Source organism: Cricetulus griseus, assembly GCF_003668045.3.
Source record: "Cricetulus griseus strain 17A/GY chromosome 1 unlocalized genomic scaffold, alternate assembly CriGri-PICRH-1.0 chr1_0, whole genome shotgun sequence".
NCBI lineage: Eukaryota > Metazoa > Chordata > Mammalia > Rodentia > Cricetidae > Cricetulus > Cricetulus griseus.
Window position 1 is genome coordinate 12727572 of NW_023276806.1, and position 72089 is coordinate 12799660.

The 72089-nt window shown below is 44.9% G+C and overlaps 1 protein-coding gene and 1 non-coding gene across 4 annotated transcripts; one reads left to right on the forward strand and one right to left on the reverse strand.

Moving 5' to 3' along the window:
• Positions 1-498: 498 nt before the first annotated feature.
• Ssx2ip (SSX family member 2 interacting protein) lies at positions 499-40377 on the reverse strand. 3 transcript variants are annotated; one of them, XM_027395920.2, is made up of 14 exons: positions 40134-40376; positions 24836-24964; positions 24153-24322; positions 22768-22980; positions 19392-19502; positions 17522-17657; positions 15973-16048; positions 15716-15896; positions 11764-11914; positions 9773-9909; positions 9298-9468; positions 6205-6319; positions 4764-4929; positions 499-3670 (listed from the first exon to the last, which is right to left on the reverse strand). In XM_027395920.2, exons 2-14 carry the CDS (start codon positions 24876-24878, stop codon positions 3493-3495), a joined length of 1848 nt encoding a protein of 615 aa, XP_027251721.1. In that variant the 5' UTR covers positions 24879-24964; positions 40134-40376; the 3' UTR covers positions 499-3492. The 3 variants fall into 3 exon arrangements, with proteins under 3 accessions (XP_027251721.1, XP_027251719.1, XP_027251722.1); XM_027395918.2 differs by having other exon boundaries at positions 9298-9471; positions 40134-40375; XM_027395921.2 differs by lacking the exon at positions 9298-9468 and having other exon boundaries at positions 40134-40377.
• A 16649-nt stretch (positions 40378-57026) lies between these two features.
• Positions 57027-57131, forward strand: LOC113830910. The gene has a single exon (XR_003481339.1). It is a non-coding gene; the product is annotated as a U6 spliceosomal RNA (small nuclear RNA).
• The last annotated feature ends 14958 nt before the right edge of the window (positions 57132-72089 follow it).

The window sequence follows — 72089 nt, forward strand, 5'->3', positions numbered from 1 at the left end:
TAGATCAAATCATTTAATCAGTAGTCCATTCCATTCTAATTTACATTCAGCTCCCAGAAGAAAAAAAAAAATCACCAAATACTCATTTTAGAAAAAAAAAGACTGAAATCACCCATTTCATGACCTCACCACATGCTCACATCTTTGCTTTGTTTCTGTTGGATGTTAATCCATTTCTCCCCTGTGGGGATAAGGTCTTAGCTGCTTTGCATAACAACACTTGTGAAAAACAAACCCCGCAAACCAATAAATGTATTCCACAGTGCACCCCACAGGAGGGGCCAAGCACTGCTGCTGCTATGAAATGGGCAAGCTACGTGAAAGGCCCAGACGTGTGAGTAAGGTTGAGGTTTTGCAGCTGGCATTCAACTCAGGGGTTCTCAGTGACAGTGACAGGGTGAGATGCCCCTTGTCTGATCCTTGAGCCAACATGACAAACCCCAAAATAACAGTAGGTCCTCTGCCCATGTTTACTGAGTGGAAGAATAAACACAAACACAGGGCAAAGTGTGTTTACTAAAGTCCCACAATTCAACCCAACAACATGCTCTACACTGGTATATGTAATTCTAAGAATGTTTACAACAGGGCCATCACAGAAGGGCTTTGTTAACTCACAGTGCTCCAAGCTTCCACACTTTTAGAGGCCACCCCTGGGGTCCCAAGGCCTTTGAGATGGACCTCCCACAGGGGAGGTTAAAACTGGATTTCAGGCACTCTCCCCAACATGCACCATAGAATATGTTCCCCACAAAAATCAGGTGATTACAGAGTTTTGGAGCATCCTACTTAGCTAGGATAGGAACCACACAATTATTCCCAAACAACATCCTGCACTCCATTTACATAATGAGTGAGCAAACAAGTTGCCTCACATGCTGTAAACCTAAGTCATTTAATATTTGCTTCTGTAAGAAAATACTCCTTTATTAAACCTTAGCCATCGTTTTCTCCTGTTACTGATTTTTCTATTAAGTTTCTAATCGTTGTCAATAAGTTACTTAAGAGTAGGAAACTATCGCTGGGCATTGGTGGTGCACACTTTTAATCCTAGCACTAGGGAGGCAGAGGCAGGTAGATCTCTGTGAGTTCGAGGCCAGCCTGGTCTCCAGAGTGAGTGCCAGGATAGGCTCCAAAGCTACACAGAGAAACCCTGTCTCGGAAAAAGAGTAGGAAACTATCAAGTTTTCAGTGCCATTTTTAAGTTTTGAAAATTCAAAGTGGGTTTGTCAAGTCTGTAAATACCAACTCGAGTTACAAAGTTTTAGATTTCCATATTGTTAAACAAGAAAGCACACAAGATTACCAGGAGGCTTTAGAGCCGAGAGACACCGGCACTACCGACTGAGTCATGAGACCAGCATGGCTGTGTTTCTTGCATATTGCAAATGCCTGCACAAGAGGAGGCAGAATCCCAGGAGCTTTTCTGTCAACTTATGTTTTCCAACACAGCACCACCCAAGCCTCTGGGACGTTGGAGTGATTAGGGATCATTTTAGAATTGGAATGGGCAGCAATACAAGCAAGCCAGGAAGACGCACAGCTTTTGGTGGGTTCATGCACACCCCTAAAAGCAAAGGGATCTCACTTTTTCTATGGTTTCCTTCGTACCTTAAAGTCTCGGGGGGATTTTTTTCCAGTCTGAGAATTCAGCCCGGGCTGAAATGCAAACACCGCAAAAAAGCAGGTGTTCCTTTCCAGAGAACTCTCCTCACGGAATACAGCACAGTTGATGAAGGGGTTGTAGTCAGGAAGGTTTGTAGCCTGCAAAGGCTGTCATGGAGACAGACCCCTGTGGGGAACAGATAATCAGGAGCTACTTCAACACTTTGATTGCCTTTCTGCAGCAGCAAGGCAATTATCCCAGCTGGTTGGCTCCTCTGGACTATAGCAGTAACTCCAGACATCACACTTTAAAGAGTAAAGAAGTGATTGTGCATCCGACTGAAGGTAGCAACTCACACTCACAAGCCAAAGCCAGTTCCTGGAACTGCGAGCAGGGTTGCTACCAAGAGGACGCTTACTTCACAGCAATGCCTCATCAGGTCGTGCTTTCTCACAAGCGCCAGACAAATGGCTGCTGCTGCATGACCCCACAGTCACACAGTGAATGGACAACACAAGTTTTCTTTTGGTAGCATGATGAATTTAATGCAACAGCCACAACAGTGGCAAGGAAAGAGGAAGGCAGACCAGACTAACCTGCATCGTTGGGCAAGGACTTGTGCAGGCTTCTATGTGCAGAGACAAGCAGGGGAGGCACTTAAAAGCTTTTGGATGAAAATCCATCCAGGAGAAGCCTGGGCCTAGTCTACATGTATTATCATTGTCATTACTATCAATAGTAACATACTTCTCATGAAGAGACATGCAGCAGAGACACCAGAGACAAAAGAGCCTAAGATTGTTCTGAAAACGAAATGACACAAGGGCGTCCAGAATGTCATATCTCAATTACAAAAGTCAATGTTTTTACATTGTCTTATTTCTTTAGTAGTAGTATCTAGTTGAAAATTTTTTAATTATAAAATTATTGGCAATGATATAAAGTCCTGGCTGGTACAGATATTCCTGTACTGACAACCCATTTGGTAAGGAAAATATCACCATCCAGCTATCTTAAATTATCTTTTATCATCCAAATATCTTAAACCAATGCCCTCATATTGTTATTCAAAGATACTTTCTGTCTTTCCCCCATTACTCCATAATCAATATTCCTCTTAGAAATTATAACATTCACATATATAAAATAAAATATAATGCTTTAAAAATCTCGAAAATGTAATGTTAGTAGTTCTAGTTATCTCAACTCAGCTTTCACAGAGTGGCTTTGAATTTCTATTGCCCAGATGGCTTAAAATAAAATCTTAAATGCCATGTGGCAGTTGCCCTAACGCATCTGTAAACACAATGCCTCTGAAAACATTTTATTGGCATGAAACACTACACTCAAGCGTTGTGTGAAATTTTTAAACCTTAAAGCCTCTTAACATAATCATGTATATCTCTATGTACAGAACATACATAAATTTCACTTTATGTAAAACATATGAAAGAGGTAATCCCAAATCACACTAAACATAATAAATATAGAACTTGCTTTGTTAAAAATCTACAGTATACATTCAAGTGAAGGCTAAACTTCCGGTGCCAACCACATTGGGACAAAAACTGAATGTTTACAATAATCGGTCCCCTGAAAGTGCTATTTTCAATACCTGGAGAGGAAGCCCACTCTTGCCTCTGTCTCATCCAAACACCACACATCCTCTCGTCACAGACCCAGCCGCTCTGTCACTAACTACCACACTCCCAAAGCTTTTGCATCCTTTTCAATAGCTCACATTGCAGTTCTTTGGGGGAAGACGCGAAGTCCAGACAAACAACCCAGACCATCTTAAATTAGATGACTGACTTTATGATACACCCTGTTTAACTCGGACGCGACCTCAGATGCACGCTTTCATGAGAACCCTGCAGTCTGTGTGTCTAAGGTAAGGTGTCTCTTTCCAGGTGAGAACTCGTGTACGTTGAGGAGCAGCCACTGTAGCAGCCTTCCCGTGAACCAGGTCTTGACATCACACTCCATTTCTGATTTGTGCATTCTCTTCCAATCTCATTTGCTTTAGTTTCTTCAGGAGCTATATTCAGCACATTGGTTGAACTCCTGGAAAACAAGGTAAATCTTAATAACTAATTGTCTGCCCCTTGCTGTGGTTAAGAGCAGATGTCCCTGAACACCTTAAGTCTGACGCTCCGGGTCTGTGCTGACAACACAAGCGTCTTGGGAAACCACTTAGGAAGTGAGAGGGCACACTCACAACTGGCCCTATTTGAGAATTCCATCTACCCACATCAGGTACAGACTCTGAGCAGCAAGATGGTCACAGTGCAGATCAATGTCCACTTCCCACAGTTAACCCACCAGGGGATGACTTGCTGGCTCTGTGTTCACATTAGGACCCAGCGCCAAATGGACATGAGCTCTCATCTTAGCTCCAGCGGTGTCTTCTACCTGGCTCTCCTGGCTCACGGCACTGACACCACACTATTTTCGCAGAGAAGAGCGGAGTACTAGTCTTTTAAAGCTCATGGTTTTCTCCCCCTCCTCCTAATATTTGCTCTGTAGCTCTTACAAGATTACTAACCTAAAAATACAGATTAAATTGTTTCAGAAAATGGAATGGAATGGAATTTTATAAATGGAATGGAACCTTCGTTATCACCCTGAGGAAGTGGCTTTTCTTGGCTCTTTGCCTTTCAATACCAGTGTAATGGCACCCAAAGAAACTCAAACTATGTACTCTGGAAAACTATCAAAATGGCATCCTTCAATACAATTACAGTGCTAAGATTTTTAAGTGATTCCTGAAATGTGTTGGCTCTGTCTCTCAGGTTTTAAGGCAGGGTCTCATTATGTAGCCCTGACTGACTTAGAATTGACTATGGGCACTACACTTGCCTCAGACTGGAGAGATTTACTCGCCTCTGTTTCCTGAGTTCTGGCATGAAAGCTGTGCACCACCATGGCTGGCTCCCGAGTCTATACTTTAAATGTAAAGTAAGCCAGGTGCTCCCTTGTTCTCCACTAGACTTCATTACCTAGCACAGAGCGCCCCACCCCCAACTGGGAATCTCTGTACAGACAGAATCTCATTTCTCTCCAAAGCCTCTACTGTCAAAAAAAAACCATGTGTAACAACAAAGCAGTGCCATGCTAACCATTTTCAGTGTGTAAAAAGTCATTTAAAAACAAATACCTGTGTTCAGACACACAGGAACGTGTCTGGCAAATGTCTGAAGTAGAGGGTGAAGCAGGAAGAGACTTAGCCAGTTTTGATGTGCAAGCTGGTGCCCCATTAGTCACACTGTGTGGCTTCTTTTGCCGTGGCCGTGAGTGCACTGTAAGATTGTCTGGATCAGAACCTGGTTTTTAGATAAGGGAAAGAACAGGACACATGTTAAAACACCAGACACAAGGAAGACAGCCAACCAGGATTAATCATGGCAATTTGGAGTAGGATTTGAGAAAGAACAAATTAACTGGTGTCTCTGTTACATATTCTGCAAATAGAAGAATCTAGCTTAAAAAATGGTCAATACCTAAACTCATGAATTTACAAAAACATGGCATTATTACACTCTCACAAAATTAGTTTTTACATGCAAGGTCCTCCTATGAGTCCACTATGATTTCAGTAAATAAACAATTAAGTTGATTTGGGGGCCAGAGGGGACAGTTCCTTATTGAGTTGTAGGCTAGTATGGGTTGGGTTCTGGGTTTGATTGCCAGCACCTGAACACACAGGTGGGCAGAGATTAAAAACAGAAAATAATGTTTCACTTGGATGAAGTCCTAGCAGCACAGAGATCAGCCTGCACAGTGAGGCTGCAGCTCACCTCTGCACAGAGATCAGCCTGCACACAGTGAGGCTGCAGCTCACCTCTGCACAGAGGTCACCCTGAACACAGTGAGGCTGCAGCTCACCTCTGCTCAGAGATCAGCCTGCACACAGTGAGGCTGCAGCTCACCTCTGCACAGAGGTCACCCTGAACACAGTGAGGCTGCAGCTCACCTCTGCTCAGAGATCAGCCTGCACACAGTGAGGCTGCAGCTCACCTCTGCACAGAGGTCACCCTGAACACAATGAGGCTGCAGCTCACCTCTGCACAGAGGTTCCCTGAACACAGTGAGGCTGCAGCTCACCTCTGCTCAGAGATCAGTCTGCACACAGTGAGGCTGCAGCTCACCTCTGCTCAGAGATCAGCCTGCACACAGTGAGGCTGCAGCTCACCTCTGCTCAGGGATCAGCCTGCACACAGTGAGGCTGCAGCTCACCTCTGCTCAGAGATCAGTCTGCACACAGTGAGGCTGCAGCTCACTTCTGCTCAGGGATCAGCCTGCACACAGTGAGGCTGCAGCTCACCTCTGCACAGAGGTTCCCTGAACACAGTGAGGCTGCAGCTCACCTCTGCTCAGAGATCAGCCTGCACACAGTGAGGCTGCAGCTCACCTCTGCACAGAGGTTCCCTGCACACAGTGAGGCTGCAGCTCACCTCTGCTCAGAGAGATCAGCCTGCACACAGTGAGGCTGCAGCTCACCTCTGCTCAGAGATCAGCCTGCACACAGTGAGGCTGCACACAGCTCACCTCTGCACTGGGTGGGTGGGCACTCAGATTCAACAGCTTGTGACACTTACTTCCTGAGAAGGCACTGAAAAGTTTCACATTTTCTGAGTTCTGGTGGTCAAAGGTCGTCATGTTTAAAAACTGTTGCTTTAGCCAGCTGGCTCTTTCTTCTTCGAACGCCTTTCTCTAGGGTAACAAACAAACCAAGAACCATCAATGACTCACTGTCATTTCCCATAACTTCTCCAGCTGCTTCCTCTCTGGCCACCTGTACATTGCTTGTATGAAATAGTCACCTAGAAACTATATAAGACACTTGAGAAAGTTATATTGAAAAAAAAAATCTGGGGGCTGAAAAGATGGTGCAATGGTTAAGAGCACTTGTTGCTCTTACAGAGGACCTGGGTTCAATTCCCAACACTTACACGGTGGCTCACAACCATCAGTAACACCAGTTCCAGGGGATACAAGATCCTCTTCTGGCCTCTGAGGACACCAGGCACACACGGTGCACAGACATGTGCAGCAGAGACATACATTCAGGTAAAACACCCTCCTACACTATATCATTTTTAAATAATTTAAATAATAGCAAATCATAGATTTCACTTACTACACCAACAGAGTAGTAGCAGGATTTTGAACACAAAGAACATACAACCATGAGACTGCTATCAGAAAAATACCCTGCTTCATAAGTCAGTCGCCTGGAAACAGGCTTCTGACTACATCAGGCATGTCTTTCGTCCTCTAGCCATGCTACTGAGCCCCAAGAGGGCAGACACACAGATCATACCAAGTGACTGCTCTGCTGTCAGCTGATGACTCCTAAACCACATTTTCTCTCATCTGCCTGTCTGATCTGTCACTGTCACCTGTGTCTGCAAGTAGGCACACTCTCAGATAGCTGGAGGGACACACGGCAAGTTTGTGGCCTGAGGAAGACAACTACTGATGAAAGGGACTTTACAATTATGGACAAAATCAGTGTCAGCCCTTAAAATAACCAGGACTGAGTCTTTCATAAATGGGAGCGTAAAACCAAATATCACCAGGCAGCAGAGAAAACCAATGGCAGAAGAGGAAAAAGGGCCAAGATAATAAACTGACCGCTGATACTAATGTTTCAAGAGTTCTGAAAATACTGTCACATATATTACAAGACTCATAAATGCACAACAATAATAGTGTACAAAGAACAGGAAAATTACAAAATACTAAAACTGATCCAAAGAATAATGTAAGAGAATATCCAGAACTAAGATCCCAATGTCAGCCATGGACACACCTGGCAGCACGGAGAAGTCAAACATGGGAGACAAGCAGAAGAAACGGTCTCTAAAGAGTAGTCTACTGAAGACATTAGAACTAAAGAAATCCCATAAACTTCCACAGAAGGGCATAGGGGCAGGTGCCCCATGAAATTACCTACAAAGTAACACAGGCTATGTTGTCATCTAGCTTCTCCTCAGCAACAAAAACTAAATAATCCTTTCAGCTTCTGCTGATGCAATATAATATAGTTTTAGATATTTCAATATTCAGTTGTCACTATGCTGTGTTTCTTCTTAAAATGTGATATAAGATGGTGACACAGCCTTCCCAAGGAAAACAAGAGGACTAACATGAGCGGTAGAAACACAGCCATGGAGTCTGATGTGGCAGATTAGAGCACAAACACTAGAGAGCAATACGGCTTCTCCAGCAGGCAAAGTCTTACTGTATTTTCAGAGCAAAGACTGGCTCAGCCACAGGAGCCTTGCACGATGAGGCCCTGGATTCAACCCCCATCAGTTATGTGTTCAAATGCATTATTTGTTTATGAAATGAGTAATACCACATAATCATAGGATCAACATTTGTTTCTGGCTTTCAATTTTTAGGCCCCAACTTTCGATAAATCGCGCCATTTATAGGTATTTTATAACATAAGGCAGGATATACATAAGACAGCCCGTGGACAATAAAAACAATTTCATAAGGATGCAAAGAGAAGGAGCAAGCAAGTCAGGCGGGGAAAAGCTAACACCATGCTCGACATGACATGGTGGCACACGCCTTAATCACTCAAGCCAGTTCTGCACAGCAAGTTCTAGATCAGCACAGGCTGCATGGAGAGACTGCTCCAAAATCATCAAAATAAAACAAAAAAAAAAAAGTCCACTGGTCATTTTTTTTTTAAGAACTTTAACATACGGCATTTTAACCTTTTAAAAATGTTTTCCTTTTATGTGTCTGATGTATGTACACTACATGTGTACCTGGTGCCCATGGCCTCCTCCCCTGGCACTGGAGTTACAGATGGTGTGGGTGCTAGGAAGCCAGCCAGTCCTCTGTAAAAGCTGCGAGTACCACGCCTAGCTTCCAATAGACATTTTTTTTTTTAAAATCAGTGGTTGTTTCTAAGGGACGATACTGGAGATAAAGAGGACTCTGTGTCATTCCATAATATTTTGTATAGGTTGAGTTTTAAGTTTCAGTTTTTGAAAGGGCACTATGGAGGCAATGCATTGCTGACAGAATGCAAACTGTGGACATGTATGATGCAAAAATCCAAACCACTAACTTGTATACAATCCTCTACAAGGATTGGGATAAAGAATCTTTTACTGTGTTTTCTTTTCTGTTAACCAAGGATGCTGTTGGTACTATTTTCTGACAGCACATGATGCCCAAAAGGAACTGAGTATCTAACAGAGATCATCCATATGCTCAGCCTCTCCCTTCAATTTGCAGTTACTCGTCATGGAGCAGGCCCCCAGGCCTGAGCACAACTGACTCCATGATGGAAGTGCCACCCAGGCCATGGATCTCAGCATGTGGACAGCACCTCTAGCCAAAACCAAAACAAAGATCTAGTCCACCAAAGCTACAGTTCTTGGAAAGTCTCTAAATGTACTAGCCTTGCTTTCTGGCTTCTGTACTTCTGCCTCTGGCTAACTGTTCTTGTTAACTGAAGTATGTCAACCCAAGTTTTGGTTTTGTGCTTAAAAGCTCAGCCTGAGGATGGCTGAGATCCCAAACTAACAGTGTAGTCATTTCTGACCATTCTTCTCAGGGAGTAGGATGGCTAGTGTGATCCTTCAGATGAAGTGGATCCAAGGAGCATCCACCTGCACCCTCCCAGACACCTGTGCTCGGGGCTGCAGCACTGCAGAGCTCACCTCCAGCCCCAAGCGGATCGCAGCTTCTGTAAAGCTGCGTCTTTCTCTCTCAAAATTCTTTTTTTGCTCTTTAAAAAGGGACCACTCTTCTTTAAGGCGTTCCTTTTCTTCCAGCAAGTAACAGTCTCGAAGCAGTGAGGTTGTGTCATCATCACATGTCGTGGCCAGCTGCTGCTATTAAGGTTTAAAACACAGTAAGTCAGGAAACCCAGACAGCTTACTCACACTCCAGTGAACGCAGGGAAGATGGGTCAGAGCTTGGCCAAGGACATACACGATGAAGCAATGAGAACTTGCTTTCCCAAGAGCTGCTTCCCTTGGCAAAGTAGGGGCCAGGTGAACAAGGCTGCAGCTCATTAACTGCTAGTTCAGATGACTCACCTGAGATGGTAAAGGGTGTCAACTCTACAGACCTCAGGAGACACAGGAGCAAAAATCTAGCAGGTTCAATAACACCCCGAGGCCATCCCTTTACCTGTAAGAGCTGCTGCTGTGCTCGGATCATCTCTTTACACTGCTGGATCTCCAATTCCAGTTTCTCAGTCTCTTCTTCATGGTCCTGTCGTGAGATGACGTCCTCATCATTGAGGCCTTCTGAGTGGACCTTTGAAACTGACAGAATCCCAGTGTGCTGGGTTAGTTTGCTGTCACCCTGACTCCAGCAAGGGTCATCAAAGAAGAGGGCCCCAAACTGAGAACAACTGAGAAAATGCTTCCACAGACAAGCTTGTGAGACATTTTCTTCAGTAATGAGTTGTTTGTTTGTTTGTTTGTTTTTGGAGTAGGGTTTCTCTGTATAGCCCTGGCTGTCTCGGAACTCACGTTGTAGACCAGGCTGGCCTTGTGGGAGGCCCAGCTCAGTATGATGGGGCCACCACTGAGAAAGTGGTCTGGAGTTGTATGAGAAAGCAGGTTATCTCTTATAAGATAAGAGATACCATAATAGAGGGAGATATTTTAGGTTTAAAGAGAAATCAGGCACTCGGGAAATGTCTGGAGATCGACAATGATGACACCAGCTAACAATCTAAGCAACAGAGGAGAGGCTACCTTAAATGCCCTCCCCTGATTATGAGATTGATGACTGACTTATATGCCACCTGATAGCCCTCATCCAGCAGCTGATGGAAGTAGAAGCAGACACCCACAACTAATCACTGAAATGAACTGGAATCCAGTTCCAGAAAAGAACCAGTGATGAGCAAAGGATTAGCTGCTGAAACCCACAGAAACAGCTGACCTGAACAACGGGGAGCTCTTGGTCCCCAGACTGATAGCTGGGAAACCAGCATGGGACTGACACAGACCCCCTGAACGTGGGTGTCAGTGAGGAGACCTCGGAAATCTACGGGACCTCTTGTAGTAGATCAGTACTTATCCCTAGCTTAGGTGTGGATTTGGGAGCCCATTCCACATAGAGGGATACTCCCTTAGCCAAGACACACGGGGGTTGGGCCTAGGCCCTATCCCAAAGGATATGATAGACTCTGAAGATCCCCTATGGAAGGCCTCACTCTCCCTGGGGGCGCAGAAAGGTTTTGTGATAGGTAGCGTTTTAGTTGGGGGGGGGGCAGGGGAGGAGGGAAGGGAGAGGGAACTGGAATTGTCATGTAAAACAATCTTGTTTCTAATTCAAATAAAAAAATGGAACACACACACACACACACACACACACACACACACACACACACACACACACAGAGTAAAATTTACCCTTTCCTCTCAAGATGCTTCTGGTCATGGTGTTTACCAAAACAATAGAAACCACGATGAGAGCCAGAAACTAGGCACAGGTTTTAAAGCCACTATTGTCTTAAGCTGGTCTTGAACACACATTTAAAATAAATTACTGCAAGTGAATGTGCAACTGTGAGAACTATGCTGTTTGTCCTTTGTGACTCACAGCTTTGTACTGATAACTCCAATAAACTTTAAGTAACTGACTTTACTAAACAGAAATTTTAGTGCTCAAGAAATGACAGAGGTGAAAAGTGCACTCTGTTCCTTAGAGCTCCCAGGCTCCATTTCTAGCACCCATGTTGGGGTCTTGTAACTACCTGTTAACTTCAGCTCCGGGGAGTCAGCACCTCTGGCCTCCACAGAAACCTACACTCACATGACACGCCCCTTTGCACACACAAACACAATTAAAATGATAAATGTAAACCTGAAAAAGCACAAACTCAACTTTCCTGATTTAGAAGCACGCAGACTTTAACACATATAAGAGTGCTTGCCTTCATACTCGAGCTACAAGTTGTTCAGTTCACTACCGAGCTGCACGGGGACTTCAAGTGTGAGCAATGCTGCTCTCTAAGACTTGTTCTGGAGCCAGGTGCATCTCTGTCAGTGAGTGCAAAGCCAGGGGCAAACCAGGCAGAACCAGACACCCAGAGCAGCCAGCCCTGCACTGGACAGCAGCAGCTTACATGGCGCCCACTTCTCCTGCACTGCAGCAGGGGTTACCTTGGTTATCGAGTTTTTCCACGTGACTTTTCAAGATCCTCCACTGTCTCCTGATGCTGTTTGTAAGCTGCTCTCTCACAGTGTCACAGGAGAGGCCCCACGCGCTCTCTCTGCTCAGCTCTCCAAGGTCATCTTCAATATCAGAGATAACCTACAGCCCAAAGAGAACGACGGAAAGACCAGTAACTTACAATGCTTTTACACCCAGGCTGCTCTATCGGGCTCAAGCAATCTCTCACCCATTAGCCAGTATCTATATCTTGTAAAAAGGTACTGAAGACAGAAACTCCCAAATTCAGATCTCTTCCAATCTGACTGACAGAGCTGTCTGAGACAGCTGCTGTCTGTGCAATGCTGTGCTGGATGCTGCTGCACATTTACTTCTCAAACTGTGCAAAAAAGAAACTCAGGCTCAGAGGCAGGCTCAGTGTCACACAGAAGACAGGCAGGACTGAGACTGGTCGATTTGTCTCTAAGTTTAGACTGCTGCAACAAGTAAACCTTTTGAAATTATCAACAGAGTCAAACAGTTAATCCCAATTCTCCTATCATTTTATGGCTGACATGTTTTTCTTTTTGTTGGACCAAAACATGAAATTATAGGAAAATGTACCAATGTTGATTAAGTTACCACAGAAAACAATATGAAAACTTAAGTCAAACATGCATCTATATACAATAGTCTTTATTTGTTACTAATTTCCAGGAAGGTTGAAACACTTGACTATGAAAAATACCTCTCAGGAGAAAGGTGGCAAAAGGTTAAAAGAAAGAAGAGTTATTATACCCCCCTCCCCCCAATCAGACAAATGCAGCAGCAATGAAGAGCTGGCACTGGGGTAACAGAGGTCAGGTCTAAGCAGACGCTGTGACGTCAGCACTGGGGTAGCAGAGGTCAGGTCTAAGCAGATGCTGTGACGTCAGCACTGGGGTAGCAGAGGTCAGGTCTAAGCAGACGCTGTGACGTCAGCACTGGGGTAGCAGAGGTCAGGTCAGAGGTCAGGTCTAAGCAGACGCTGTGACGTCAGCACTGGGATAGCAGAGGTCAGGTCTAAGCAGACGCTGTGACGTCAGCACTGGGGTAACAGAGGTCAGGTCCAAGCAGACGCTGTGACGTCAGCACTGGGGTAGCAGAGGTCAGGTCTAAGCAGACGCTGTGACGTCAGCACTGGGGTAGCAGAGGTCAGGTCTAAGCAGACGCTGTGACGTCAGCACTGGGGTAGCAGAGGTCAGGTCTAAGCAGACACTGTGACATCAGCACTGGGGTAGCAGATCCAGCTAAGCGGAGCGGGTGATTAAGGCTTAGCAGATGGCTCAGTGACTGTTCTTGCCATCATTGGTCTCCAGGAGCTATGGGCCTGTAACCCATTTCAAAGTCTCTTAGACTACAGACTAAGCATCCCTCACCAGACACTTGGGGCCTGAGCACTTGGGATTTAAGATACTTTGGGATTTTACAGTATCTGTCTCTTCTGTCTGTCTGCTTATGTGTATGTGTTAGAAGTATGATATAAGCCTAAACATGAACTCTATTTCAAATGTACCTTGTATGCACAATCTGAAAGTAATTTACTTATGAAATATTTTTGTGTGGCTTGATTCCCGCTGCGCTGTCTTGGGAGATCCAATTTAGAATTTCCCAGCTGCAGCATCATGCTATACTTAAAGCTGCAGCTTGTGGAGCAGGAGGGATTTAATCAGGTGCTACACCCTGATTACAAACCTGGCGGTGGTGGCACACACCTTTAGTCCCAGCACTCGGGAGGCAGGTGGATCTCTGTGAGTTCGAGACCAGCCTGGTCTACAAGAGCTAGTTCCAGGACAGCCTCCAAAGCCACAGAGAAACCCTGTCTCAAAACAAACAAACAAACAAACAAAAAACAAAGAAAAACAAACCAAACCTGCTGTTAACACTGATCAGGTCAGGAGATGGTAAAGGCACCTGCCACCAACCTGGATGACCTGAGTTCAACACCTGGGACCCATCTGATGCAATGGTGGAAGACGACACTGACTTCCACAAGTTGTCCTCTGATCTCCATACCACACCCCCAATAAAGTATATTTTAAAATTTCAAAAACCTTAATAGCCAGGAGTGACTGCACATGCCTGAAATCCCAGTACCAGGAAGGTGAAAGCAGAGAGATTTTTAAGTTCTGGGCTAGCCTAGACTATGCAAGCAAAATCCAGTTTCAAAACAACAAATAATAAAAAAAATTACTACCTGTTTCCCAGATTGAATAAAAATCTACAATCAAAAGACTTATAAAAACAAACAAACAAAACCAAAACCAAACAAGCCAGGAGGTAATGGTACACGCCTTTAATCCCAGCACTCAGGAGGCAGAGGCAGGCGGATCTCTGTGAGTTCGAGGCCAGCCTGGTAGGGTCCAGGACAGCCAGGGTAACACAAAGAAATCCCATCTTGAAAAACCTAAACAAAACCAAACCCATATTTTGGCTATGATACAAGCCAAATACAAGTGAAATCCAAAAGATACCTAGCACCAAGAGTCTAATTATTCTTGCTATTCTGTCCTAAGATTTTCACTGAAAGAATGGTAATATTACCTAAATCTTGAGAAAAAGAAGTAGAAAAATAATCTTTTAACAATAGGAAAAATGCTTTGGACTTCCTTTAGCTTTGAATTGTGAGGAACCACTGGGGATGTCATCACCAGGGATGTCATCACCAGGGACATCACCCCACCTGAAGAAGCAGGAAGGCACTCCTGGTTTCCTTCCCATTTCTGATGACTAGTAAAGTACTGGCCAACCCCGAAGAGACCTCAAAAGTGATATAACCTATGTTGGTCAAAGCTCACAACTGGCTCAAAGTAACAGACTTTGAGAGCAAAGCCAAAGTTTACAGAGGTGTTAAGTCAGAAGCTGTAGAGGAACAGAGTGGTACCCTGTTCTAAAGGAGAACTCTGAGGAGGAAGACCGTATGTTAACATCCAATACCATACATTGCTGTAATATTAGTTGCTGACTCTAATCTTATTGTACTGGCTTAGAAATCAGACTTTCTCAAAGGTATATACACAGGAAGAGCATGACACCTACGATTTGTTCTGGAACTATCTACAGTTCCTGGCATCCACTTTGGGTCACAAAGGATTGTGTCCTGTGTATTAAGGATATTTAAATGGACTTCTCAGATGGCCAATTTAAGAGCCCACAAAATAAATAATCCTTGAACACAGGCTTACAAAATGTACTTTGGTGGCCTGGCTGGCAGTTGACAGACCTTCTATCAAACTGCCATCTTCCAATTTTCACCACTGTGAACTTGGATTCCTACATCAGGCACTTGAGTCAAGAAGGCACTCCTCCGTTTTCTCCATGAGAGCATCTACTCATTGTGGAAGAAGCCACTCCACAGCCACCCTCTTTGTGATGTCTTCTTTGACTGAGCAGCCAACAGCCACCACACTTTGCGCATGTGGTAACCATATCTCTACTTGTCTACCCCTTCCCAAAGTGCTTCTTGAGGGAACTGTCAAAACCTTAGCTTTGTCTTTTCAGGACTTAGAACAATAAAGCTTCAATAAAGGTGTGGACTGAATGTTTCTTTAGTTCCAAAGAGACAACAGGGGTGAAGACCATCACATACGGCACGGTGCCTGAGTGCAGACACAAATCCAATCTGATTCCTGCTGTGTACGCTGTGCTAGCATCTAAGATGGGTAAAATTAAAGTATAGTCAGATTATTGTAACATTTTAAGCCTTATAACACTGAATCATCTCCTCCAGGAGAAATATGAACAAGATGATGCTCATGAAGCACCAGATGGTCATCTCCAGATGCCTTCCAGGATGTGCCTGGAGATGTGCAGGGCAGTTTTCAGCTGTCGTGACTACAGACGGCAGAGCAGAGCCCTCAGGGAGAACCGGGGTTTGCATGGCGTGGGTTAGCCGCTGGGCTGAGGCTGGAGAGGAACACTTACAGCAGTGCCTGTGCCGTCCTCTGCTCTTTCCCTGGGTTTCTTCTTCTGGGGCGAGAGAAGAGAAATCATCTCCTTCTTCATCTGCTGCAGGACCTTCTTCAGCTCAGCGTTCTCCGTTAGGATCTGCTTCTGGCGGCACTCATAGTCATTCAGCAGAAGTTTGTACATTTCATCTTCATTCCTGGGGGAGAAACCACTCGTGTGAGAACACATGGCCACAGCAAACCCAGGCCACATTGCAGGCTACACGTCTGTACCTGGCTTCTGTCTTATCAGTCCTCCACGAGCCTCGTTTTCCATCAGCTCGACCCACATAATTTAAAACGTCCATGGCTACAAATGTAAGCACAAACATAATCAATCTCTACCACATGTTTAAAACCCTATCACACATGAGACACATGAGGGTCTGACTGAAGCTGACCTGGAACACAGGTCAGGGCCCTTCGAATAACCTGGGGTTTGTCAAGCTTCTCCAATGCTAACCTTACTTTTTCCCTGGCCAGAGGGAAGGAGAGACATACCCTCTAGTACTTAAGGATACAGGGATGTACTCACAGAGGGAACACTGTATCTGTATATGGTGTTACTTAAGGATACAGGGATGTACTCACAGAGGGAACACAGTATCTGTACATGACATTACTTAAGGATACAGGGATGTACTCACAGAGGGAACACTGTATCTGTACATGACATTACTTAAGGATACAGGGATGTACTCACAGAGGGAACACAGTATCTGTATATGGTATTACTTAAGGATACAGGGAATGTACTCACAGAGGGAACACAGTATCTGTACATGACATCACTTAAGGATACAGGGATGTACTCACAGAGGGAACACAGCATCCAGCACACACAGCTTTCCCAGAACTTAGCCACAGCTGCCTATCTACATGCTGTTAGGGGACTTCCCTGCAATGGCAGAGGAAGCATGCTGAACTTCCTCATTGTTCGGGCATTACAGAGAAGGCCCTGCCTGACTTGCTAACCCCATCAGTGTTGTCAACCTCACAGGAATGAAAATTTGACAGCACTAATGTCCATCTGCCCCAGATACAGACAGACTCACTTTCATAACAAAAAAGTTATTCTGATTTTGAACTAGTAAATGAAATCTATCTCTTCTGATTGGGCTGGGAAAAGAAACAGCTACCCACCCCAGGCTGCTGCTGCTGCCATTTACAAAGCCAACTCTAAAATCACCCTTCTTTGACATTCAGAAACCACTGTGATGCTTTCGGGTTCCAGTTCTTTATGGGAGTCAGTGTCCTCTGGCTTACTTTTCAACTCCAAACCCATCATGTTAGGCAAATACACGTGCACTGGTGTGAATGAGAATGGCCCCCGGGGCTCATACGTTTGAGTACTTGGTTCCCAGGCGATGAAACTGTTTGGCAAAGGTTAGGAGGTGTGGCCTTGCTGGAGAGGTATGTCACTAGAGCTGGGCTTTGGCTCTTTCTGCCTCATCGTTTGTCTCAGGATGTGATCTCTCAGCGACGCTCTAGCACCATGTTCCTTGCCATAATAGTCATTGACTACTATCTGAAATTGGAAGCCCAATAAACTCTCCTAGAAGTTGTCTCGGTCACTTTGTCTTATAGCAAAAGTAATAAGACAAACTAAATGACCCAGGCTTTTATTTTTTTTCTCTCCACAAACCGGTTGTCTCAGTTTCCAGTTTATAGGGAAATACCTAAATTCTAAAGGCAACCTTGCAATGTATGAAAGTACGTCACCCCTTCGCGCTTATGGGCACATCCCTGCAGGCACGAGGCTCACTCTTGGTAAGCGTCATACCTATTTTTTTATCCTTCTTGTTCATAACAAGCTGGTGCAGCCGCTCCTTTAGTTTATTGTATTCACGCTCTTTTCTCTTCATATCATGATTATACTGAGTAGCCCGACTGGCTATAATGTTTTGTAATTTTTGTACCTGAAAGACAAAACACTTTCTATCAAACAAGTGGTGATGCATCCACTAAAATCATAAATTCAAAAGGTAAAACCAGTCCTAACTGGTCCTAGCTCATATTCCCTCATAATGAGTTTCACTTCTTACCAGTGAACGACAACAATACACAGCGGCACGCAGCTGCCAGCAAGCTGTCTTCTCTCTGAGCAGCCACCGCTGGGAAGCTAGGTCAGGTGCTATTCTTCTGAGTTGGCCGGCCAGCACATGCTAGGCTAGCGCCTACTGCTGAGCCACACCCCCAGACTGCTTTTTACCTGGAGGCTGTCCAAGCTGGACTTGATTCTCAATTCCTGCCCACCTCCCTTGCGGCTGGGTTACAGACCTGTGCTACCAGGCTCAGCTAGGGCAGCTCCTGACAGGAAGTGTACTTTGTTCTTTAGAGCCATCTCAATCCTAGCCATAGAGTGGTGTTTTAGCTTACTCCAGACCAAAGACAAACTTCAAACTAAATGTAATCAACACATCATATCACAATTTTCTATGTAGTAACCTTGGTTAGATAGTCATTATTCACTTTTTTTGTTTTGTTTTGTTTTGTTTTTTTGAGACAGGGTTTCTCTGTATTGCTTTGGAGGTTGTCCTGGAACTCGATCTGAAGAACAGGCTGGCCTTGAACTCAGAGATCTGCCTGCCTCTGCCTCCCGAGGGCTGGGACTAAAGGCGTGTGACATCACCAATGCCCTGCTTCATTATTCACTATTAAATACTAATTAAATGGCATAAAAAGAAATCATAGGCTTTTAAGAAATAGATTATCGGGGTTGGAGAGATGGTTCAGTGGTTAAGAAACTTGCTGCTCTTGCAAAGGACCTGGCTTGTGTACCCATAAAGTGGCTCACAAACACCTGTAACTCCAGTTCCATGGGGACCCAATCTTCTGGCCTCCAAAGGCACCAGCCACATACACAGTACACAGACATGGAGGTAAAACAGACATACACACATTAAAAAAAAAAGAAAATAGAAATAAATTCCCTTCCAAGCCTCTGAGTTAAAGAACAAAACACTGAAAATAATATTTTTTTAGCTACTATATGGATAGGGGTCAGTGTCATGTCATCACAGTGCTGTCAGGATTCAGCTAAAAATAAGGTCTAGGTACCTACCAAGCACATATTAGAGTTGGAGTATTTTGAGTTAGAAGTGAAATTTTTAATATGAATCACCACAGCTTTGTGCATCCTAGGCACTAAGTGTTCCACACTGTGGCCATTTAATCAGGTTAATTCTTTGCTAGATAAAAAAGGGTAATGTTTAAGATCACACACGAGAGGAGAAAGGGGACAGTTCAGTGCAGGGCACTTGCCTAGCATGTGCATGGCCCTGGTTAGGCGAGAGCCACTGAGAGGCCTTCCCTGTAGAGGGAGGCCTTGCTGGAGAGGGGTTGATGCAAGGGGGGAGGTGTGGAGCGCTGCCTCTGTACAGTACCGAGGAGACAACGACGCGTGCTCTCAGTTCTCCTGTGCCTGAGAGAAATGAGAGAGGACCGAAGGGCAGCACAGGGGCCCTGCCTGCCGCCAGCCATGGGCTCATGTCCTCCTGGAGCAGGGCAGAGGACGGGCACAGCGTGGCCACCCACCATGCTAGTGTGACGCAGAATAGACAGTTCTTTTTAAAAGGTGAAGTGGCCATTATGTCACACCTCAAATTCTAAAAACCAATAGTTCACCTCATGCAAGGTAACAGAAAACCCACCTCATCTTTTTCATTCTTCAGAAGCTGATGCAAATTCCTGTTTTTGCACTGTAACTGCCTGTCTCTCTCCTGAAGCCCAATCATCTCTCGTCTTGAGGTTTCCAGTTGTTCCTGGAACATAAAATATGCCACTTGTCCTCAGGAGTGACAAGAACCACACATTAACCTGGGAACTACAGTCCAACTTCTGAGCCACACTCAAGCTTACTTAAAGCAATTACTACCAAGTTCAATATATAAAATCACATGCCTTATTTAAATTCATTTTTATTCTACTTATATACAAGAACTACAACATGGTCTTAAAAGGCTCTTCCTCTGTGCTGCTATCCCTGAAGCTCCCAGAATTCTCTGTAAGGCTTTCACACGCTAGGAGCACACTCATCTACAGCAGGCTTCATACTCTGGGGATGCTTGCCTTTAGGGAACAACAAATGCCACTGAGTGTGAAGAGACTAGGAATACTATCCTTCACACTGCACAAGTTCAAATCTGAACTCTGAGAAATTATTTAAAAAATCCTAAAATTCATAGAGAAACACAAAGACAAAGCAATCATGCGGAAAGAATACATAAATCACAAGCCGAAAGAATACAGCTGAAGGTGCCATAAAACCGATTCCAAATTATACAACACAGCCACAGTAATGAAAATACTGCATAGTACTGCCATGAAAACAGACATGAAAGTCAATCGAACACAACACAGGACCCCAAGAGAAACCCACAAAGCCACCTCATTTTTGACCATGGTATAAACAAATATACACTGGAGAAAGGACAGTCTCTTCAATAAGCTATGCTGGGAAATAGAACAGACCCTCATCCATCCTATGCAAACAAATTCCAAAAGGATGTCAGACCTTAGCGTGAGGCCACAAACTCTGAAGCTGCCAGAGCAAACAACAGAGAAAGTATTTCAGACAGAGGGTTAGCAAGGATTTGATGAAAAGGACTCCAATGACACAGAAACTGACCTCACGAACGGACAAGTGACATCACAGAATCACCAAAGGAAGCAGTCAGAACAGAGCAGGGAAACAAAGAGAGAAAATCTACGCTAACTACAGGTCTGGCAGAGACTAACATTTACAATCTATAAAAAGAACTTAAAATACTAAACATCAATAAATGGACAAACACAGTTTGGACTATGCAGTTCTCAAAAGAGGAAAGACAAATGGCCAGTAAGTAGATAAAAAGTGCCCAACATCATTAGCTCTACAGGAAATGCAACTTAAAACTACAGTGAGATTCCACATCACCCTAGGCAGAATGGCCACTGCCACCAAGGTTATAGATAAACAACTCCAGATGCTGGCAAGGATGCAAGCAGAGAGGACTGCGCACTGGTAAGCTGAGGCTGATGCTAAGGAGGTCACGATGGAGGTTCCTTGAGAAACAAAAGCAGAAAAACCACATAATCCAGTCCACTCCTGGGTCTCGTCTGAAGGACTCTCAGTCACCATATGCAGAGACACTTGAACACCCACTGCAGTGCTGTTCACCGTAGATATAAGGAAAATGGGACACGGTGAGCACGTGTGTGTGTGCGCGCACTGAAATAATTCCAACTGTGGCCTCACGTATTGGACTCCATTAGTCGGAAAACTCATGAGCAGGGACTGGATTTTCTTTTTCCAGTACCTGATGAATTAATCACATTAGATCTAGAAACCTTACAAATTTCTGTCCTCAGCTAAGTCAAATAACAGATCTGGCCCAGGTCAAATCCAAGTTAAAAGGCACCCTCATAGAACAATCTGTTTTAGGTAGTTCTAGTTCATTCCTAAAAGGCCTTCCTTAGTCACTCCAACTTAACCTGCACCTCTGCACAGCTGGACACTTGGACACTAACTACTCACATGGCACTTGGCCAATGACACTCAGCTAGAAGAACGCTGTCTTCCAGGTTTTAGGTCATGATCAGCCTGATTAGCATCCAGGTCCTGAGAAGAGGAGGGGGAACAATGTGGCAGGCACAGCTCACAGCTCTACAGAGCACTGATTCCTTCTCCATCCCAGCTAGCCAACGCACACATGGAGTCCTTACTTTCCCTGTCCTTCTGGCAAACAGGATGTACAGGAAGCTAAAAGCACTGCTAGAGAGAGACAGAGTTATTGCACCTGGTCTAAGGACAGACAAGACACATCTCAGTGATGGGCTAAAAGGAGCACCTGCCACGGAGCATCACTTCTCTAGGGCTTCCCCAAATGTGCTCGGCGTTCACAAGCAGAGCAGTGCAAACCTCATGCGCTTGACGGCATGCGCAACTACCCTGCAAATACTACACAGAGACTACAGTTCTCCTAGGAGCCCGAAGTCAAGGTTCTTTTGCTTTTCTTATCTGTTTTAGACGGGGGTGGGATAGGAAGAAGATATACAGAAGAGGGCCAAGGACCAAGCACAAGAGAGCCATTGCCAAGGGCTTTGTGCTCGCAAGCAAGGCCTTCGATCGAGTACTGAGGAAAATGGTTCCTATGCTTTATGCTTTTAATAATACACAACTACAGTGTAAGTCTGTACTGTACCAGGGTTCAAATACTTATTCCTCTTCTTTCAGGGGATTGTATTTCTTACACAAACACACAGAGAAGCTTTTTATGAAGGAGAAAAGAAAGCAACCAGCAACAGCACTGTACGCTAAGCTGGCAGGTCCATGGCCCAATAGAAAGTACGTTTCCCTCTGTACAGAGAGGGTTACAAGAGAACAAGAGCCGCCGGGCGTTGGTGGCGCACGCCTTTAATCCCAGCACTCGGGAGGCAGAGGTAGGCGGATCTCTGTGAGTTCCAGGCCAGCCTGGTCTACAAGAGCTAGTTCCAGGGCAGCCTCCAAAGCCACAGAGAAACCCTGTCTTGAAAAACCAAAAAACCAAAAAGAAAAAAAAGAAGAAAGAAAGAGAGAGAGAGAGAGAGAGAGAGAGAGAGAGAGAGAGAGAGAGAAGAAGAAGAAGAACCACCACCACAGGGACTCCAGACTCCTTGCTGTCGGCTGCTGTCTGCTTGCTCCACCCCTGCACTCTGCTCTGGGATACACACCTCGGGAATATTCTTGGAACCAACACATTAGGAAGCATCGGCTTTGTTAAGAAAGATTGGAGGAGGTGAGAGAACCTGATTCTTCCCAGACCTTTGTATTTCCTGACTTCCGACAGCTTCAGCAAGTCTCCAGACAAGACAATCAAGGCCTTCAGCATACACAGCAAAAAGCTCAGTAACTGACCCATGCAAGTGACTTGAATCACTGTTAGCCACGACTAAAAGAATGGCAGATTTTAAACACAGCTTTGAATCTCTTCTGAAGCCCACCCATGGCCACCTGTGGCACCATGCCCTGTGGCCAGGCGCTGAGGCAGGAAGATGAACAACAGGTACCTTAAGTTTGGCATAGCAGCTCTGCAGGTGGTCCATGTCACTGCCTAGCTTCAGATTCTGCGTCTCCACACTTTCCTGGGCCAGAAGGTTCTTCCGCTGCAGCACCAGTAGCTCATTCATACAATTTAAAACAGCAACTATATTTAATTCTCTCTTTGTCTCTTTACTTTTGGATTCTTCATATAAGGAAGGAAAACCAAAGGTAGTCAGTTCCTGTGACGAGAGAATGGTTTCTTAGTGGCCAGCCAGTTATCTCTGGGAAGATGTTGGTCAAAGGACAGGATGTTTCAGTTCAGCCAAAATGAGCTACTGAACTGCATGGTGATAAGCTAGCAACAATGTTGATTCTCGAACACTGCAGGCTACACCCAAGTCACACTGACACAAAACATCTCACTATGTGCACTTCCGAGCCATTCCACAATGGACACATAGTTAGAAACATGCAGTACACAATATACACAGTTGCTAACTTGTCCACTGAAACTTTCAATATGTAAGTTAATTGTTTCTTAGGACTAACAGACAATTTAGTGAAAAAGAAAAAAAGAGAAAACGGGAAAACCATTCCTAGATCATTAGTATTAAATTGTCAGAGAACGGACACTTAATCAACCTTACATTCTTTGCTGAACAATCACTATGACCTGGTGGACTGGCATCTTGCTTGGCCAGTGAACTTGTGGTGGTCACATCCTAAGGGCGAGGCTTCAGGTGCACAAATGACCTCTCATAAAGAAGAGGAGGGGCTGACTGGCTCTCTTGAGTTGTGGGGAGAGCATCAGAAGGGCAGAGACTGCATCTTCTGACGCAGAAGCCCTCGGCGATTATTTACTATTATTTGTGTAAGTGCCTCCCTAATAAATATCAGCTTACCACTTATCTTGGGTCTCGTGGACTCATTTAAACCCCACCTTCATTTGGTGCCCAACACAGGCTGATTCCCATGATCAGCCCGCGCTGCTGAGCCGCCATGACATCTGCCACCCAGAGTCAGTGCTACCAGTCTGCCTGCATTTACTTGGTCACAAGAGACAGCCCCTCCTCTTCCTTATAAGGGGTCACATCTGCACCTGAAGCCACGCCCTTAGGATGTGGCCACCACTGCAAGTCCACTGGCAAAGCAAGATGCCACTACAACCTGGCATGAGTTATCCCAATTTTTCATCAATGAAATGAGGGTTAGACTCCTGAGTACAGGAGCCTGGGACAGAGGGTGCCTGGCTGCTGCAAGCACAGCAGCTAACCTGTGTCAGCCTAGGAGATAGATCCCCACAGTCTCTGCAGGTCACTGTGTAATGACACTCAGGCTTGACAAACACTTCTTGTAGCTTTGATATTTTCGGGTATATAACATGTTCTTGCTTCTTACAAAAACACAATACCTGATCAAGATATGAAATACTTTGTTCAATGTTCTCTTCTGTGCAAAAGGCACTGAAAACACTGTGCACATTTTTTGATAAAGGTATTGAAGAGCATAGCACTTGCTGGGAGTATAAACTTGATGGAGACATCTTTGTTTCTGAGGTATATTGATGGAGATTTTTGCTTTCTGAAAGTAAAAAATAAATTCAGACAGTTAAAAATCTAATAATCTCCATTACCAAAGATTCTGAATTACATACAAAATATTTTAAAGTTAGGGCAAAGACACTTGTGTGAAATCTATATACACTTATTTTTTAAAAAACAAAAGACACAATTAAATTGACTTTGTGTCTTGGTAGATGGTTAAATGGATTCACACCATAACTTCACTATTGGATTTATAAAAGTAGGAAAAAAACACTTGTCTATGACACTCAGTTGATGTGATTAAAGGAATTAGAGACTGAAGGAGTCAATAAGTATATTACAAATGCATAAATTTCCCTCAAAAATGGTGATAAATAATCTGTTGTCCACTCATAGGCCAGCTTGGCTTTTTATAACTTTACTGAAAATGAGAACTGGGTATGTGCTAACCATGGACAGCTGTCATCATGTCTCCTGTGTCTGTGGTAATGAGTTTATACTGTTCTCAACAACCCCTCTTTGATGGTGTCTGCCGTTTAGACTCCGTTACCTGTACACAGACTTGGATCTGTAACAGTCATCCAATCTCCCATAGCAGTCTCCAGAGCCAGGGTACCTGAGGAGGTGGTTCAGGGCTGAAGCGTGTACAGTGGCTTCTGTCATGCTACGTGAGCATCTCCTTAGAAAGCAAGGGACAGAGGCATCCAATTTGAAAGATGAAGCCCAGTGAACGCAAAGCGTCATTTGCATTTCTTTTGAGTTTTATTCCACTTCTATGCTTATAAATGTCTTGAATGTATGTATGTGAACCATGAGCACATCCCCTGCAGCAGCAGCAAGTGCTCTTAACCACTGAGCCATCTCTGCAGTCCATTTACATGTCCGTTACAACAGAAAGGTTCTGTAGCACTTGCTCCTATCTACACAGAGAAAATACTAGGTACTAGTGTGCTGTTTAGCTTTAACTGCCAACGGACACAACCTAGCATCACCTGGGGAGGAAATCTCAAGGAGGAATTACCTAGATCAGGTTGGTATGTGAATGTGGGAAGCACCATCTTACAGGCTGGGACCCCAACTGTGTAAGAGTGAAGACAGCCTGCTGAACCAAAACACCGAAAGAGCAAGGAAGCAGAATCTGCATCTTTACTCCTTGCTGCTCTAGCAATGGATATGGTGTGACCAGCTGTCTCAGACCCTACCTCTGTGACCAGCTGTCTAAGGCTCCTACCTCTGTGATCAGCTGTCTCAGACCCTACCTCTGTGACCAGCTGTCTAAGGCTCCTACCTCTGTGACCAGCTGTCTAAGGCTCCTACCTCTGTGACCAGCTGTCTAAGGCTCCTACCTCTGTGACCAGCTGTCTCAGGCTCCTACCTCTGTGACCAGCTGTCTAAGGCCCTACCTCTGTGACCAGCTGTCTAAGGCCCTACCTCTGTGACCAGCTGTCTCAGGCCCTACCTCTGTGACCAGCTGTCTCAGGCCCTACCTCTGTGACCAGCTGTCTCAGGCCCTACCTCTGGGACCAGCTGTCTAAGGCCCTACCTCTGGGACCAGCTGTCTCAGGCTCTACCTCTGTGACCAGCTGTCTCAGGCTCCTACCTCTGTGACCAGCTGTCTCAGGCCCTACCTCTGTGACCAGCTGTCTCAGGCTCCTACCTCTGTGACCAGCTGTCTCAGGCTCCTACCTCTGTGACCAGCTGTCTAAGGCTCCTACCTCTGTGACCAGCTGTCTCAGGCTCCTACCTCTGTGACCAGCTGTCTAAGGCTCCTACCTCTGTGACCAGCTGTCTAAGGCTCCTACCTCTGTGACCAGCTGTCTCAGGCTCCTACCTCTGTGACCAGCTGTCTAAGGCTCCTACCTCTGTGACCAGCTGTCTCAGGCTCCTACCTCTGTGACCAGCTGTCTAAGGCTCCTACCTCTGTGACCAGCTGTCTCAGGCTCCTACCTCTGTGACCAGCTGTCTCAGGCCCTACCTCTGTGACCAGCTGTCTAAGGCTCCTACCTCTGTGACCAGCTGTCTAAGGCTCCTACCTCTGTGACCAGCTGTCTCAGGCCCTACCTCTGTGACCAGCTGTCTAAGGCTCCTACCTCTGTGACCAGCTGTCTCAGGCTCCTACCTCTGTGACCAGCTGTCTAAGGCCCTACCTCTGTGACCAGCTGTCTAAGGCCCTATCTCTGTGACCAGCTGTCTCAAGCCCTACCTCTGTGACCAGCTGTCTAAGGCCCTACCTCTGTGACCAGCTGTCTAAGGCCCTACCTCTGTGACCAGCTATCTCAGGCCCTACCCTCTGGGATCTGCCACATGATAGACCATAACCTGGAATTATAAACCAGATAAACCCTTCCTCTCTTAAGTTGATTTTGATCCAGATGTTTAATTACAACAACAAAAATGAAAACTAGAACACAGAAACACAGAGGCTGTGTGTGTGTGTGTGTCTGCATGTTACAAACTATACATATATGTATCAAGGTTAGAGGTTTCCTAAGATACATGATACCTGATTTGACTCTAAGGTACAGCAGTGTCATAGGGAATAATACTAAAAATAAGGATAATCATAAGGATAATAATACCGCAAACAACTTATTTATTTCGGTAAGAAGATGAGCCTTCTAGGCCACTGCCCCCATGCTTTGTAGGTGAGAAAATGAGTCTTCTAGGCCACTGCCCCATGCTTTGTAGGTGAGAAGATGAGCCTTCTAGGCCACTGCCCCCATGCTTTGTAGGTGAGAAGATGAGCCTTCTAGGCCACTGCCCCCATGCTTTGTAGGTGAGAAGATGAGCCTTCTAGGCCATTACCCCCATGCTTTGAAGGTAAGAAGATGAGCCTTCTAGGCCACTGCCCCCATCACCCCCATGCTTTGTTTTTCCTAATTATATCAGCACATCTTTTACATTCCAAGGCGCACAGTGGGAAAGAAACAGCATTGCACACCGCAGGAACAAAGCTGACAATGCTGTCCGAAAGCACTACCCTCAAGCTTATCCTAAGAAGAGAATGTGCACAGAGATTCATCCACAGAGTGGTCTTCATTGTGGAAAATCAAGGCAGGAGCACGTTCACGGAAAACGGGCTCACACAATAGGACACTGTACAGGTCTAAACAAAACTGGACAAGTAGAAGTGGATAAGAAATATCACAATCTAGGACTTCGGTGAGTAAAGTGGACCAAATTAAGATGTAACTTTTGTTTACTGTCCATGCTTCCACCTTTTAACGGATGAGCCATAGTTCTACCACAAGAAAAACAATCAAATGATTATAATTGGCAACTGGCAACAGGTTTCCCAGTCAGGCGAAGGGTGTGGGCAGATGGCAGGACTTGTGTGACACTCTGGACAGCTGCTTCTCAGCCACAGTGAGCTGAAGTCAAGAGATGACAGCCCCTATGCTGACGGCTCTGTGCTTTAGCATGAAACCGTCCAACTTTTAAGTGTTAGCAGCTAATTTAAAGAAACATTATGCAGTTGACCCTGAGGGAAGAGGGGCTGAAGAGAGTATATTGTAGCCTTCTGGGGTTCTAGAAACATCTTGATCTGAGGCTCAATGACGCGGGTACACGTGCAATTCATTACGCTATATGTGTAAAGTCTACGCTCTTGACTACATGCTATAACTCGACACTTAACAAGTCAAATCAAGTTTACCACATCAGAGTGTTTCACAGCATAACAGCTTATCATAACACACCATGGGATGGAGGCTCATGATCATGAACTCTCTGCATATTTAACATGGACAGAAACATGCCATGATTTAGTGACGGCTAGTCAAAGCTTGCCCTCACTCTAAGTCTGGCCCGAGCGCCCACTACCACTACACAGCAAGCACACTTTCTAGGCACAATGAAAGTTAAGTTCTCTAGAGCTCACATTTTGGGAAAGGTAAGCAGGACACACTACAGAAGCAAACATAACTTAGAGATTAGAACGTCAAAGAAAATCTTGACAACATCAAAGTGCTGTGGTGGGGAATATCTAGCTCTGTCAGGGACACTGGGCGGGACCAGTTCTGGTTTGAACACGAATGTCCCTAGGAGGCTTTCTAGTTAAAGGAGAGATCCCCAGCTGGAAACATTAATGGAGGTACTGGAGACTTTAGGGGTGCAGCCTAGAGGAATCAGTTACTGGGGTGAATGTCCTTTGGGCTGTCTGTATGTTGCTCTGCCCTCTTCCGTCTGTGACAAGGTGAGCCAGTGTTCTCTACTGTGTGCTTCCCACTGCATGCTCACCCACACCTCAGGCCTGTGACAGTGGGACCAGAACCAGCCAGCCATGGATGCAAACCTCTGAAACTCTGAACACAAATGAATCTTCCCTCCTTTTAAGCTGATTATCTGAGGCATTGGTCACTGCTGACACAAGAGAGTGACATTTAAACATAGACATAAATATTATGGAGTTGGTCTCAAGACAATAGGTAACCAGTGTAGCCCAAGAAAGGGAAATAGAAAGACTTCATACATATTAAACTTGTCAAGTAAGAAAAAAATCAGAAGGTCAGTGTGCCTGGGGCACATTGAGCAAGACAGGAGGGTGCCAAGCTGGATTTCTGAGGGCTTGAGAAGCTGCTGAGGGGGTCTGAGGCAGGAGGGCAACAGGAGCTCTTTTGTGCTTTAAGTAGCACCATTTTTATTACACTGGGCACACTACAGGTGTCAGCAGTAAAGTCTGTGACAGTGACACGGCTCCTGCAACAGCTCAGGTAAGATGAGTGCCACACCACAGTTCAATCACAGAAACAGTGTCTGGAAGAAGTGGAGACGGGTCCTGGAGGAAGAACCTGTGGAGAAAGAAGAAGCCAGGCACTTCTACATCACAGAGCATCGCACCATACTCCAGAGCAGACACCATGGCAGCAATCCACATGTCACACCGCACACAGATCATGCTGTCCAGCAATGGCACCTTGCTCTACTTGTGTGATATGATAAAGAAGGTATCCAGAATTACTTTATCCCTTGGTGGATGTTTCCAGCACTATGAAGAGAAAGGTAAAAAGGATGTCTTCACCAAGTAAGAAAAACACATTAACTTGTCACTCCAGGCCTTCAGGGCTCTAAGCAAAACACAATACAAGAGTAAACAAACTCATGTATCTGTGGCAGTTTGGTGTTGGGTAGACGACTTCACCTCTCTGAGCCCTGGTTTTTCACTGGTCCTGTCTCATAATGGTGACATATACCTTAGTGACCTTAAATGAGGCAATGCATGAACTATTTACCACACTGCTTGGCACAAGGAAGGGATGAATAATTAGTTTGAGTTCATTGTGTCCATATTCCTCATTGCCATGGCCAACTATCTGAGATAAACAAGGAGGAAAGGGGATTTGTTTTGACTCACAGGCTCAGAGATTTCATCCTACCAGAGAGGGAGGGAGGGAAGAGGGTGTGGTCAAGAAGAGCAGGTACATCACTCTACTTGGTGGGGGGGGGTACAGAGCCAGAGGTGGGGGATTATGGGAATGTGACTATCCACACGGACAGGCTTTCTCCTTCAGTCTGGAACGCCAGCCTATGGGATGTAGCTGCCCAATCAGAGTGGGTCTTCACCATTAGGCAATCCTTTCTGGGTGTGCACTCATATCTACGAGTGAGCATGACAATCAAGAGCAGCCTTCACATCATCACCTAAACACAGCTCTGCTCGTGTAAGTGACAGGATTCCAAGACAGGCAGGAATGCACCACTGCTCTCAAGGAAAGGGGGACACTGATTTGGAAGACCTGGAATCCAAAGACCCGGATGTCCACATAGACACTGGACAGAGATCTAATTCACTGTAATAGGCTATCTGCATAGACACCTGAGCTGACCTAACTCACTGAAATAGGCTGTCCCCATAGACACCAGGCAGTGATCTAATCCACAGAATTAGGCTATCAGTATAGACAGCAAGCAGAGATCTAGTCCACTGTAATCTGTTGTCTTCATAGACACTAGCAGTGACCTAAGCCACTGTAATCACAGAGCTGAGGAGACACCCTGCTCTTTCCAAGCTCTTTCCAAGAATGCTTGTTGCATGGCAGAAAAGAGCTGTGTGGCTCTCCTCATTCACAGAGACTGTACCAAAGTGAGATCACTAACCTGCTCCTTAAAACTGAAGGCCTCTCTCTGTGCCTGAGTTTAGCTCCCCTCTCTCTCCTCTCTCTCTCTCTCTCTCTCTCTCTCTCTCTCTCTCTCTCTCTCTCTCTCTCTCTCTCTCCCCCTTCCTCTCTCTCATGTACATGCTCACACCCACACACATGCGCACACACCCACACAATCTAAGGAAGGAACAAATTACACACCATGAGAACTGAGAGAAGTTGCTAGGAGAGTTGTCCAGACTCCAAGACAGCACAGGCCCATGTGCACATTTTACGACTGAAATATCAAGAACTTAAATGGCACTCAAGTCTATCTCATTCATCTAAGATTTAGAGGGAACAAAATCCACAAAATCTACAGCATTCTCAGGCTGGGACGTAGTTCATTCAAAGATCATTTGCCTAGAATGGGAGGCCCTGGGTTCATCCCCAGAACTGCTTAAACAAAAACCTTTCTCTTTTCACGTCAGAGACGCCATTTTACTCACTATTTCCAAGGTTGCACGGACACAGCCATCGATGAACTCTCCTAAGGGAGTTATTTCCAACAGATTTTGATCAATTGTGTCCATAAGAAAAAATATTAATTTCAGAAAACAGCAATAACTTCAGTAAAAAGGTTACATTACCACTTTTGAAGCAGTTGGTTCTGGGCTCCAATGTTGTGCCCTTCATACATAAACATAGCAAGGGCTGACGAGCCTTCTGGGAGGAGTAATTATGCAAAGCTTAAGAGTGATCTAGCTGCAATTTCTAGGATGGAATCCAGAGAGAAATCCAGGAAGCAGGGAGACACCTGCACTTCATGTTGTTCTGCCTTTGCACCAAGTCCAGGCATAGAGCAGGCTCAGCATATCTCTACCCAGGGACCTGAGGCCTCGAGTCTGGCTTCTGGGCTTCTATTGTGACTTCTTCACCCATCCCAAAAGCAATGCTTTTTCAGAAAGACACAGTTTCCAAATGCATCTTGCTTTATGCCAGATTCAGTTTGTGCTTAGGTTTCCTGTGTCAAATGCTGGAAACTGGGGATCAGAGAGATCAACTGGATGCCTGAGCTATGTTTGTTTTCAGCACTCTGGGCTCCTGGCAGCCCACCACCTTTCAGCAGTGTGGGAACCACCTACAATGCTGACAGGTCAGAAAGACGGGCACAAGAGTGAGCTCTTCTCATCAATCTTAAGTCACTTCATTTAGAACACACCATTCCTGCAGAACTTAGTCTCAAAGCCAGGCAAGCCTGTGAACCCTCTGCATGTCAACACTAAGACATTTCACACACACAATTGAGTTCTGATTAATTATATTCATCCTTTCCACCAGAGGAGTTTGTTACCCTTTCTGAAGAGTCAGGTTCTCAACACACCAACAATCTGTAGAGCTCTGGTGTAGGCAGGCTCTACAAACCCCTTAGTCCCGTTCCTGCTGGGTGGGATAGCCTTGGGTCATCTGCACCTAGGTAAAGGCTTCCACAGTACAGGTGACATGAGATGATTTCACTATGAATGTGTGTTTCCATGTGAGCCTTTCCTTCACTGTCAGGTTCTTTTCTGGACCAAGCAAGCCATCCTGCTGTGAGCAGCCCTGAGAGCCAATGTGACAAGGAACTGACATCTGTGGACAAAAGGACACAAGGCCTGCCAAGAGCCAGGACCAAGTTGGAAGTGGATTTTGCCTGAGCCCTGGATAATACCTGGATGATGGCCCCTGATGAGAGCCTGAGCCAGAAGCATTTAGCTAAGCTGTGCCCAGATTCCTGTTGTATGGAAGCCGGGAGATAATGCATGCTTGCTCTGGTAAACTTCAGAATAATTTGTTATTCATTAGTAGATAATGTAAGTTTTTTTTTTAAAGATACATTTGTGAGTCCTTTCTAAAACTAATTTAAATATATCCAGGAGCTACAAATGCCAATGACTGGATTTATGAAGAATCGAATCTACTGTACTATTAAATATTTCTATATATATGTTGGACGGTTTCCTACTAGTTATGGTCATCTGGGGAAGTAGGAATTGTCCCTGTCTTTGTAGCCAAGGCCCTGACAAACAGCAGGACCCCACACATCTCCACTCAAGGACCTGAGGCCCCCACACAGTTCTGCTAGTCCAGCCACCAACTCTTTCCTGATCTCTCTCATTCTTCCTCCTTCCATCTTCTTCAGCTGCACTCTCAGCTAAATAAACCCATAAATGATCAACAGTAATCAATGAGAACTCCAGTAAACAACTTGTGACAAGTCAGTGTGTCCACACTGGCAGATGGGTATGAAAGAGAGCGGCAATGGGGAGATGCAGATGCTGAGCCAATGCTTGAGGAAGTGCTATCTAATGCCCTCTTCTCCTATCCTGCTCACCCTAGGCCTGTCCTTATCTACAAGGGGAAAAGGAATGTGGCAGAGACCTCACCTTCATGGCTAGGGCCTCTTTACACTGTGCATTCTCTAAGTGTCCTTTCCAAGTTGACTTGCAATTCAAGCTTGAGAAGGCACAATGACTACCTCATCAGAGTTCCACAACAAACACCCATCAAGTGTCAGAGAAGAACAGCTTTCCATTGCTCAAGAACACAGTACCATGGAGCCAGCTGGCCTTCTAAATGCTGCACATGAGTTGTAGATAGCTCACTAACAATTCTGCTAAAATATCACCAAGTTGAGTTACCAGATTGTTGGATACGAAAATAAAATTGTTAAAACTAAATCTTTAAACATTAGTAATCTTCTAAATTCAGTCAGAGAACTTGAAGATTCAGTTATCATCATGCTTTATTTACATCACTAATCTCAAAAACAAAATTCGATTATTAAAATATGAGTAACACCTTTAATTGTAATTTCACTCTAGAGTAGACTACAGCTTTTAATTAAATCACAAACACCTCTGCTAACTACGTACAGAAATACACTAAATTCAACTTCTTAGTTTTACAAATTTAAAATCTAAATTACTTCACCTGTATGGAACAGTACTATAGACATGTTCCACAGATGCAAACTCTTCAGAAGAGCTCCAGTGATGTATCTATGAGCACACAGTACCTACACCGGCATGAATTCTTCATAAAGAAAACAGCACCACATACCAGAAGGGCCAAAGTTAAAAAATCTGTTGTTATTGCTATTGATTTGCCTGCATGTTGAGTGTATGGCTATCAGGAAGATTTACAGCTAGGAATGCAGTATAAACTGTGATGGCCTCCTAGGCCTGGGCACATGTCTGGGATCCTATTCTGACTTCCCACAAACCATCTCTCCAAGCTGGTCTCCTCTCCTGTGTGACAAGAACCACAACACCTATTTCTTAAGTCTGCTGCAGGTACTTAATTAGACAACAGGTACAGCACTAAGCAAAATACAACCAGAACACAGGACACTGTTCTACAAGCTTCACACATATGTCCAAGTCCACCCCTCGGCATCCCCTCTCTGTATGCAGGACTAACTCCTTTCCATGCGAAGACTATTAAGGCAGCTGGGTTAGGTAATGCACCCAGGGTCACAGGGCTAATGAGGAGCAGAGAGCCCCACAGGGATTCCTGCCCTGGTCCGCACAGCCGCTCTCTTGGCCATCTGGCTCTGCACTACCTGGCAGCAATCTCCTCTTCTATGAGCTCTGCCAAACACGGAATTGTAATCTTATCTCCCAATGGGCAAAGGCTGAATAAAATCATGTGGGATGCAAATTATGACAAAGGATTTCATGACATATGATGTTCCTAGCCTAAAGGGGCCGTCAGACAGCTGCTTTCTTTCTAACACAGGTAGCGGGGCCTGCGTGTAGTTACAGCCCTCACACTGTACGCTACAGGGACTTCCTCACGTACCCTTCACTATTGCTGCAGTGTGCCACACTGTGCAGCGCACATGCACTCCGGGAGGTGGGTCTGTGAGCAGGAGAGTGCTTCACACAGCTCAAGGTATGACCCCACTACAACCCAAGCACTCATCCTCCAACAGCAGAAGGGACAAGTGGGACCTCCTCCCAAGACGGCTGTGACGCAGCTATTGGAAACCCACCGACACACAGCAGCTGAATTATAAAGCACACACCACACAAAGGTCCTTCCAAGAGACAGGGCATGCAACACCTGGCTTTCAATTGTACACATATGGAAAATGTGATTTTTACAAGACACAGAACGATGCAGACTCAGTGATCACTGCCTTATGAAAATAGGGATGGAAGGGTCTTCTTTAGAGGTTATTGTCAAAGCCTCCCTTTGTATTTGATGGGCTTTATTATTAAAATAAAACTAATTAACAAAAAAATGTGCCATGAGAGTTTGTCTCTCGAGCCTGAGGAACTGACTTTGGATTCCAGGAACCCACGGGAAAGCCAGGTGCCAGGAGATGGTAGGCAAAGTTGGGCAAACCCATGGGTGGTCACATAAGTAGCCTGTCATTAGCCATGCTATTCTATGATGCTGACAGAGTCTCAGACAATTCCCGTCATCTACTCAGGACATTCTGAGTTGAGTGGGGCAGGATGTGTGAGGATTTTAGACTGCTGTAGCCGTTATTATTCTTCCAGGTTTACAGCTGTAGATAAAGATTTACATGAAGGAGATCTCTTTCTTTAGTTCTTTCCATCAATATGGGGCAAAGTCCAGGTCAGTAACAGCCCCTGTCTCAAACAAAAGGTGGAAAGCACCCAACGGCCCACATCTGAGGTCAGCCTCTGACTTTCCACAGAAGCGTGCTGTGCATGTATTCACCCACAACACGTGGCCCACACATAAACACACACATACACACACACACAATGTGTGGTGAACCAAGGAATACAAACTAGTTCATTCTTCATAGCTGAAGTCCTTTATAAATTTTAAAAATGCATACTGTTTAGCACATTAAAAAAACAAAAAACAAAAAACAAAAAACATTTGAAATTCTTTCCAGTCCTTAAGGTCACAGGGTACAATGAGCCAAGGGTTCTGGGATTCAACTCTTTTACATCTTCCCTGAAAAGTATAAAGACCAGGAGCTCTAGCTACAGTTTCAGGATCTATGAAGCTATCCAGAGACTGGCAAAAAATCCTTGGCATGAGAATAAAGAACGCATGTACCATCTGTTTATATAATGCTAGCTAATGGAGAAGATGGCAACCCCAGCATCCACCACATGAGGCTCACTGGCTAAGTCCCTTGCTCCTTAGATGGCCATAGGAAGGCAGTGAGTGGGGACAACCCTATTCTACTGATGAAGAAACTAAGAGATACTTTACAGCCAGCTATAAGCCTGGAAGGGAGAAAACAAACTAGGCACAATTTCTAGGACTCTGGGATCCTGGCCCACTCCTAACTCAGCAAGCATTCTTAGGGAATGGAAGATCCCCTGAGCCGTCTCTTCCTCACAATCATATGGCCACTTGCTAACCAGTTCTTAGATGTTGACCTTTTTATTCTGGATCCTACATAGAGAGTCTGTAAAGTAGAACACTGAAGGTGCCGTCTTCTCGCTGCGAACAACAGAAACCGAGCCCCAGAGCACTCTATATTCTGTTACTAGCTGGTACCCCGCGATTCTGATTATCTGCCAACCATGAGAATATTACAGGACCACAATTCTTTCAGAGCAACATTTTGCAAATTTCCTCCAAACTTCATATTTCTAAGTAAGTTCCATTTCTAGCAACCTGACACAAAAATATTTTTTAGTGATCTCTGTATTCCAGGAACTAAAATAAGAAAATTCTAAAGTACTTTTTTTGTTTGTTTTGCTTTTTTTATCCCTTTTTTTTCAGTTTGTTTGTTTGAAACAGGGCTTCTCTATGTAGCCCTGGTTATCCTGGAGCTCACTGTGTAGACCAGGCTAGCCCCAAGCTCACAGAGACCCACCTGCCTATGTCTCCAAAGTGCTAGGATTAAAGGCATGTACCACCACTAAGACCCAATCTTCATTAACCAAGCACACATACTTTTATAAAAAAAAAATTCTCAACAAAGACAAGGAAAATGAAGTAGTTTATGGTCATGATGGCTGCTTGGTGAAAACAAGGAGAGAAAATAAATTTGCCAGAAGTTAGGCCGAAAGATCATATTCTCTCAAGTAAAAGGCTCTCTTTGGTACTAGACAAAGTATACTTAGAACAGAGGATAAGGTTAAGGGAACTGGGTTTGGGTAGACGTGTAGAGACAAGATCAGGGCAGGACACACAGAGATGCCTGCAGAGTGTTCAATGGAGAGTAAAGTCAAGGACAGACACATCCAGACTTTGACATCGTGAAATGACATTATCATCCACAAAGTTCACCCATGAGAACTACACAATCGAGATTCAAAAAACAAAAATCCAAAAATCATCACCCAAATTTCACATTTTAAGTAAACTTATGATTTTGTATTGAGTCACGTTTCAGTTTTTACTTTAGTTGTTTGAGATAGGGATTACCTAGTAGCCCGGGGTGGCCTTGAACTTGGGACTCCTTCTTCCTCAGCCTCCAGCTTGCAAGGATTTTACATGTGCCACCAGGCCTGGCTAATTACAAACAGTTATCACACAGAAAGTGTTCCAAGCATACACTATTTTTGTGGGTATTACCAGGACACACTTGTGTAATCAGCACAACCCCCTGGAGTAGGTCACAGTATGACCGTCCCTTCTGCTCCATGACAAACAGAGGACCAGCAGTGTGGTGAGGGAGCGTCTGACTGAAGGGAGGAGGGGCGTGTACAGTGGCTCATCTGAACCCCACACTGCTTTGCCTGACAAGTCTGGGCCACCCCTCCCTCGGGCTCTGCCCTGCACTGTGACTGTCGTCCACTGGTGGACAGTCACACTCCCGGAGTTCCACCACCCAGCCCTGGACACAGAAGACAATTCACAAAGACCTGTGCTGTGGAATATCCGTACACGGTGTGAAGATGTGTTGCCGTGATTGGTGTGATTAAAGGCTGAATGGCCAATAGCTAAGCAGGAAAGGATAGGTGGGACTTCCAGGCAGAGGGAGAGGAAGTCACAGGGAGGGGCCTAGGCCCACGAGAGAGACACCAGCCAGATGCAGAATGAGTTAGATACAGAGAATGGAGTAGAGGTAAAAATCCATGTGGTAGAACACAGATTAATAAAAATATGAATTAACTTAAGTTTTAAGAGCTAGTTGAGACAAGCCTAAACTAAAGCCCAAGCTTCCATAATAAGTTTCTGTGTTTTTGTGAACTGGCGGCTGACATAAAAACTTGCTACAGACCTGCTTGCAAGGAACCATTGCTGCTTTTTAAGGTTTCTGTGGGCTCCAATTAAGTGTCCACTAAAAAGCGGCGACTTTTAGGCAGTACGGGAACCGTCCAAGTCTACCAGCCACGTTCTATGAAAATCACTGACTTGGGTGGGCATACTCTACGGTGTCAGAAGATAATCCCCCAATAAAACAGTTTAGATATTCCTTATTGCCTTCTGGTCAAGGTTCACTGCACTGCTCTTGACTGTTAGCACTAATGCAGCTCCAGCAGCCACCTGCAGTCCCTCAGCCACCCGTAACCTGTACCAGGTGCTTGGTGAGTGCCTGCCAGGACACAGCTGAAATGCCTTCTTTTCTAAAGCCCGCCCACATTTCCATTCTTTCCTTTCTCCACACATAAAACTCCCTAAGTACAAAACATTCAGGGCAACACATCTTTTTGAGCCTTAGACCTGGCAAGTACCAGCTGAGTGCCTGATAATAAATGCTTATTGAAAGAATGTATTTATTAGCATATAATAAGTCTGTTCCTACACTATACAAGATACTGGACCAGCATCAAATGGTATGAGTCTAGGTTTTTCCATTACTAATAATGAGATGGATGACGTATTTCTCTATTGCTTTATCCCATAAGCCCATGAATTTAAGATAAGATGTATGCTCATTACCAGCTAACCATAATAACCCACGACACAGAACGGATTCACACAGCCTCTTGTTATGAACAAATAGTCAACAGGTTGTGTTCTCAGCTATTGTGAAAGACATAGGAGCTATCACTAAAAATCGCTTTTGCCGCTGGGCCCAGTGGCACAGGCTATAATCCCAACTACCTGGGAGGCTGAGTGAGAATGCAACCCAGCTCCAAAGCAGAGGAGAATGCCACCCCATGGCTCAACAACAGAACCCTTGCCCCTGGGTCTGGTTCCACAAGGAATGGGTGAGGACATTTAGAAGGAAGGGGTGTTGTTTGTTTTTAAATAGAATCAGGATGTTGTCCCACTCCTAAACTCAAGCAATCCTCCTGCCTCAGCTCCTGTGTAGCTGGGATAAAAGGCATGAGCAGCCATACTAGGCTTACTGTTCCAATTCAAACACGAAATGATTTCAAGCCACTGCGGGAAGGTGTTTTCTAGTCTTTCTCTCTCCAGAGCTGAATGCTAAATGAGGACACTTTTGCAAAATCTGTATCCTACGAAGTTTGGGCCAAAGAGCCGGTTTGTCCGGTTTTAAGAGAGCCCAGGAACATAATTTGACTGGGCTGAGTCTGAGGCCTCTGGGGAAAACAAAAAACAAAAAACAAAAAAAACCAACCAGCTAACTTTCCCATTTTGTGAATGCCTGCCTCAGCAAGTCCAGGATGCTATGCACTTAGCCAGTCCTGTCACAAGGCTCACTGTGTTACCCGGAGAGTTCCACATTCATCTAGAATAACCGAGTCTCTCCACTTATCTTCAAGCTGCTTAACTCGGTTACTTAATTCCCTGGACCTTATTATCTTCACTGTACAGATGGGGAATTAGAGGCTACGAAGGGTGTAAAATGACTGAGCTGGAGAGGCCCCACTGGTCACCAAAAAGCCCTGGCTTGAATTCTATCCATTCCTAATCCTCCCAGACAACCATTTTTGTGCGAGGAACTCTCATGCACACCAGGCAGGACAAAGTGTCAAGGGAGCTCACAGCTTTCCCTACTTGTTTAGTTTGAAAGAACCCTGTAAGCTCCCTGGGCCCCAGAGCTCAAGGGGAGTAAGGAGACTGGATGGATGAAGTTTTGCTAGACCCAGGTTCTGCAAATCTGCCTCGGTCCTAAATTTCAAGACAGCATGTTTCTAATCCAGATCTTTTCAAAGTTTATCCAGCTTCCTAAATGTGTCAACATCATACACACAACTTTCCCTCCCGTTCAAGATCTAATCGTGGGCTACAAGGATTTTCTTCCAGTCCCTCGAGGACTCCGTGGCAGCACTATTCTCATCGAATTCCAGGCCTGGACCTAATCTGAATGGAAGCAAACCCCAAATGCAGGAAGCTCCCCACCCATTGGGCCTGGGAACCCCCTCCACCTTCCATGCAGTCTAGACTCTAGATGGAAATCCGGTTCACACTGCATCAGCCTTCCCAGTCATCTGTCTGACACTCAGGACTAAGGCGCCTGAACTGGGGGGGGTGGGGGGGGTGGTAGATGCTAAGATTCCTCTGCTGGTGCTCATGAGGAATTACTTGGCAAGTTTTATTTCCTGGGCCCAGGTGACTTGCATAACCCGGCGATCTGCACGAGGAGGAATACATATATGCTGACCTGAGCCCGCCGTTCACTGCATTGCAACCGCACTGGGAAACCCGAGGCCAAATGATTTCTCTCAAGCAAGCCTACCGGGGCGATGATGTAAGTTCTTCCCCGACACGCGGGGTTGGAGCACTCTGAAGCACCTTCCCCTGCAGCAGCCGTGGACCGCTCGCCCAGTCCTGTGGCCGCCTCTGAGAAATCGCCGAGCCCGCGCGCCGGGTGGACCCCGCCCGTGCCCGAGTCACATCCCGCAAGGGCGCGGGGCCCCCAGCACCTACCTCGCACCTCCCGCTGCAGGCGGCGGGCAGCAACGCTCTCTAACCGCCGCAACGGCCGCGCCGAGCCCGCCCAGAGCCGGCCCCGGTGTCTGCGCCCGCGGCCAGCCCGGTGGCCTCCCCGGCTGGCTGCGCGTCACAATCCCGCCGCTCACCGTCACAGCACCGGGAGCGGCTCGCGCCTCCCTCCCGCAGCCCGCGGGCCCGCACCCGCGGCGGCAGGCAGCCCGCTCGCCCGCTCGCCCACCCGCTCGCCCGCAGCTCCGCGTAGCCTCCCGCCCGCCCGGCCCGCCTCTCGCCGCCTCCCGCGGCGGACGCCCATCCCACCCCGCCCCGCGCTGGCGCCGCCCATTGGCTCCGCCGGTTGCCAGGCGACGAACAACGGCGGCTCGCATTGGTCGGGAGAGGACTAGCCTGGGAACACCCCCGAGCAAACGGCGAGTGGCTCTTCCCGGCGCAGCTGCGGCCACCGCACCTGTTACCCCGGGTTCACCCGGCCGCTGCTCCCCGCCCCCAGCTCGCCCCGGGGGCAGGGGGAAGGGTCCCAGACGCTCTAGAGCCGAGGCCCCCTGCACCCTGCACCCCAACCATCCTCTAGGAGCAAAAGTGGGGCTCCCAGGAGAGCCGGGTGCGCTCGCCCGAGTGGAGAGACACCGACGGGCACCCAAAATTAGGTCAGGTCCTGGAGAAGGGAGGTGGTGGCCTCGGGAATCTAGAGTGCAGAACACGCCAAAAATCCGTGTAAAGCTAGGGCCAGGGCAGTGTCGTCCGGACCACCCGCGTGAGGGTGCTTGTCTCTGGTCCAGCAGAAGTGACGTTCAAGGTCATCTTCATCTACACTGGGAGCTCGAGGCTAGCCTGGGTCATAGGACTCCATAAAATTAGGGCGAAGAAACGGGCCTAGGGAGGAGACAGCTGCAAGGGGGGGTGGGGGTGGGTGGATAAGAAATGGCACTTGTGAACCGTAAATTGATGAGACGAGAACTTCCTAGGCCCACGTGGCGAGTGCAAAGAAAACATATAAACAGCACAGGGCCAAATCTGCCTGCCCCGCCCTATGATGTTTGCCTAAAATTCCCCTAGGAAAGGAAACGCTTAGATGGAGAAATCACAGTAAGGGGTGAGGTGGTCAGGGGTTTAACTAAGGAGGAAAAAGCGGGTTTCGAGCTTTTAAGTGGCTCTTGAGAGCAGTTTGAGACCAAAACAGAAAAGAAGAAAAAAGAAAGGAAAAGAAAAGAAGTATGCCACTGCCACCAAAGAACAAGAGCGAGAAATGAGGGCTACACATAACGTCAACCCTAGATGGAAGATAAAGGTGCAGAAATGAGCGATGCCTATAAGAGGAGGGAGACGGACTAGCTATTGAATACAGATGGGTGACAGCCAGAAACAGAAAGGACCCATTGTTATAAAGATACTTTGGGATACAGGGCTGGAGCTAGTGAGAAACAAATCGCCGACAATGGTTATCTTGATGCCTAAATTACTCCCTCTGCACCCAAGGTGCATTTTGAAAGTCCCGTTGTCCACTCTCCAAAACGTCACTCTCTTTCCTATGTCAAGAAAATATCTATGAATTTGTTCTTTGAAACAGCCATTAAGACTTCGTCTTTACCGTTTCATTCTAGCAATGAAATGGAGCACTCACTGGTGGGTTAGCTAAGTCAGTTCAACCTATCTGAATGAGAGGTGTTCAGCCTTTGTGTCTCAGGACTTGATTCACACAGTAAAGTACCTAGGTCTCCCAAAGCTTTTCTTTGTATAGGTCACATCTGTGGATAAATACCATACTATGGAAATTAAAGACAAAAAAGACTTAAACATCAATGTCAACAAAAATAGCCGGTTTTAATGAAAACCTATAGTGCTTTAAAATGTAATGGTATTTAAAAATTTGCATGTATCTTTACATGCAAAGACAGTAGGAGAGATACAGATTTTCAAGTTGTTTCTACATTCCATCTGTGACGCTATTTCTGGTAGCATCTGGAACACCCCATTGTATACTCAGACCAAGTGAGGAGTAAGGGAAATGTCTTAGTGTAATAACAGAAGTACCTCTGACCTCAGATTCCCTTTGGGGGATATTTGGGGAGACCCTCCCAAGGGTGCCACAGATGGTCCTTTGTGATTCACTGATCTAAGCTTTTGCCCTCTGTTCCTTTTTCCAAGGGGCTGATTGAGGGGTTGGCCACAGGACCTCGTCAATGCGAAATGGGCACCTGAAGGGAGGCTTGCTGTCCTGCTAGCCCTAACAGGTCTTTGCCTTACTCCTACTTGCCTAAGCATCCTCCAGTTTAAGACCTGTTTAGATCTGTGGCAAACATCTCATAGGCAGGAGACAAAATCTCGAAAGAGTACTCTGGAACACAAATGTCACTGACTGGCTAAATTAGCCTTTGCTGGCCCTGTGTAACAGCTCTAGACTGCTGCTCAGGTGACACAGTAAAAGGCTCGTTGCTTAAGGCTTTTGGAGTCAGGTGCTCAGTTACTCAGACCTAGAAAATCCTGACTGGCAGTCTGAAGGAAGGAAGGGCTTGGGCTGTAGCCCAGGGCTGGAAGAGGCTAGGCTTGAAAGTAATTTGTAATGGTGAGGAAAAGTAGGATAGGCCAGGGTCGGCTGGTTTCTTTCTTTTCAGATTTACTTCTGCCGATTTCCTTTCCAGAAGAATTAAAAACGTGTAATGCTGCTTTTGTTTTCCAAGACATGAAAATGTTCACCCCATTCCCCTGTAGTCTGTTCACCTCCATTTAGGAAAATGTGTATAAAACATCATCTCTCTGCTTTGACTTTATACTCCTCATTAAAGCCAAAATGTTTCCTAGCTACAAGGTTCTAATGGCCCACCCCTCTCCATACACAACTTTCTAGCACTCTGACCTTGCATCCTACAGTCCTGTCCAGTAACAACTATCTCCCAGACTGTTCCTTAACCTTACTAGACACACTGCTGCCTCAGGACGGGTGCCCTGGCCACCCCCAAGCATTGTGTTATACTTACCTCTCTCTCCCTTACACAAACACCACCATCTTTGTGAGGCCTAACTAGACGCCCACCAGTCCCCAAATATCCATTTCCTTGCTCACATCTAACCAACCATACTTTATCATTTCTTCTGACCGCTTGTTTGCTCCACTGGAATAAAACCTCAGCAAGCAAGGGCCATTTAATCTGCTGTGTTCTCAGTGCCTGGGGCTTTTGATTGGTTTTTAGTACTTAATGAAGTTCAGGTGAATGTCTATTTCAAAGTAAATGCTTTGACCAGTGACATCTATACATTCTCCAAAGATGGGGCTCATATCTGTATCCTCAGGATGTATATGACATGATACTGTCCTTGAGACTAAGCCTGATTTCCAGAACCTAAACTCTGGTTTAGGGCATTAATTACTTCAGTGTATTTGGTATGGACCAAACCTTCCACTCAATCATCTTTGGCTTAAGTTGAACTTACCTTTCTGGAACTTCTTACTCAATACACAAAGTTGTTGCAGAATATTTATTTATGCACAGATGTGTTGCATCTGTTTAACTATGTAAAGATGTGTTGCATTTATGCTGAAGAATGTTTACCTATATAGAGATGTGTTCTATTTGTTTAATTATGTAAAGGATTATAGCTGTTTTACCTTGCTGCCGAAGGCACCTGATTGGTTAATAAAAAACTGAACAGCCGATAATAGCAAGGGAAGAGATATAGGCAGGACTTCCAGGCAGGGAGAGTAAGTAGGAGGAGGAATTTAGACTTGAGGGAAGAAAGCAAAAGAGACTTCAGGGAGACACCAGGGGCCAGACAGACAGACAGTCAGAGAAAGCAGGAAAGTATGACATATGGAAATGAAAGAAAGGAAAAAAAAACAAAGGCAAAACGTAGATGAGTAGGAACAAGTTAAATTAAGTTAAAAGAGCAAGTGGGACAAGCCTAGGCTAAGGCCAAGCATTCATAATAACTCTCGGAGTCTTTATTTGGGAGCTGGTTGGCAGCCCAAAGAAAATGACAACTACAGAAAGTGCCAGCAAAGAGGCCTGCTATAAATCCCCTGGCCTCTTGCACCTACCTCTCAGTCACCACCCCAGCTTTCTGTCACTGTGACGAAACCCCTGGGATAACGTTTAAAGAATGAAGGTGTCTCGTGGCTCACGGTCAGAGCTTGCAGCCCACTGCTGACTGGTCTGATGCTTTGAGGCATCGTCGAGGTTGAAAGCACCCGTGGACAAGGCTGCTCACTTTGAGGTAGCCAGAAAACTGAGCAAGGTGTGGTAGGGAGGAAGGGGCCAGCGTTGAATCTCCTTCAAGGACACATCCCTAGTAAACAACTTTCTACTATGTCCCCCACACAAAAGTTCCTCTACTGCCCCATATTGCCAGTGTCTGGGGACAAAGGCATCAGCCTGTGGGCTTTTAGGGTGCATTTTAAATCAAACTGTAACATAGTTCTGCAGATTTCTTCCCACTAAGACTCAGCACTGATTTCTTTTCATCATTGGGATCCTACCTGAATATAGAGCAGCCTTATCAGTTTCTCTCCTTGCTCGTGGTCTGTCTCCTCCCACTAGAACATAACAGGAGGGCAGGGCTGTGTCTATGTTCAATTCTGTAGCCTCAGCTACTCATGGCTTCAGTTAAGCCTCCACTAGCTGAACTGCTGTGATTAGGCAAGAGATGGGTGGGGGAAAAGAAACACTTGCATTCCAGCTTACTGATTTCTGCCATGCAAGAATTTTTTAGAGGTAGGTATTACTGTGATCTGTAAAATTAGTAATTCTGCTGAAACAGCTTCTAAACCACCCCGGTTCAATTCATCCATCTTTCTCAGAGAGGAGTATTTCAAATACCCAAGCAAGCACTCAGATACACAGCTACTTCTGGGCTGCAGATCCAGAGCTGGGTAGGAACAAGCGAACATCTAAAGGCTGTCTGCTGTAGTCATACCATCTGGGTTGTTCAATAAGCAATGATTTCTGGATCCACCAAAGTGTATCACTTGTCAGGGCCTGCCTGTGTGCTGGAATAGACAAGACTATGAGCTGAGTCACTTCTGTTAATGGCCCTGCTCCCATTACTCCTGGGTTCCAGCCAGGACTACCTTTTTGAGGACAGTAGGGTGGGTAAACTTAAGTCTTGATGAACATTGAGTGGGCTGCTTCTGTGTTTACAGTTGTTTATTTGAACAGTTTAAAGCAATATGACCAGAGTTCAGGGGCCGTGAGAATTCAGGGTCTTCTCTGCCAGGGAATTGTCCACAAGGGAGTAGACAAATGGGTGTAGACTTTAAGACAATGTCAACTCTACTAAATGGGTAACTCTAAGAGAAGGAAGGAACAAAGGAAGGAAGGAAAGAAGGAAGGAAGGAAGGAAGGAAGGAACAAAGAAAGGAAAGAAGAAAAGAAAAAAGAGAAAAAGAGAGAAAGAAAAATGAAAAGCCAGTCTGAGAGATGGAAATGCTGTTCAGTGATAGAAAGTTTGCCCTAGCATGTGCAAGGCCCTGGGTTCGACACCCCCTACCTCCAGCACCACACAAACAAAATGGAAGACTAAAACAGCTGTGAACGTAATGTGACCTAATCTCCTAACTATCCTCATGGACTGGTGACATCATGCTGTATATGTCTTTCTGACCAATCTCTTGGCTCTGGACCATTGGTAGGCAGAATTGAAATGACTGCAGTCACTGCTTTAGAAGAGCTGTGTTTGGAAGGAAATCAGACAACGCAGGCTCCTCCTATTGGTCCAGGTTAAAAGCCCCCCTGGAAGAAATACCCTTGAATTAATCGGTATAGGAGACCGCTTCCTGAACATAACACCAGTAGCACAGACACTGAGATCAACAATAAATGGGACCTCCTGAAACTGAGAAGCTTCTGTAAGGCAAAGGACACAGTGAGCAAGACAAAACGGCAGCCCACAGACTGGGAAAAGATCTTCACCAATCCCACATCTGACAGAGGGCTGATCTCCAAAATATACAAAGAACTCAAGAAACACCAAAACACCAAACAATCCAATTAAAAAATGGGGTACAGAACTAAGTAGACAATTCTCAATAGAGGAATCTAAAATGGCTGAAAGACACATAAAGTGTTCAACATCCTTAGCCATCAGGGAAATGCAAATCAAAACAACTCTGAGATACCATCTTACTCCTGTTAGAATGGCTAAAATCAAAAATACCAATGACAGTCTATGCCGGAGAGGATGTGGAGAAAGGGGAACACTTCTCCACTGCTGGTGAGAGTGACAACTTGTACAGCCACTTTGGAAATCAGTATGGCGACTCCTCAAGAAAATGGGAATCAGTCTACCCAAGATCCAGCAATTCCACTCTTAGACATATACCCAAAAGAATCACATTCATACATCAAGGACATCTGTTCAACTATGTTCATAGCAGCACTATTTGTAATAGCCAAAAACTGGAAGCAGCCTAGATGCCCCTCAACTGAAGAATGGATAGAGAAAATGTGGTACATTTACACAATGGAGTACTATTCAGCAGAAAAAAACAATGGAATCTTGAAATTTGCAGGAAAATGGATGGAACTCGAAGAAACCATTCTGAGCGAGGTAACCCAATCACAAAAAGACAAACATGATATGTACTCACTCATATGTGGATTTTAGACATAGAGTAAGGGATTACCATTCTACAATCCACACTGCCAGAGAAACTAGTAAACAAGGAAGACTCTAAAAGAGACAAACTTTGCCCCCTGGAGAAGGGGAAAGGTTCACCATCCCCTGAGCAAATTGAGAACATGGGAAGCAGGGGAGGAAGTTACGAGAGTGAGAAGGGAAGAAAAGGAAGGATGCAGAGGTCATGAGGAAGCAGAAATTTTGAGTCAGGTGTAGATTAGCAGAAAGGACATATGACAGGATTTTAGTTGGGGGTGGTAGAGGAGGAAGGGAGGGAGAAGGGAACTGGGATCGTCATGTAATTCAATCTTGTTTGTAATTCAAATATATATAAAATAAAAAAAATAAAAAGAAAGAAACAGAAAAAAAAAAGCCCCCAGGAAAACAAGCTATCGGTCCTTGAAGGCTCCACCCTGCCAGATAGGTGGATACTTGGGTGCTCCCTACTTAGCACTTTAGACTTTGGTCTGTTCTGTTGAGAGTGTTTTACCCCGTGGCTTCTTATGAAATAAATCAGAGTCACAATACCTGATGAGTTTTAGCAGACACTAACACAGTGTTTCCCAACTTACCATTTTTCTGAAGATTGAGTTATAAACTTCAAAAAGTCATGGAAAATTTGATCATACATAAATCATTCAAGAAATTGATAAAGTATATCATAGAAAAATGGTTAGATTTCAGAGAGTTCTTAGTGTGTATGTGTGTGTGTGTGTGTGTGTGTGTGTGTGTGTGTGTTCATGTGTGCACACCTATGTGTGGACATTCACGCGTGCATGTGTGTAGGTGCCTGTTGAGGCCGTAAGTTGACATCGGGTGTTTTCCTTGGTAACTCTCATGGTATTTTTTGAGACACTGGAACTCATTTATTTTGTTAGAATGACTGGTCAGCAAACTCCAAGGACCCCTCTGTGTCCCTCTTCCCAGCACTGGGGTCACGGGAGTATGCCTTTGCCTGGACTTTATGTAGGTGTTAGGGATCAAACTCCGGTCTTTGTTTCACTACTGAACCATCTTCCCAGTCCCTCAGACTGCATTTCTAATAGACACGAGCACTGTCTTCAGTAAAACATGTGCACACACACGACACATACATGGATGGCAAGCACACTGAGGAGGACTGCTCTAAATTACCATCTCACACCTCATCTCCAGATAGTGACAGAGACTCATCTTTACTGCTCATTCACATGAAGAATAACACAAATTTCTTTTTAAATCAAGTCCCTCTATGATGCCCAGGCTGATCTTGAACTTCTAAGCTCAACTGTTCTTTCAGCTTCAGTCTCCCAAGTAGCTGGAACTACAGATGTGCACAGCCGTGCCTTGCTTATAGTGTGACTTGTATAAACTGGAAGCTTGTGAGGGCTCAAGTCTAGTTAAAAAAAAAAAAATCACCTTTTACAAAACCATTGCCAACCCCCACTAGGCGAGAATAAAACTACTTGAAGCCGGCTTTACTAAATAGTGGCCAGAATGAGGTACATTGGCCAGGTCCATACCCGGGACTCCCAGAGAATGACCACGAGAATTCACCAGAGAATGGTGCTTATAAAGGCAAACCCCACCAGGCTGTGTGCTTCCCAGCTTCGTCCAATCAGAGGCAAGCATACATCCTGACACACGCCCTCCTACCTCCCACCTAAGTGTGATCCGCACATCCCCTGCAGTCCCATGCCGTTGGGGCACCAACCTTGTTTCCAAAAGTGAAAACTGGTGGCTTGTTATTTTACATGAACAACAGCCTCCAGCATTCCAAGAAGTTACCTGTCCAGTAAGTGGGGTTTACAGATCAGAGGCATTTTTGTTTTTAGATATCTTAAGCACAGTCATATAAACTTAAAACATAACTTTAGCGCTCATACCAGCCCCAAACACACCTTCTCTCAATCCTTCTCAAGTCTCCCTTACTTTATGTGTGTGCACGTGTGCTCACGCGCGCGTGCGCACACACACACACACACACACACACACACAGGCACACAGGCACACACACACACAGACACACACGAAGCTACCTTGCCAAACAGCAGATGCCTTTGCCTTCTTAAAAACAAGAGTATAGTTTGCTTTATTCTTTTCTACTTGAAAATTTAAATATAGAGCTTTGTTCAGCTGACGAAAGACTTTTCAAAGAACTAAAAGATTATACATAATCCCCAAATGTCTTTCTGCCATACAGAAATCAGCTGAGAAGCCCAATCCAGATAACGAGTAACTCAAACACTTCATTCTGTCCATAGCACTCCAATTTCTCTGTGTCCTAGGCGACCTCATGACTTCGTGAATATTTACTAAGTGGTGACTGTGTTCTCTGTCCACAACAGGAACTCCAGTGTCTAAGGAAGGGGAAGTAATAACAGTGAGCTAAAGTCTGAGCTACACTACCTGAGTCTGGGGTGATGTCACCGAGCTCCTAGATTCACTGGGACTGACCACATTCCTCTGAGTGTTCTCTTAGTAAACGACAAAGGTTCCAAGCCACTGTTAGGCTGCCATTCTTCCAACCAAGAGTGCTACCTCATAGTAGCAAGCAAACAAGACTCTCAAGAAGTGGTCTGAGCTGTGATGTTTCATTTTACAGCTATAAAAGTGATCAGCTGTAACAATAGTCAATATCAGACTTTTTTTTTTAAACAAAGCAATGGTTGAATGGAATAATTAAGAAGGAAAACTGCGGGCATGTATTAGCTTTCCATGGCTGTGACAAAGTATCTGGATAACAAACATTGTAAAAGGTTATGGTACCGCTTGACTCCACCGTTTGGGGGATGTGATTGGGCAGAATACCATGGGTTTGTTCTTAACGCATCTACTCACCTCATGGTGGCGGAGAGGCACAGAGAAAGGAGGCATAGGCCCCGTGTCCCCTGCAAGGCCACCTCCCAGGGTCCTGACTTTCTCCAACTAGGTCCCATGTCTTTGAAAATGTGTGTGTGGTATATGTGCGTGTGTGTGCGCAAAGACCAGAGAAGGGGCTTCCTGCTCTGTTACCATCCCTTTGAGATGGGGTGTCCGCCTGAACTGGGACTATGATAGCATTGAGCAATTCCACTGTGTCCCTCCAGGCTCCACCCACTCAGATGCGCACACAGCACTGGGGTTACCGGTAGGCACACTGCCATGCCCAGTGCTCCTGTCTGCCTCTCAACAGCGACATCAGCTAGGGAGTGAACCTTCAACATATGATGTCCCCCTTGGGGACATTTAAGATCCAGATCACAAAAAGGCAGTCTATGGCTTGTGTTGGAATTATATATTGAAGGCAAGAAACTTCTCAGAATCGTATTTACTTTCTTTGCTGTTCTGGTGGTGTATGTGTGTGTGTGTATGGGGGCACACAAGTCTGTGCTCTGTCTCAGTGCTCTGTCTGCCTTGGTTTTGGAAGAAAGAGTCTTGGGGCCTGTGGCTGTCCATTGAGCCCTAGAGATCTGGCTGTCTCTCCTCTCTCAGCACTGGGATTACAAGTTGCACCATCACCATGCCCAGTTTCCTAACATGGGTTCTAGGGATGGACCTCAGGCCTTCATCCTTGCATGGTAAAGCTATTTCCCCACTGATCTGTCTCCACAGTCAGGTTTATTACTCTGATTAGTCCAGAATGTTAAAGAACTTTTATTGTTTCATTTTTAGTTCACATGACTATGTCTTCTTGCTTGCACTTGCTTTATATAATGGATGCCTGCCAGGAAAAATGATATGTAAATAATACCTTTACAAATGTAATCATGTTTTAAATGTAGTATTGAAGTCAAATATTTACAGGGAAACTTGATACTTCCTTTTACATGACAAGTATGCCAGGTAGAACAAAATGTCTAGCATATATTCATGTTAGAAGACCTTTCTCCAAATCCGGGTTTCCCTGGAAAGAGTTCTCTCTGCCATCAGTTACAACTGTCTTTTTTTTTCTGATGATTTTAATGTTTCTTCAGGATGGATCAGATTACAGAAGGCTAAGTTGTTGGAACCAAGCAAACATTTTAATCTTTAAATTCTGTGATTGGCAATTCAATTTTATTTGTGAATTTGTATTTGGCTTTATGATTTATATTTCATTAGGCAATTTCTGTTTTTAAGTTTTTTTTTTTAATTATGTGGGGGTTGGGTGGGAGGGTGTGTGCACATGAAGACAGGTGCCTGAAGAGGTCAGAGGCACTGGATCCTGTAACATGAAAAATGAAAGACCCAAAGACTGATATTGGGATTCAAGCTTCAAGCTGAAGATCAGAAAAGCAAAGCAGCTGACCACTAACTGAGCTCTCACCAAGTCTCAAACTGCTGTCTCTCCCCAGTGTGGCTGCAGAACGAATGCCTCTCTGAGACCTTGCTCCTGTCTTATATACTTCCCTAATATCGGGATTAAAGGAGTGAGCTGTAATTCTCTTTTAGACTGATTCAGTCTTGTGTAGATCTGGGTGGCCTTGGACTCACAGAGATCTGTCTATCTCTTAATCCTGAGTCCTAGGATTAAAGGTGTGTACCACCACCTCCTAGCTTCTGGCAACCGGGATTAAAGATGTGTGCCTGGCTTCTATGGCCTGTGGCTGACTTTGCTTTCTGAATCCCCAGGCAAGCTTTAATAAATCATAAACAATATCTCACCACAGGATCCTCTTGGAACTAGAGTTATATAGGTGGTTATAAACTGTCTGCTGTGGGCCCTGGGACTTGAACCCCAGTTCTCTGCAAGAGCAGTGCTCACTCTTAAGCACTGGACCATCTCTCTGGCATTTGCATTCTCTTTTCCCACAAATTCAGTGACCATCAGCAAATAACTGCTCAAGTTGAGTTCTTGTGGGATAGGATCCTCCCTACAATCAAAATCAAAACAAACGTGAAATTTCAGATGGGAACACTTTTGCATCAAGTAAAACATTACTCCAGACAGTGCCATTTAAGACTGCCTGTCCCTTTAAGAAGAGAAACAATTTCGTTTAGTTGCTAGGTTGTCTAGGTTTTATTTTATCTGAACAGCTGTGCCTGAAAGCAGCGTTATTCAGATGGGGATGTTCAAGCTTTGTTGTGTTTTTTCAACTTGACTATGCTATCAAACATAAACCCCAAATTTAGACTCAAATGTGGGGGTGGATACAATGGGAAGTTTTGGGGGAAAGAAAACAGAAAAAAAATTAAGTTTCATTTAGTGAAAATAAAGCTGCTAAATATAATCTACCTGAAGCCCAGCAACAGTAGAGAGCCAAAGCCCTGAATGTCTGAGGGCAAAAAACTGGAGTGTGTGTGTGTGTGTGTGTGTGTGTGTGAGTGTGTGTCTCTCTGTGTGTGTGAGTGTGTGTGTGTCTGTGTGTGTGAGTGTGTGTGTGTGAGTGTGTGTCTCTGTATGTGTGTCTGTGTGTGTGAGAGTGTGTGTCTCTGTGTGTGAGTGTGTGTGTGTGTCTGTCTCTGTGTGTGTGTCTGTGTGTGTGTGAGTGTGTGTCTGTGTGTGTGAGAGTGTGTGTCTCTGTGTGTGAGTGTGTGTGTGAGTGTGTATGTGTGTGTGTGTGTGAGTGAGTGTGTGTGTGTCTATGTGTGTGGTGTGTGTGAGTGTGGGGAAAGAATCATCATAAATGGAAATAATGGATGTTTCTCTGGGTATGAAAGATGAGTATACACCACTCTGGCAACAGGGGCGCTGCAAACTCTTTCTAGAATGTGCCACCATTTGATCTAGAAGGCATCATCTTCAAGCTTGTGCATCTCCAATTTCATTTATTTTTGTATCATTTGTCTTTCAAGGGGCACCGCACAGTTCTTAAAGTGAAAACTCCAGGCAAGAATCCTGGTTCTGACACAAAGCTGCAATTAAAAGGGAAAGAAGGAAAAAGGAAAAAAAATCACGTTTTTTTTTTTTGTCTTGTTTGTGAATAAAATAACTTTCTTTAGCTAACAGTAAATGTGTATAAAACCTTAACTTGTTTGGAGCTATTGTCCCCATTTTACGTCATCGTATCCTGGCATTATTTATTCATGGAGTGGCTGCAGTGTCTGGAGCACGGTTCGGTGCTCTCTGTACAAACTCACTTAGTCCCTCTAACCCTGTCACTAACGCTTCCACTTGCAGAGGAGGGTTACCCAGGAGAGGTTAACCATTCTACTTAGTGCCTTTCAGATCTGGGTTGGTCCAGCTCTCCTAACCATCTGCCAGTGCCAAAGTGCTCCTCCACTGCTGTTGACTTCTGTCACTTTTATTTGAACGACTGCTGATTAATTAATGGGAGCGGTCAGGCTGGGCTAAGTGCCCCTCCCCCCAGCACTCCCTGTCCTGACCTCAAGGTATGTGAAGCCTCTTAGAGTGATACCCAGTATGGGGCTCACTGGCCAGCCAATCTATTCTCTGCGAAAAACTGAAGATGGTGGAATGTCTCTCCAAGGTACTTAGAATCTGGCTGACGTCATCATTAATGCAATCATTGTACATAGAATAACACATACATGTACATAGAATAACTTTCCCTATGGAAAATGAAATGAATTGCTCACTGCTCCTCACGGCCAGGACATTCATCAAACAGCTGAGAATTGAGCTTGTCTTTACCCCAAGACTAGGTTATCCTATATACTTAGAAATATTTTTACATTCATTTATATGTGTATGAGTGTTTTGCCTGCGTGTATGCCTGTCAGCACAGGCATGTTTGATGACCGTGGAAGCCAGAAAAAGGCATGGGATTCCTTGGGTCTGGACAGACATATATATGGCCTGTTGAGTGGGTGCTGGGAATCAAACCTTAGTCCCCTGGAAGAGCAGCCAGTGCTCTTAACTGTTGAACTCCCGCCCCCCCCCCCAGTCACTCTTTACTGAGATAAGTTAAGCAACTAAGATCTGTTTCCTTGTTGGTTTTATTTGGAACAGGAAGCTAGCCTTCAAAAGCATGGGTAGAGATCTCTTACTATGATTTCAATCTCAGCTTTGCCCATTTTGCCTGTGTTTTAATCAATTCTGAAAAAAATTCTTTTTTTAAGGTTGTCTTGGTGATTCACTTGGCCAATAAAAGGTGTTTTAAAAAATAAACTTCATTCTTCCCATCTATGTAGCAAGAACAGGAATGATCTTATTTAGCAAAAGTCCTGAGCATGAAGCCATGTTATTAACCATAGTGCTGTGACTTGAAGTACCTGGAAAGCCAAACATGGGTTTAGAGCAATGGAAGCTCCTACTGCAATTGGCAATCTACAAAGAGCACCCAGGAGATGCAGGACGAACCGGCCAGAGATGCACAAACTGTGAGAGGGAGCAGGAGACAACTTCTGCAACTCAGGGAAGCCCCGAGGACCCCAGGAGAGACAGAGTCCGTGTAGACTGAAAGAATGGATCCTCACTTAGTTGGACTCCAAAAATTTTAGTTCCTGTTCATTCTTTATCTCAGGTTTGCCTAACTCAGGTTCCGAGAATTGTCTGAACTGATATTCCCTGCTCTGAGCAATCACCAGATGACCCTGTATATATTTATTTCAGGGACCCAAGAATGTCCAGGCTTTTCTGGCCAGACCCTCCCTCTCAACATCAGGAAAAAAAATCTCCCCTCACCACATGTTCTCTGGGTAGTTTCTTGCTTTTTGTCAAAACCACAGAGAGTAGTGATCAGTTTTCTCCCGCATGTCATGTTCTGCCAGGCCATCAGGTGACGTACACGGCATCCCTGTCCCTTGCTGTCACCTCCAAACCACGGTGTCCTCCTTGTCTTTTCCCACCAGTTGCTTCAAAACTTCTCTCACCAGACTGTCCCTCTTAGTCAGCTTCCTGTTACTACAGCAAATATCTGAGACAGTCTTCCTCAGAAAACAGGGTTGTTTTGACTCATACTTTTGGAAGTTTCAGTCCATACTCTGTTGGCCCTGTTGCTTTTGGGGTTGCGGATAAAGCATCTTAGCAGTTGACAGAGCCTCATTCACAAAACGATCAGGAAGTCAAAGATGCGGAGGGCAGGGCTGGCGTGTCCCTGTTCCCTTTGAGGGCATGCCTCCAGGGAATTAGAGAGCTTCTGCAGGCGCCACCTCTAAGGGTTCTGCAACCTCTCAATAGAGCCATATTGGGATGTGAACCCTACCATGTGGTCCTTTAGCCGGTGTGTTGATGATCTAAACCAGCAGCTTCCCTCCAGACACCCCCGCTGGTCTTGTTTGTTCTGTCACTTCCACGCTGTCCTGAAGACGTACTCCTTAACTGTTTTGCCATTGTTCCTGGTAAGGTTAATACTACAGGCATGGCTCATTCGCTCCTATGACCTCTCCGTTCACCAGTTTCTTCATCCCCAGTGAGCGTCTCTTCTACCATGCCCTTCAGCCACTGCTCTCCATAGTCTCCTCCCTTGTCACTGAACATAGCCATGCCTGCCAATCATCTTAAATTCTGACTTCCTACTCCTACATTTTCAGCTCTTCCCCCCCCCTCATGCGCCAGATCTAAAAATTCTATTTTTCTAAGCACTTGGTTCTTTTGACCTGACTGCTTTGCACTGTTCCTCTCTCAGCTTTGCTCACGCCTCCCCCAATTCCATTGTCCGTCATCGCAGTTATCCCTTCTAAGTTGTTTACTTTTCTCCAGTGTCTAGTGCTTCCATTGCACTGTCCTCGCCTGTCTTAGCTGCTTTTCTACCACCATGGCAAAACGCCAAAGCAATTTATAAAGGAAAGAGTTTAATTGGGGGTTCGGGGTTCTAGAGGGTTATAAGGTCTTCAGCATCATGGAGGGGGGCATGGCAGCAGGCAGGCAGGCATGGTCCTGGAACACCTGAGCTTACATCTGCTCTGCAATAACGAGGCAGAGAGAGCCAACTGGGAATGGTATGAGTTTTTGACCCCTCAAAGCCTGCTTCCGGGGACAAACCTCTTCCTAAACCTTCCTAAACAGTTCCACCAACTGGGGACCAAGCATTCACATATGTGAGCCTATGGGGATTCTCATTCAGACTACTTCCCAAATCCATCCTCAAATCTAGAACTAGCCCCAGCCCGCCATCTCCTTGTCTCCTGCCCTAAAGAGTCTGAATGTCTCAATAAAAGCGTGACTATGCTGTGCCTAGATACTATGCTATCCTCTAGTGCTGCCAATCAGTCTTTGTGCGCGTTCCCAGTCAGGGTCTTCTTTGATTCTCCTGGGCTCTTGTTCTCAGAACCCCAAGGCCCTCCTCTTACTTCACTGGCCATGACTTGTATTTCTTTAACTTTTTTTTTTTGCATTTTTAAAATTTATTTATTTATTTTTTTACATTTCAATCCCGGTTCCCCCTCCCTCCTCTCCTCCCGCTCCCCCCACCCCTCCCCCATCCCATCTGTATCTCTGAGAGTAAGGCTGCCCTAGGAAGTCTACTACGTCTGCCCCATCAACTCATTGATGACTCACATTTCTGAAAGGAAAACACAAGCAACACAAGCAAATGCACTACGCTGCAGCTCTTCCCACAGACCCCGCTTCTCCGTCTGTGGTGATAGAGAAGCTGCTTACCTTTGCACCCGACACACAGCTTCTCTGTACCCTGGGTTCTTCTCCTGGAACCACCCACAAGATGCTTTCTTACACTTTATGTTCAAATTTTTCTCTTTCCGTGGAATTGCTTCCATTAGAGAACAAAGGTCATTTTACAAACTCCTCCTGTTAACACTGTTTTCTCCAAATATTGCCACATTTCTCCACTTCTCTTTACAGGACAATGCTAAAGTCTTTGCTTTAACCTTTTGTCTCTGTAGGCATCACTGCCCTTTACTAATTAAGTTTATTTTCCACTGTGGACATCTCTGTTTCTAGGTCACATGGCCACTTTAAACCAGATAACTGTGTCCTAATAAACATGGCAACAACTCTCCTAGCTTTGGTCATGATAAAATCCTCTGCGAGAGGCAGCATGGTTGCAGTTGGTAGTCCCACCAGAAACATGCAAGTAAAGAGAGGCCATAGAGGGATAATGCTGTCACCTAAGGACGGGGGATGGAGGATACAGGACCCACTGCAGTTCCTGAAGAGAAAGAGGAACCTGGAGACATGGGTAGCAGACAAGTCCAAGGAGATATGACTGAACTGCGTTTAAATTACGATTTTTCCAGACCCAAGTAGAGTTGTGTCAATGTTATTGAGAATGTCTTACCTGCTCGTTCATAAATTTTATGAAACATTAAGCAAAGACCATAACACATAAAGCTTAGAGAAAGGTAAAGGGAGTCTAATTGTTATGTTCTAAGATGACAACATGCATCAGAAAACTCTAACACTGTCAGTTACCAATTTTATAAACAAAGAAACAAACAAAAAACTTTAGTGCTTGCTTCAGCAGCATATTAAAACACATTAAAAATTGTAACATACAGAGAAGATTAGCATAGCCCCTGCACAAAGATGGCATACAAATTCTCAAAGTGTTCCACATTTCAAAAACAAAACAAGAAACAAAAAAAAGCCCTGCAGGTCTATTGTGGGTAAAGGTGCTTGCTGCCAAGGCAGACAACCTGATTATATCCTGAGACCCAAAGGATGCCACAGGCTGTCCTCTGACCTTCAAGTGTGCACACCAACACACACACACAAACACACACACCCAATTTTAGGCCTTTAAATTAATTTTCATATTTTCCTATAGACACAATATAGGAAGTCAACCACACAAATACATTCTAAAATATTCAAACATTCATTGCCTTAAAAAAATAAAAAATGACTATTTAAAGTTTATCTGTAAAGAAGGTTTTGCTATATCATTTACTTAGTAGAAGGTTAATTGTTGGCGATCAACTCTTTTCTTTTTACAACCATGTTGAACCGCAAAGCAAAATAAATAAAACAGGACAGGCCACCAATTCTGCTGTAGGTCTTGAGAGGCCAACGTCTTGAGAACTGCTGCTTGCATTTCTAAAGCCTCATGAGCTGTTTATAATCTGGGCCTTTTAAGACTCTGGCTTTTAAGGCTGCTAGCTGACTTCATAAGCAAAGGGATTGGAGCTAGAACTGCAGGCACCATGGATACAACAGACAAACCCAGACCAGATGGCTCTTACTTCGAGTGGAGTGGGCTGGTGGTAAGATGGCCTTTTTTAGGGATCTCTCCTCCCCGAAATCTTCAAAACTATCGTCCTGATTTAAAATCTGAGGCTGAAACTCCACCTTAAGCAACAAGAGTGGGCAGAAGACAAGGATTTCTTTGGACTACTCAGTACCTGTTCCCCTTGCTGGTGACCTCTACAGTTGCCCTTGAAGCAATGTTAGGCTAGATTGATTCTAACCCTAAATTTGGAGATAGTTATGAGACTCAGTCTTGGCCAACTCCTTGGCCTGAGCAGGTGGTTAGTGGATAGACACATAATCCAAAGGGACATAAGCATTTGGTTATGGAAGGGGGCCCCGAAAGAGGCAACAATCCTTCCCCTGACATGAGCCTGATTGCTGGAGACAGTTATCTGGCACTTAGACTAGCCACCCAAGGGGCTGGGTTTGCAAAAAGCTTTTGAAGCCTCCACTCTCAGAAGCAAACAACACCTCTCAACATTCCTAGCTCCCTCGATGCTCTACGGCGATTCATTGAACTCTCTAAAGCCCAAGTTTCATTTTTTCTATGGAAACTCTAGAAGACATGTTTCAGGACATTCTTGTTGCCCTGAGCGTATGTATAGCATCTACACTACTGGCACTCACACAGGCGGAGGAAAGAGCTGTCTCTTTGCAAAGAATCACTGGAACTTGCCTTGTATTTGGCCTCTTGGGAAGGAGCTGAATGGATATTTGAGTTTTCCCATTGCAATAAGGCTGTAAATATTGAATTTACTGCATAGGCAGAAAAGGGGTCCTATACACGGTATGGGTGTTACAGGTGCTGCTGTCAACAGAGATCTTTGAAATGAATCCATTTGCCTCCATTCTTGGGCATCTTCTATGGCAACCAACAAATACCAAATTGAGAAGAAGAAGATATATCATTTCTCTGAATATTACCAGTCAATTCCAAATTTGTCAAGGTTCCATAAGCAATGCTCTACAGAGGGAGAAGTGCTTAGTAATAGGACCCATGTCACAAGCTTTTAGGAGAAGACTGACCTCAGTCTAGGTGTGTGCTTTGTTCCTTCTGGTATTACATTCTGCAAAATTTATAACATGTATGTCCATGATCAACAGTTAGGCATCACCTCAGGAAGAGCAAAAACATAAAAATATGTGGCAGGCCACTCCAGCAAAGAGAGCAGTAAATGCAGGGGTCTCACACCAGCAAGAGTGGAATCCTATGTCTGAGGCATGGAAGGTCAGTGAGAGGGATTAGATTCAAATGCTGCAGTAACAAATCAGCAAATTATCAGAGGCTTCAGTGGCTTACTACGATACACAGTGACAGCTTGTGGTTTGGAAAGCAGAAGTCCAAAATGGATTCGCTGAAGGGAACTCAAGGTGACATGGCCACCCTACCTCCACAGAGGCCCTAGACAGAGCATGTTCCCTTGCTTTTGCTAGCTTCCAGAGGATCCTGGACTTTTTAGCTTCAGCCTGATCTTCCATCATCAAAACCGCCAAGGTGATTTCTGTGACTCACCCTCTTCCTATTCTTCTAAGAACCTCTGTGACTACATTATTACCCTCCCACCCCCCACACTGCCACCACACTCCCATGTTACAGGGGACTCTCCCTACCTAGGCTTCTTAATCAGATCGGCAAACAGTCTTTTTTTTTTTTTTTCTTTGCCACATACACAGGTTCTAGGTTTTTTAGAATGTGGGTAATTTGGGCAAGCAGGATGTGAAGGAAAAAAAGAAGTGGCGAGTCTGAATTTTAGTCAGTGAGGTGGAAGGGGATGTCACCAAGGCAGGACTTGATCTGATAAAAATGTTTAACAAGGTCGCTCCAAAGGTTGTTTGGGCCATGGAGACAGTGGCGATAAGATGGGGGCAAGAAGACCAGCTAGGGAGCCATTGCTGTGACTCAGGATGGACAGCCTGGAGTACAGGGAAGCCTTTAAGCCTCTCTGTGTTTTAGAAGTCTTACTAGAGAGTTACAATAAGTCTAACGTTTCAAGGCCGTAAGAATCTGGTGAGTGTAGTGCTCAACTCCACAGTGCTTAAGAAGGATACCTGTGCTTTCTCTCCATTACTGAAGTTTCTAAAAGAATTAGAGCATCAAGAAGTAAAAGGAATCTTAAGAACTGAGGAAATGGAGCCCAGCCAGGAAGGAGAAGCAATTTGCCCAAGGATGTCCTGTAGTCACTGGATAGCCACCATGTACTACGTTCCAGAGAAGAACAGAGGAACGGCCATGTATGCCCTTGAATGTCCAGAGAAGGTGGCTCAGAGCTCAGCAGAAGTGCACATTGTGGCCCTCGCTGTGAGACACGCAGACCTAGTGGAGATGGGTGTGTGTGTGGATAGGACAGACTTGCAGATGACACCCAAACACCTCCTCTCCGATCCCATCACAGTACTTACTGGCTACTCGATTGGGAACAAGACTCCTAGTCTCTCTTTACCCCATTTGTTTCTGTTAAGAACGATCACAATACAACACCACACCAGGCTGATGTGCAGTTAGATGAGAGATTCATTTTGTAAGCTGCCAAGACCACAGAAATAAGGAAATAAGCAGAATCTACGCCTCTCCTCCAGACTTGCCTTCTCTCCATTCCCTTCCAACCCAAAGGCGCTAGAACACAGTGCTTCCTGTTGAATAGCAAATCTCATCTTTCCCAGGGTTCTGCCCAAGTGGGAACTTCCTAAACCCCTGCCTGGACAATGCATGCCACCACGTTCATCAGTTTCTGCGTCCGAGTCTGTCAACACTCCCCTTCACAAATTGACTTTCTCCGATAATGCAAGTCAGCGTTTTCATTTCTCAAAACCCTTTCTGCTGGCAAATGCATGTGTCATAAACTGAAACTCAATGCAATAGAAATAACTGTACTCTTCATAAAGATAGCATAGATTTAAAGTTATATAGGCAGCTGAGAAATTTATAGCAAAGTCAATCTAAGAATGTAGTTAGCTAAGAATATATATGCATATATATGCACATGCATGTATGTATTCTTTATATACCAGGGTATGGAAAGATATTGAACGTATTAGAAATGTCAAAATTTTGAGTTCAGGTAAGAGAGCATAAGGCAATGCTACTATAACCCTAAGGGGCAGCATCTTGGCATCTTCCAGTATTTACACAAAGTAACAGTGAGGCCAACTCAGGATGGCTTATCTGATTCTTAAGCCACAACCCCCTGTTCTGAATATGCCATGATACCCTCTTTCCCATGGGCTTTGCTTTAGAACATGTTCCCAGCTGCAAGTATAACAAATGATGCCCAGGGTTAGGCTCACCTTCTCCCAGGGGAAAGCCCATTCGTTAGTCTGGAAATAAGTCAGCCATTCAGTGTGTCTAATCAGACAGAAGTTATTCTCCAAGGAAAACAGTTAGTCCTGCAGTGAATAGGAACAGACAGGCATATCAGCAATCCCAGGGCACTAGGCATTGTCTGGTAAACAAAAAGAAATTAGAAGCACTGTGGTAGGGTACTGGGATACGGGCCACGAAAGGCAAGGCCAATGAAAGCTTTTGTGTGTGTTCATGTCTGCTGGTGCTCCAAGAGAGATTTCTGGGAAATGACTGAGTCATCTGTGAATAAGTGATTGGTTAGACCACAGAGAGGTGGGAAAGAGCACACTCGAGATCTGGATCTCACAGATGAAAGTTTATACTCCTTTAAAATAGAGACAACTCCCCCTCCCAGCAAACCTTTGCTACAGGTTGGTTTTGTTTTCAGTCAGGGCACGTGGAATGTTATACACAGGAGGATAGCCCAAAGGACAGAGAACGATTTAAAAGTGAGAGTAAATATAACAGGAAGTGCAGAAGTCAACAGCTGGCCAAGGGACCAGTTAAACCATGGGATAAAGATACTAGAATGTACAAAAGCCTGCAGGGCACATGATCTGGATCTTCCAATAATTAAAATAAAAGGAAAGAAAACCAGGGGGAAGAGAAACCTTACAGGATAAAAAGAGACACAAATGTATCAAACAAATACAACACATGCATCTTATTTGGATGTTAGTTTGAATAAGTATTTTTTTACCACTCATGGGTGTATCTTCCCTGTGCCAGACAAAGAACTTTAGGAACTAATGACTGCTGAGAGAGGGAAAGTTGGCCTTTCCCAGGCATGAACCCCCTAAGTTGTTACCCAAATGGTTAGCCATGAAATCAATACATATATGTTTATGTCTTCATGCATAATAGATAGATAAGTATGTGAATATGTAACAATAATGAAGAAAAGGAGGCCATGAATTTGAGAGGGAAGGAGGCTTAGGAGGAGTTAGAGGGAGGAAAGGGAATGGGAAAAATGATATAATTGCATTTTAATTAAAATTTTAAAAATACCAAAAAGGGAAAGAAAAAAATCATGAGACAACTGAAAATAGATTGAAGACTAAAGAAACATGTCTTAACTGTAAAACTTCTGTTAAAAATAAAAGCACAGAGGATGCTAAGGCAGGAGGATCAAGATTCCAAACAGCCTGGGCTGTACAGCGAGATCCTCCAGTTTCAGATTAATCATTGCTGTTATTTTCTTAAACATAGTGAGAATGTATGTGTGTTTGCAGCACTGGTCATCTAACCTAGGGCCCAGCATGTGATAGGTTAGTACTCTACCACTGAGCTCTGCCCCCAGCCCTTCAATGTGAGTTTAGATCTTAGGGTTCAAATCAAAGTGTTCAAGAGACAGAGATCTGGTTTTTTATTCTGCACCTGAACATAATCTTTTCAACCCCACAGTCTCCTGAGTGGTAGGGAAAACTTGGTTCTAGGCTACTCTTTTGATTTTGCTGTATGGATTCAAAGGTAAATGAGAACTCCTGAAATGAAACTGTGTCTGCCAAGCCTGGATGGCTGATTAGTTCAGTACTGTGGAGAGACTGGAACATTGCAGGTCCAGAGGTTAATTTCCTTATCTTTCCCCTCAGAGAACAATCCTTGCCCACCTCCGTGTCAGAAGGAATATCCTGTAACTAATACATAAACACCTTTTAAAATCTGTAATTTAGCAAACCCCTAGTTTCTACCAACTCAAAACCCAAGAATGCCATCAGACAGCATCTGGGCCCATAGAAATGTTCCCCCCATCTTGCTGTAACTGCCTTTCTGATGTACCCACCAATGCATTTTAAACCTGCTTGACTTGTGACTTTCTTTGTTCTGTAAAACTATAAAACATGAAACTGCTTCCAAGTTGGAACATGGAATTTGAGGTGACCTAAATCTGTTCCAGGCCATTGTCACTCAGAGTGGCTCCAGAATAAACTATCTCTTATGTCCTTTAAGAGGGGAGCTGTGGTTTTTGTATTGACACAGTATTGGAGATGCAGGTGTGGAGGCAGTCTGTCTGATTTTCAATGCTCCAGATGACCATCTGCTGAGACAACCATCAGGTCTCACAACCTATTCACCTTGGTCTTCTCTCTTTTCTCCATTATGGATCGTCTAATGCATCCTAGGTCAACCAGATAGCCCTACGAATCACTCTGCTGCTTTCACCACAGTGACATAGCCATGAGACCCTTCAACATCATTGCCCCCTTCATTCTCCACACTCTTTGGGAACCCTTCTAGGAGACAAGATGCTGGTTTCTGCTTCTGTCGAACCTCAAGCTCTGGGTGAGATTTAATCGTTCCCCAGACTATCCTAATCCTAAAGAGCTGCTGTAGGGCACATTGCTTCAAGGAGCTACCCAATCATTTTCCCAGTCCTGCCTTCTCTTCCAACCGAGAAAACTCTATCTCCGTTTCAGCTATGGTGAATATTTTTTTGCTCCTTTGAAACTCAAATGAGGCCAGGTGGTGGTAGTGGAGGGGGTTGTGGAAAGGGGAGAGTTGCCTTCTTCTCTGCTTCCTCCTGTCTTATTACTGAAACAATGGTTATAGAAAGTCTAGCAGGTTAAATAGAGAAAGGAAATGCTAGGGGAATCTATTTGTAAAGTTTTCAATTATGTTTTTTGTTTCCCCATCACAACAGCACTCCAATGGAAAACAAAAGTCTACAGCAGAAAGTGAGTTGGCATTCTTCAAACTTTCCTAATTGGAAAAGATAGCTGTGTGAGTTCCAGAGAATCAGGAACAAGGGGTGGGGAATGTCATGCCTTGACTCAGCCCCTGGCAAGCACAGATGAACACGCCAATGTTGTCAGGGTATGATGGCAGAAACAGGTGGACACGTGTCTTTCCACAATGTTGGGATTTATAGAATAATAAAGTCAGAAGCCTAGGTCAGTTTAGTTGGCTGTAGTTCAGAATGTAGTTGGATTTCCTTCATGTCTGGCCCTTGGCAAATGCGAGTTCTTTGAAAATAGTTTTAATCACTAATCTTAGCACCCTGGTCACTCATTACACTTCACACAGCTTGACATACACATGAATCCATTTGTATATATGCAGGCTACAGAAGAGTTCCAAGAGGCCTTCCTGGAGGCAGAGACAGAGAGACACTGATGGGAAGACAGTCACTTCAGGTGGCTATATGAGGTAATGAGGAACCCAGTGGTGATCTGCCAGGGGCCTACAGAGCTAAGCAGCAGAACAGCAGGACGATGGCGTCAAGCTGTCACAGAGGTACAGAACCAGAGATGCAAAGTGTAGAATGTGTTTGGACAGCACAGGAGACCACGCCGACTCAAGGTTCTTGGGACACTTGGGAGTTCTTTACCTTGATGTACAGACTAGGTGGTCAGATGTAGGGTTGGTGGGGTCCATCACCTTTATAATGTTAGGTGTCTTCATTACAGGGTTCAAGTGAGGGTGTTGTAACCATCACTGGTGTGGCATGTTTGGCAGGTTCTGGGCTTTGTTTCTTGAATACAGTTTTAATATACCCACATGTTCATGTTTCCCGAGCCTGTAGACAGAAGTTTCTGTCCTGCCAGTCCTGCAGCCATTCAGTCCAAAACAAGCACACAGAGGCTTCTATGAATTATAAACTGTTTGGCTGATGGCTCAGGCTTCTTATTGACTAGCTCTCTCTCAATTATTAACCCATTTCTACTAATCTGTGTGTCTCCACGTGGTCTTGGCTTACCAGTGATACCCTGGTATATTGCTTCCTTGGCAGCTACAAGGCATCTCCCTGACTCTGCCTTTTTCTAACCCTGTTTGGATTTCCCACCTGGCTACATCCTGACTGTCCATTGGCCGAAATAGCTTTATTCATCAATCGATAAGAGAAACATATATTCACAGCATACAGAAGGACATCCACCATCACCAGTCAGCTTTGCTAAGTTTATAGATGGCTACTTTTTACTTTTAGGAGTGAGTTTCCAGTCTGTGTCTCATGGGTGGCACTGGACAGCGTCTATTTACACAAACATGATATAGCATCATCCTGTTTCTGCATATAAACACACACACACACACACACACACACACACACACACACACACACACACACACACACACAGCCACATGCTGCTTATAAAACAGGGTCACTAGGTCAAGGCACAGTCAGGAAGCCTCTGTTTCCCAAAATATGTATTAAATTAGAGCAGGGCACAGTCCAATCCTCCCATAGTACACAAAGGTTTTCCAAAAAGCCACTGAAGGTGTGAAACTGGCAAGCAAAGAATCAAGGTGGTTAGTTAGTAGTCACCATTTGTTGTACCCCGGGTCTTAGTTAGAATGCTCAAGTTTCTTTTCTTTTTTTTTTAATATTTTATTTATTTATTATGTATATAACATTCTGCTTCCATGTATATCTGCACACCAGAAGAGGGCACCAGATCCCATAACAGATGGTTGTGAGCCACCATGTGGTTGCTGGGAATTGAACTCAGGACCTCTGGAAGAGCAGTCAGTGCTCTTAACCTCTGAGCCATCTCTCCAGCCCAAGAAGAGCATTTCTTAAGTGACAAAACAGAAACCAGTAAACATTTGTGCTTCAAGATTTGGATTGTTCCATTCACTGCATGTTCAGAAACCATACCTGAAATTTCGTTCTTTTTTTCCCATCCAATCCTTCAGAATGTAGGGAGTCACCATGTGGCCAGTCATGGGTCTGAGAACCTACAGCCTTTGCAGCAGTTTTGCTCCTAATTCAACCTGATCAATCTATGAATATACATCTGTAAAAGCACGAAATCACTAAGCACTGTGGCGGGAAACATTAGTGGAATGTGTCATTGGGAGAGGCGTGACCAAGGGAAGGAAGTGTAATTCATGCTTTCTGATTGAGCAGGCAGAGAACAGCATGAAAGGCCTTTTATCCCTGTGTAACTGTGCAAACAGAGAACAGGAACAAGGTGGCATTGTACCTGACAGTCAGGTTAAATGCCACTGAGTTATTGCTGCTCTAATGAATTTTAAAAGTTATCATTCCAACGGAAATCAGGTGAGTAGCAAAGACAAAGAAGTTTTGCTGCCCCACCCCCTATACTTTCTAACCTCACACACTCAGGCTGGCTTGCATTGTGAGTCCATGAAAACTCAAAACAAGCATCTCTTTGAGCCTGAAGAGAAAGCACTGATTGTAGTCAAATAGGTCAGGAGCCCAGAGGCCCTGAGCTCACCTGCACTAAGGCACCGAAAGCAAACAAACTACTTTCCTTTACTTGGGTTAGAAAAAATTAACCGTCCCACCTCTACACATCATGTGTTCTTTCCTCCAAAATATAAGATGCTGAACTATCAGCTGAATTTCTTTTAGCTAATGATAATTACAGAGCTTGTAACCGGTTGAATTGGGTCATTGGCTTAAATAGAAAGCCCCTTATGGGAGGTGCTGGGGCATTCTTTCTTTCTCCCCAATGCCAGCCATAATTTTATTATTTACAGACCAACGAATGGGTCCAAGCTATTTTCAGATGAGATGTAAACAAAAGGAGCATTCAAAGGAGCTCCTTCTGGAGATGGGGAACTTGGGAGATAAAAGAGAAACAGAAAGACATCCTTCTTCATCAAGGCACCGTGGGCACCGCATAAGGGCTATAGGTCCATTTCACACCACTCTTACTCAAATCACATTGCTGTGGCAAAGGCTATGCCTATGCAAACCTGCACAAGTCAGTGTGAAGGAAAACTGAGAAGAAGCTGCGTCTGCCGAGACTGGGGGCCTGATTAGAAGTTCAGTACCGTGGAGAGATGGGAACGCTGCTATCCAGAGGCTAATTTCATTGCCTTGAGTTAGTTCTATCCTTTCCAGAACAGCCACGCCTTGTCCACCTCTGTGTCAGAACTAACAGGCTGTGACTAACAGATAAAAACATTTTGGAATCCATTAGCTTATCAGACCAACCCAGAAGCTAGTCCTGCCGGCAGACGTGTCTCGGGCCAATAGAAAAGCACCCTCATCTCACTGAAGTTGTCTCTCTGCTGCACTCATCCATGTGCTTTAAACTCGTCTTGGTTTATGACTTCCTTTGTCCTGTAAAACTATGAAATTTGACGAAACCTCTCCCACATTAAACATGGAATTTGAGGTAAACTAATCTACGATCTCGGGCCATGGCCACTCCAGGATAACCCACTATGGTTCCCTCTAAGACGAGAGCTGTGATTTTGTGTTGACAAAAGCATATAAATGAAGAGGGGTCTTCATCAAGTAGGACCTGTGAGATACTTCTCTATGGAAGTACCTGGAAGACGTGACTCTACTGAACACAGACCTCCTGATGGAGAGGGTTCAATCCGATGGTTAATGGAAACATTTATTTCTAATTTTTCCATCCACCCCCATGCCGGGTCCATGGCTAGCTTTCCATTTTCAACATCTGGCTGTTGTTCCCTGAGAGTGTTCTTCTTTGCTTTGTAAGACCCCCGGAAAGCTCAGGCCTCCAGGACCTCAGCCCAGGACCTTGGTCACCCCAATCACCAGGTGGATTCGAAAGCTTGATGCAAACTGCATGAGGCTTTATTGTTGTTTAACGAGATAACCCCATGTTAGCTCGGGTCTTTCATCCACCCGCCATGGCGGATGGCTAGAAAAGACAGCTCGAACCAGATGTATAGAGATCTTGTAGGGCAGCGTAAGGGGAGTGTCTAGGGGTACGCACAGGCTCAGGATTGGTGTGGCTTCAGGCTTTGAGGGCTTGCCCTGTGTTGATTGGTCAACTGCTTGTTATGGCCCATAGGCCCTCCCAGGTGGTTTCTATGCTCTGTGCGTCATTGCTGTGCACTTGTCCATAAAACACACCCAGAGCTGTAAAGCATAGTACCAATAGCTAACTTCTGATTGGTTCCTTGCCACGAGGCAGGCATCTGACCTCTTAGTAACCAAGGCAAGGTCATAGCAAGCACCTGTTACTGTCATGGCTGCTGAAATGGAGAGCTGGTCTCTTCACCTTTTGACTAGAAAAAGGAGCTTTGAACAAAATGGTTTTCCTGGATTTTAACGAGAATTGGAAATCCTCTCTCAGTGTCTCTAGGTATTGTTGGATGAGGGTTAGATGGCTTGCCTTTCTTTCTAGTCAAAGGCTGTGGGCCAGGGAAGGGCTGGCAACTTAATTTTCTGCTATATACTCTGTGAACATCTTTGCAGAACCTTGTAAACGGACAGGATACCCAGAGTGCACTTGCATCAACCTGGGGATGGGCATGGCTCTACATGGTTTTGTCATCAACCCCTGCAGTCCTGAGACCATCTCTACGCAGCCAGCTAGTGCTTTTGTAGCATTGCATTGAGTTTGGCATGATACAGACAGTCAAGTTCTCTGGCTGAAGAATTGAAACCCTGGCCCTCCGCTCTCATCATCCATCTGGTGGCAGCTCCCTTCCCTCCCCCGCACCCTGTTTACCACAGGGCACCACCTGTTCTCCTTTTTATTAGTCAGTTTGAACAACAGGGGCTGAGATGTTCGGTTAGCCAATACAATGTTGCTGAGCAGGTTACACTGGCCCTCTCCTTCCCAGATCTGTCATTGCATTAGGTTTGACCAAAGCTTAAATGATTAAGAAATGGGGTACATGCCTTTAATCCCAGCAACTGGGAGAAAGAAGCAGGCAAATCTTGTAATTTGAGGTCAGAGTACCAGGAAAGCCAGGGCTAAACAGAGAAACCCTGTCTCAAAACTGAGAGCAATGGGGAGAGGTAAGACAGAGACAGAGAGACTCAAAACATGTTAGAAGTAGAGAACAGATTCCTCAAAAGTTGTCCTCTGACCTGTATATGCATACTATGGCATGCACATGCCCCCCCCCCACACACACACGGGTTGGGGGAAGACTTTAAACTTGTGGCATTTCCCCTCCCCCCCAATCTGTCTCTTGTAAAAGACCTATCCACCAACTTGTCACTGGATGGCTGTGAGTTTCAGATACAAGCTCAGGGCAAGTAGAGGCTTGAATGGATTCAGTGAGGGGGAACTGACAGGTACTATCCCTGGACCCTTGCTGCTTGAAAGGAAGGAAGAGCTGACATTCTTACTTCTCCCAACTCTGGTTGCCACTGTGGTCTACCTTCCTTGCAGTCCACTTTGCCTTGGGAAGTAGGAAGAAAGGGTCAGAAGGGATTAAATGTGTTCTTCTCCCCCACCTTTTTTTAGAAAAAAGTGAAAATTCCTTTCCTTCTGTGAACACATGAAAAGTGGGAACTGTGTCCATTCCTAGCACACTTGTCCATACTGTAAGATTTCAAAAGAAAGTGTAGACCCATTTAGCTAGATGGCCCAGAACACCCTACCAATATAGGCTTGCCTGGGCCCCAGGAATAAGGACTGACCCTCTTTAACTTGCCCTGGCAAATAGCCCCTGGGAAATGCCGAGTTTGTGTAACTCATGAGTAATACTACCTCTTCATCAATGGGGAATTTCTGCTTCAGGTGTACACCTAGTGCCTGTCCTCCTAATCAGGTTCAAAACACAGTCAAGGGTTCTTGGAGTAGACCCCACATGCCTAACCCAAAACTTGGGGCCTCACTGGTGCTTACCTGAAATTACTTAATTTTAGTTTTTATTTCTTATGACTTTTAGCACATTAGGAGAAAATTTACATTAATGGAATTCTAAAGAAAGTCACTGAGTGATGGCATGAAATTTAATACAGTTAGCCTTGGCTGGGGTGGGGGTGGGGACAGAATTCTTAATTTAACCTACAAAGTTCCATGCTTCATGTTCTTATCCCAGTTCATTCACATCGTCTTGGTATTTTTAGAAGCCAACTATCTTAAGAAAAAGCACTTGTTTCTTTTTCCAGAAGAAATAAAAAAAAAAAAGAAAGAAAACTTTCAGACAGTGAATCATGTTAGTAACCTGGAAGGGTCCCTCTCTTAGTTACTATCTCTAGAGACAGCCATCTGTGCATTGTAGACACACAAAGATCTATGTGTATTTACTCTGAGTAAGACAGGATGCTAGTAAAACAGAACACAATCTGATTAGTTAAGATATTTAACAGCACATATTAAGCATATTAGAGGATCAGTATCGGAGGCCATGCTGTTGGGATCAAGGGTAAACTGTTTTACAGGTGCTCTGAGCATGAAGGCACCATGGCTGATGAAAATGGGGAGGAGACAGACCCCAGGAGTTGGGCGGTCCTGCAGCGATGTTTCCATACCTCCCATTGTCAATGGAGCCATTCTTCCCTGCACCTTTCTCATTTTCTCCACGTCAGCTAAGGCTTGCTTATATAGGAAGGAATCAGGGTCATGCTCCTGTTCACCTTCCAGGGAGGCCAGAGGAGTAATTTAAGGAAGAGGGAAATAATGCAAAACCAGGTCAAAGGAGGCCAGGTGACTGTACGCGTGATTATAGTGACAGCAATCTTCCCCTGCTTGTCCAACAGCAACACCCAGCTCTCCTTTCCACTGACATTTCCAACTCTTCATTCTCTTTTTGTTTTTTTTATATTATTTAATTTTGAGATATGTGGTGGTTTGAAAGAAAATGGCCCCCAAGTGGAGTGACACCATGTGGGGTTGTGGTTTTGTTGGAGTAGATTTAGCCTTGTTAGAGAAAGTGTGTCCCTGTGGGGATGGACTTTGAGGTCTCCTATGTTCAAGCTATGTCCAGTGTCTCAGTTCATTTCCTGTTGCCTGCGGATCAGCTCCTTCTCCAGCACCATGCCTGCCTGCATGCCACCATGTCTCCTGTCGTGATGATAATTGGACTAAGCCTTTGAAACTGTAGGCCACCCAAATTATAAAAGTTGTTGTGGTCATGGAATCTCTTCGTAGAAATTGAAACACGGACTAAGACAAGACAGGATCTGACTTTGTAGCCCAGCCTGGCTTGGAATTCATGATGTAGCCCAGTTTCGTCTTGAAGTCATAGCAAATCTTCTGCCTCAGCCTCTATGTACTGACCTCATAGGTATATGCCACCATACACCACTCTCCCAGCTCTGCATTTTAAAAGCCACACATGTTCTTTCCTTTGTTCTACAGACTTCCTGTAGTGAGAATCAGGATCCGAGGACCATTTCCTCCTCAGTTCCACTCTTTGATCTGCAGCTTTTTGTTCCTTTTAGGCTCTCAGATTAGAAGAGGTCTGTCCCCATTACAGATAATTTTACTTACTCAAAATGCACTGATTTTCAAGTTATTCTCATCCAAAAGTGTTTTCTAGGTTGGAACATAATTAATGATCACAGGGCTTGTTTACTTATTTTTGGAACCAGATGGACAAGGATAAATATAACATGCATTTGTATTTTATACTATTGCCAAATCCTGTAGTTAGTTATCTTTCCATGCAAGAAGGAAAACAATGATGCCATATGCCTATGATCCCAGCACTTGAGAGGTTCAAGCAGGGAGACCAGGGGTTCAAGGCAAGCCTCAGCAATACAGAATTTAAGATACTCAGGGCTACATGAGACTGCCTCACAATTAAAAATAGATTATAATTACCTCTTAGTAATAACCCTTTTATTGTGAGCTGTAAGAAAAGATAGCAAAGATATCTGGAATTGGTATAATAAAAATATTTATTAAAATTTCACTTCCAACAACCCCTGACCAAATAGACCCTTCCTTCTGAATGCAGCAATTTGGAATATACACTTTGGAATATAACAGAGCTTAGTGTTCCACCATAAGTCTCACATCTAAGTGTGGAATGTAGTATCACACATCCTTGTCCTCACTTCAAACTTTTAAGTTAAAGTATGGCCTCCTGTGGCCTGGGAGTTGCTGTCTTCAACACACAGTCTGAATGCTCTACGAAGACTATAATCAATCACGCGTCAATTAATTTAATTCTTTTACAAAATAGACATAATATGAAAAAAATTAGTACCAACCTAGGGTAGAAGGATAACAGACTTAAAGGAAAGATTATTGCATAAAACATAACACGGCATTTTCATGTATTTGCTGGTGGAATGCCTTAAATTTGGCCCCGGTATTTGTAGTGGTGAGTGGGAGTGAGAAACTCAACC

Bases quoted from the DNA above. Each gene is read 5' to 3' on its own strand.
- Ssx2ip (XM_027395918.2), bottom strand. From the start codon at position 24,878: ATGGGAGATTGGATGACTGTTACAGATCCAAGTCTGTGTACAG. The intron at 24,323-24,835 runs GTAACGGAGTCT...TTTTACTTTCAG, and splicing joins AGATCCAAGTCTGTGTACAG to AAAGCAAAAATCTCCATCAA. The intron at 22,981-24,152 runs GTATTGTGTTTT...CTCTCGTCACAG, and splicing joins GTATTTCATATCTTGATCAG to GAACTGACTACCTTTGGTTT.